General features: G+C 36.6%; 4 protein-coding genes and 1 long non-coding RNA gene across 9 annotated transcripts; 1 reads left to right on the forward strand and 4 right to left on the reverse strand.

Annotated features, from left to right (window-relative positions):
- Window positions 1-4707: 4707 nt before the first annotated feature.
- LOC113338809 lies at window positions 4708-6793 on the reverse strand. Its single transcript, XM_026584198.1, has 2 exons — window positions 6528-6793; window positions 4708-6349 (listed from the first exon to the last, which is right to left on the reverse strand). Exon 2 carries the CDS (start codon window positions 6063-6065, stop codon window positions 5349-5351), a length of 717 nt encoding a protein of 238 aa, XP_026439983.1. The 5' UTR covers window positions 6066-6349; window positions 6528-6793; the 3' UTR covers window positions 4708-5348.
- Window positions 6794-31183: 24390 nt separating this feature from the next.
- Window positions 31184-33448, reverse strand: LOC113320112. 5 transcript variants are annotated; one of them, XR_003345922.1, is made up of 4 exons: window positions 33361-33448; window positions 32970-33097; window positions 32194-32853; window positions 31184-31858 (listed from the first exon to the last, which is right to left on the reverse strand). It is a non-coding gene; the product is annotated as an uncharacterized LOC113320112 (long non-coding RNA). The 5 variants fall into 5 exon arrangements; XR_003345915.1 differs by having other exon boundaries at window positions 32194-32672; window positions 32770-32853; window positions 32970-33448; XR_003345926.1 differs by having other exon boundaries at window positions 32194-32684; window positions 32770-32853; window positions 32970-33448.
- Window positions 33449-42746: 9298 nt separating this feature from the next.
- On the reverse strand, window positions 42747-45821 carry LOC113338818. The gene is made up of 4 exons (XM_026584208.1): window positions 45577-45821; window positions 45200-45370; window positions 44018-44990; window positions 42747-43205 (listed from the first exon to the last, which is right to left on the reverse strand). The coding sequence occupies exons 1-3, from the start codon at window positions 45758-45760 to the stop codon at window positions 44719-44721; spliced, it is 627 nt and encodes a 208-aa protein (XP_026439993.1). The 5' UTR covers window positions 45761-45821; the 3' UTR covers window positions 42747-43205; window positions 44018-44718.
- A 10840-nt stretch (window positions 45822-56661) lies between these two features.
- On the forward strand, window positions 56662-57774 carry LOC113338825 (ankyrin repeat-containing protein ITN1-like). The gene is made up of 2 exons (XM_026584219.1): window positions 56662-56942; window positions 57092-57774. Exons 1-2 carry the CDS (start codon window positions 56703-56705, stop codon window positions 57701-57703), a joined length of 852 nt encoding a protein of 283 aa, XP_026440004.1. The 5' UTR covers window positions 56662-56702; the 3' UTR covers window positions 57704-57774.
- Window positions 57775-59971: 2197 nt separating this feature from the next.
- On the reverse strand, window positions 59972-61027 carry LOC113338833. The gene is made up of 3 exons (XM_026584230.1): window positions 60851-61027; window positions 60635-60719; window positions 59972-60506 (listed from the first exon to the last, which is right to left on the reverse strand). Exons 1-3 carry the CDS (start codon window positions 60923-60925, stop codon window positions 60223-60225), a joined length of 444 nt encoding a protein of 147 aa, XP_026440015.1. The 5' UTR covers window positions 60926-61027; the 3' UTR covers window positions 59972-60222.
- Window positions 61028-63485: the final 2458 nt, after the last annotated feature.

Below are 63485 nucleotides of genomic sequence, written 5' to 3' on the forward strand. Positions count from 1 at the left end.
TTGGTGATGGATAAATCTTCATTTGAATCAAATGATGCCATTGTTGTATGTAGAGGTATTGGGAGAGTTAGAAAGAGTAGATTATGATATGATATTTGGAGACTATATGTATATAGGTGTGTTTTATTTTATGGAGGTATGGAGTGAGAGAGAATAGAATGAGAAATTTTGGGGCAAATGGGGTCCAAGGATGAGCTCTTTTATATACATAAAAAGGCCCCAACGACTATTTTTTTTAAAGTGAAATAATTTGGAACAATCGGTCTTCTCGAAGGTCTATAAAATCCGATTGTGTTTTTATGCCACCCAAAATCGGTCTTTATCGTTGCCAACATAACCGATTAAAGACATGTAAAAAAATTTGAGTTTCCACCGACACTAATCGGTTTATATAAATGCACAAGTGATCCGATTATAGCTTGAAAAAGATACAGAAACAACAACATTTCTAAGGCATGAAGAATCGGATTATACTAACCCCACACATAAACCGATTCCTTTATGACCTAGACAATCAATTTATGTTGACATATCGAGTCGCCCGATTGTTGACATGTGTTTCGGTAACAAAATTATTGAGAATGCATAAACTTGTTTGATACACATAAGATTATAATTAAAAATTTAAGTGCATTAAGTTCAAACCAGGATCATCCAATATATAAACCTTAACCATCCCAAAAGAGTGTTAAAAACTTAAACAACTAAGTCTTAAAACCTAAAACTTTTAATACCTAAAACTTAAACTTGAAAACTTAAACTTACAAATCATGGAGCACCAACATCAGGAGCAGCAACACCAGGAGCATTTGTAGCAGCACCACCTCCACCAGCACCAGCATCAAGAACATCAGCTTCTGCATCAGCCATGACTTGATATTCAACCATTTCTTCAAACATAGCTTGCAAATGTCTGTGGCGATCCCTCTCAGCTGAAATAAAATCCCTCCTTCTCCCGCGAACCTGATGACCTCATGGAGCTCTTCCAGTGCAAGCTTGTCTACCAGTGCGAGTGCTTTCTCCAGACGGGTCTCACACCCATATGCACACTTGTATATACTTCTTTCTGCCGTTGGTTGTGGTGCCCTATTAATGTCCTCATGGGTGAGATCTCGAGAGTGAAATGCAAGATGGATGAAGTCCATTTCTACAACAACAAAAAAAAATCAAGTTAAAAATCGGTACATAATTAAACATATGTAATCCGATTCTCAACAACAAAACAAACAGGAATGTCAAGCATCCACAATCGGTTTATGTGGTGCATATATAAAACCTATTATGAAATGGAATCGGAAGAGAAAATTCACAATCGGTACATTAACAAGCAAATAAAATCCGATTTTGGAAACCCAGAGTTCAAAAGAATTTAGTACCCAGAATCAGGTTATGCTAATGCACTTATAAACCGATTCTTGTGATGTTATTTCACATTTCAATTTCCGACCCAGAATCGGTCGATGTTAGTCATCATATAAACTGATTACTCTGCATGCTCTTCATTGCCGAAGAACAAAACTCAAAATCAGTTTATACGATATGTTAACATAAACCGAATCTGGGTAAGATCAAAGATTTTGGTTTTCAAAAATCGATATTCAAACATGTAAATCAATGAAGAAATGCGAATACTAGAACGGGTTGATGGAGATTTACCTTTTTCTTGGTTGGATCGAAGTTCGTTGGAGAAGAGGATCAATTTTTGATTACGATTTTGTGAATTTGGAAAGATTAAGATGAAAATAGAAAGTTTTTTAGGTTTAGGTTTTTATGTTTTTTGGATTTTTACTGAAAATGGTAATTGATTGGTATTTAAATGAGTTAGTTTTAGGAATTGGGGCTAAATTAGACTTTTTGTGAAATTTGGCACCCCATAGCCATTTGATAGAGTTGGGAGAGAAAATTCATAGGCCACAAATACGTGGACTAGGCCCCAAACTAGCCAGGAAAAATATCTCTACTCATTATTTATACATTTACTATTTAGAGTCATGCTGTAACGAGATCACCCTCGTGATAACATCTATAAGGGTGCACTTTATGGCCCTTAGATATTGTATAGTATACAAATACACATTTCAAGACAAGATTTTGAAAATAAAAGCATATTTGTTATATTTCTCTATTTTATAATATATTTTTGATTTTTTATATCTGTATATTTAGCATTATTTTCTCCTTCGTCCTTACGACAAATCAAAGAATAAATCTAACGACAGAGGAATGAACCCTAAACCTAGCATATTGCGGGTTCTTATTTTTACTCTCGAACATGGAAGAAGATTGCATTAACCTATATGTTCATTTATTATTTATTAGAACACTTTGAAATTTAGCATCACTTACATAGTCTTGCCAGTGAACGCTTACGAGTCTAAAAATATTTAATTGTGATCAAGAGGAAAATTTTAGAGTTATTACTATTGTTTAGCATGATTATGATAATTTTACTCGTAATAGACTTATTATTGATTCTTTTTTAAACTTACGAATATATTAAAGTAGGTATTAATTCAACTTAATTCAAGTTTGAACTGTTATACTAATAGTGTTAATTAGGTTTGAGAGATTCAATGATGAGGTCATCTTTGTGACAACTTCTATAAGGGTGCACTTATGACCCTTAGATATTATATCGTAGATAAATACGCGTCTCAAGACAAGATTTTGAAAATAAAAGCATATTTGCTATATTTCCCTATTTTCCAATATATTTTTTATTTTTTATATCTCTATATTTAGCATTATTTTTTAGGTTTGAGACTTTGAAATTATCTACGATATAATATCTAAGAGCCATAAAGTGCACTCTTATAGAAGTTGTCACAAGGGTGACCTCGTCACAGCATGACTCGAGTATTAATTTAGGAGGGTGGATATTGAATTTTCCCCCTCAAAATAAGGAAACTAACCACGACTAATTGGGGTTTTCAAAATTTTAGGGAAGGCGGGAGCTACCCTACATTGCACATGGCTCCCTCCCTGATGCACATTTGAGAGTACAATGGGGGAATGGGATGATACTACATAAGGTGGGAACAAGATGATTTAGACGCGAGGGATCTTAAGTGTCACTGATACAGCCCTACATCCACAAATCATATAATCACATGGTGGGAATGAAATCCACAGTGTGTATCACCATCGCGAGGATTACTTGCATCGTTACTAGTATAGCTCAATGGTATTTTTAGGGTCATCAAATGCTTTAATTTCTATGTTAATTACATAAACTTAAATTCCGAATTAATTGCATCTAAATGGGAGAACAAGACAATGCCACTCGGTTGTTATATCGATAATCAAATGCACTGGTGTACAAACATGTACACATCCAGAAAAAACACTACTACCTTAAATATTGATTATAAGATATTATTGGTACTCATGTCTCGACTTAATCACTCCTCAACCACATAATGCATTTCTAATTAAATGAACCTAACATATCTTCCACTGTTTCACATCCACCAACCTATCACAGATTTTACCACTTGAGTTTTCAATGATAACGAAGCCAAACATAAAGAATTGAAATGGAAAATCGGGATTCCTTACCCATGATTTCCTAGTTTTCTCGACATGTTTTCAAACTGATATATTTGAAGTTTAAGATTTAACAAAAAAAATAAAAATATTTTTGATCAAATCTAGGTAAAAGAAAATATAACAAGATCGCAAGTAATTGAAAAAACTTGCCTCCAATTATTACGTGATGAGAAGTGAATCAATCAATCTCTAATAATTAAAAATGAAATCAATTGTATACAACCCTCAAATAAGGCTAAACCAAATATCTAGGATATGAAAATTGTAAATACAGTTTGATGAATCAAGTTAATGGAAATAAATCGAAATGAAAACTGAAACGAGAGTTTCATCATCTTCGACAACAACAGATAGAAATTTTTCATAGCTGGAAATGAAGAAATAAAAACTAAACTACAAAGAAATCATGAAATCATTTTGTGAGTATATTTGTCATCAATTTTTTTTTTGACTAAATCGTTTAGTAAAGGACTGACTAGTTCCGAATTTGGTAAATTTGGACCCCTAGTACTAGGTTTGAGAGGATAAAATTAGAGAGTACAAAGCCCAATAATTCTGTGACTAAATGTTAATACTACTTTCTCTTGACTCACCTAAAGTCAAATGTAAACAAGGTGTGAGAACGTTTTATGATAACAATACGAGGAATGATACACGTACCACAACTATGTACCTTGAGCTGCACCGTGAAATGATCAACGGCTCGTAGGGTGGCCCTGGGGAGATTTGCAGGGGGGTGGGGTTAATGGTGGGGTCCACCACCTTTTTTTCTCTCTCACACAGTCTCACGGTGTCCGCTGCGGTACACCAATCATTTTTGTAACAATACTGTATCCACCAAGTGCTATCTTAGCTCTTGATAAGGGCTCCTCCCATTAGGGTTTAACCCTGATGGATGGATGGATGGATGGATGGATGACCTTATAAGACTAGGGCATATATAGGTCCGTGTCTCTCTCACTCCCTACTAAACTAGCCGCCTCTCTTTCTCTACACTTCTTCCACAAAGGATCTCAATCTTGGTTCTGCGATGGAGAGACACAATCATCATCAACAATGGATATTCAATTGTCATAATGACTTTTCCTCTCAAAATCAACTTCTACGTTGTCATTCCTGGTAGTGCTGGTGCTCCAAATCTGAATGAGAAGTCTAAACTGCAAAATAAAGTGCTAGGGATGGGACAAACGGCATCAAATCTGGAGGGAATGTCTTCTCCATTGTTGTGCCATATCTGGAAGTAAGTTGAAAAAAGTAGATCTGCAGAAAATCAAGATATTATGCTTACAACCTGGATCTCCATCTGCCTCACCACCAGAATTAGAAGCTCTCTCATAGACAAATTCCTGACTTTTTAAGATGCAAAGAAAAGATTACAGTGCATTCAATTTTAGCTGGTTTAAGTTAATAAGCTCAAGTTTGTGGTTGTTCATGCCATTGAGATCTGAGATCAGTGTAATTATCATGAATTTTAGCTGGTTTAAGTTAATAAGACCAATTTACTCCTCTGCATCTGATAACCATCTACAAGAATCCAACTCGTCCATATTGAATATCCGGCTAACTAGTCCTTCTCTCCAATATACTCTAATTTGGGGAGTCAACTGAATCTCTGGAACTAGAACTTGAGACACCTAATATGGGATCCATCATAGTGTCATAAAGCTTTAATTCAACCTAGGGAAGTGTAGCTTCCATTATATGACTTACTACATTGCAGACTCAATACACAGCCATTTACACATCCGATGTATTGTATGGTATGTTAACCCAGTTTTGTATTTCCTATGTGTACAAAATTAGAGGAGGTTAATAAAAGGAGATTTCCAATCCAGTTCGTCTTTGTTATCCGTAGGGTCACCAAGAGAAATGTTTGAATCAACAAAACTATTAGAATCTTCAGGTTCGCCAAGACTATCACCGACTCCGTCGTCCGAGACCATGTCCCCAAATGACTTGTTACTCATTTCCAGATCATGAGCTTGAGATGATGATCCATGTTGAGATGGTCTCTCTTCCAAACAGCACCAACCATCCCCTTCTTCAACACTATCACCCCCATCTAATAAATGTACACTTCCAGAAGGAATGCTCACAACAGGGTACTTGGGAAATTCAGACTCTGATTCATACACATGAGAGTTCTTCCTCCCTTCACAGCTGGTTTCAGCATTAGGTTTGCTCCTGTTGTTTTTACCATGTCTTCGCTTTTCACCAGTTTGAGTAATTTCATTCTGCAAACCCCGCGCTTCGCACTCAAAGTTTTCAGAATCATGCAACTCTTGACATCTCAATATTGGCCTATCTTCATACCTCATTGTTAAGTTTTCAATTTCCAACGCCAGGACTAGAGTCTCCAAATCAGAACACTTGTTCCTCCAATATTCAGCTGCATCCTCATCTCTAGCAGCAGTCTTTCTGGTTTCTACCTCTGCTAATTTAAATTTCTCGAAGAATGTAATGCTTTTCACAGTATCTTGTCTTAGGAGCAGTATGATCATCATCAGCAGCACCATGACCCATCATAAAGTTCTTGCATCTCCATCCTCCAAAACCAGTTTTACAACAACGCTCTTCATCTGGAGGCAGCTTCTTCTTCTCCATTTCCGTGTTCTTGTTCCTCTTGGTCCCAACATTGGCAGAGCCACCTTGTATATGAGCTGCAATGATTTTTACTCTTCATTTCTATCAATCAAACTCATAATTACAACTATAGGTTCCCTCATTCCTGTCAATGATTTTAGTATTCCAGACAATTCTTACAAATTCCCTCTTTGCCCCAATTTTGGCAGAACTACCGCTGGATAGAAAATTCCCAATTAGTTAGACAATGCAATGATCGGGGGGACTTAAATCAACAGATGTAAATTTCTCAATTAGTTATCATAATTTAAAGCAAACGAATCGAATAAAAATATATAAGAAATCAATAAATTAAAGATAGACTGAGAAATGTATGTAAGAAATATATCACTCACAGTCACAGGTACCATTAAGGGACCGGTCATCTTCCTCCTCCGTTACCTTCTTCTTCCTCGATCCCCTAGTTCCTTCTTCTTCCTCGATCCACTTCTCTTATTCTCCTTACGATTCTTATAATAATTGTAATGCTTTTCACAATATCTTCTCTTAGGAACAGAATCACCAGCAGCAGCAGCACCGTGACCCATCCTAAAATTCTTGCATCTGTATTTATAGATTCTAATTCCACCATTTTGACAACAGCGCTCTTCATCCGGAGGCAGCTTCTTCCTCTCCAACTCCAAATCTTTGTAATTTTTGTAATGTTTTTGACAAGAATGCAGTTCATTGGGCCGAACGACCGGAGGGTCCGTAGTGAGAGAGTCCCTTTTATGGTCATTTTTTTTGTCAAATCAAACCTAACACAAATTTTCAATTTCATTATGAGGGGTGTATTGGATTATGATTTATATGGATAAAAATAGATACTAGTTTTACCTGAATCCAGTGGATTTATTATGTTTATTAAAAGAATCATGTAGATTCTTATAGATATATAACTTTGGATTATAACGGATTGAAATAGGATTAATTTAGATATATAAAAATTAAAATAAGTTACGGATTGAGATACGATTAATTTAGATATATAAAAATTAAAATAAGTTACGAAATCAAGGTTATCATGTGGAGGTGGGTGGTGGTTGGAGGTGGGTATTGGTGGGTGAGGGTGGTGGGTGCTGGTGGTGATTGGTGATAGGTGTTAGTGGGTGATGGTGGTGGTCAATGCTGGTGGTTGGCGGTCGATGTTAGTGGATGGTGGTGGCTGTTGTTGGTAGTAGTGGTAGATGATGGTGGGTGATGGTGGTAGTTGGTGTTGGTTGGTGGTGGAGGTGGTCGGTGCTTATGGGTGGTGGTGGGCGTCGTTGGTGGTGGAGGTGCACGTGCTGGTTGGTGGTGGTGGTAGTGGGTGGTGGTGGTGGAAAAACGCAGTATGTTGTGATAAACAAATAAAACGGAAAAAAAAATGTCCATAAGAATCCATGAAACTCTTGAGGTTTGGGTTGAAATTAGTATGAGATAATAACATACATATTTTCACTATAAATATCCATAAGAATCCTAATGTATCTTGTTTATCAACTATCCTAAGAAATCTTAAATGAATTGAATACCTCGGATAATCGTGGAATCTAAAAAAATCCGAATTGAATACCATGGATATATAATGATTCCTTACATATCCTAATTGAATACCTAAAAGTTTTTAGGATTGTTAAATATCCATGTAAATCTTATTCCAATACACCCCTGTAAAAAGATTGGAAATTTCCATGTCCATGGTTACTTTTTCACTAGACAAAATTGTTCCTTTCTTTTAGTCCAATTACTATAACTCCTTGTGTATCCTATTTTTTAGGGGTATAATTGGAACGTAAACTTTAATATAACATATTTAAAAATCTGTGTTTTGGAATTTTACAAATTTTATCTCGTTGGAAAGCTTATAAAAAAATCCTACGAGCGAGTACAAACAACAATATCAAATTTTGAACTTTTATGAAAAATTCGGAGGTATTTATCATTTAGGCATAATTTTAGAAATTTAAATATCCATCCATTATGCAAACCACCACAAAAGATACATAATACTTTATGTAGCCATTGGTTTATGCATAAATTAATTTTCCGTTGCAACTAATAAAACGTATGCTACACATGCTTCAAATAAAATAAAGGAAAATGTACAAAATAATGTATAAAATAAAGGAAAATGTTAAATATGTTAATGAAATTACCTATGTGTCCTTCATATTTATCCTTCCATACACAATTTTAACTTTTGCTTTCATTATAATTTTTTTGACGGTGGTGCTATTTGTAGGTGGTGGTGGTGCCGCTTACATATCGTTACGCGGCATTCAAGATCGTAAAACCGCATTCAGGTTCGTTACACCGCATTCAGGATCGTTACACCACATTCACTTTAAGGGTTCACCGCTTCCCCTCCGGGGTTTAGCAAATATTCTTAAACTTCCACCACCACCACCACCGCGTCACACCACCACTTCAACCAATTAGTTAACTAGGAAGGGCATTTTGAGGGAGGGTATTTTCGGAAGAGATAACACCGTTTTATTCAAAAGTGTTAAATCGGATGGAAAAAGAGATGATCATTTTGTGCCCGAATTACAAAAAGTATGGCCATTCTGTAATTGGCCCTAAAATAAAAAACGTATGTACTCCCTCCACTTCAAGAAAAATGATACTTTCGCTTTAGGCACTATTTTCAAACCACCATAAAAGATGCATAACACATCATTCAATCATATTTTGGCTTATGGATCGACTAATTTTTCGTTTCTGAAAAAGTGATACTTTCACATTCCGTTTCAGAAAAAGTGATACTTTCATTCCGTTTCAGAAAATGTGATACTTTCGCTCTGTTTCAGAAAAAATGATACTTTCGCTGGTTCAAAACCATGATCATAGAAACAATATCTTACTTTTATGATGACTAATTTTTTCTTTTTGAGCAAATAATCAAAAGGTAATAACACAATAGCCAACGGATGAAAAACAATCGAAAACCTAGTTACAACTTATGTTCTGGTCATATGCATGAATGTGTTAATTAGTACTTTAAGATAAGTATCATTTCGACAGTAGAAAATAAATCTTATCTTTGTAGATCAAAAAATAATAAAAAATAAAAATTGATTATCAAACAACAAATAATTGAAACTTTTTTCAAAATAAACACAATTTCATAGGGAATCAAAGGGCATCGAACTTACCTTCAAAATGACAATCTTTTCAAGAGCAACATGGGTTACTCGTCTATGAATTATAGCATGTAGCACAACAATATTTCCTTCCTGCTTCTTCAATTTTGGTTGGAACGACAACTTTATTTGTTTCTTCTTCTTCTGAACCACTACACCGTTCAATCTGACGTTTTCTTCGACCGCCGTTTTCGCCGCTCAGAATCATTTTCACAAATTTGGGGAAATTTTTTGGAAACTATGCCCGTGAACCAAACACTACACTCCCTTCTCTTCATTCTCTTTATATATATGCCCGTGAACCAAACACTGGGCCGTCCACGGGCCTTGCTTTTTACACAAAATTGGTTAAAAAGACCAAAATCAACAATTCCTGGGTAAAATGGATAGTTAGATTTTGATACTGTTTAAATGGACAAAAATGTAAAAATAGGCAGGATGTAACCAGTTTCGTGGTGCCCATTTTCAAATATTTTTTCTTATTTTTAATTTACACAGGATGTATCCAGTTTCATCCTTACTATTTTTTAATTTTAAGCTTCCTTACTATTTTTTTTATTTTTGGCCATTTCACCCAAACTATTTTTTACTCGTCCATTTGAACCGTGATTTAAAAATATTTGGACAAATGACCCATCTTCCGTGCTTTTTAATCACGAAAATGTCCAAGAAACCGACATGGTTCCGTTACTATTTTTTTTTTCTTATTGATTGGAAGGGAATATTTATGAGTCATGCTGTGAGGAGGTCACCCTCGTGACAGTTCCTATAAGGGCGCACTTCTCATTCATTGGATATTAAATCATTGATATGCTTAAATTTCGAGACATACATTATAAAATATTAATAAATTTATTATTTCTTTGAACGGCATTCGCCCCTATCTGGGTTCATAAAATGATCTCGAATACGTAACCGCCGAGATACAACTGGTCATGTCTATTCTAAGCCATAACTCGTCTTACTTGGCCCTTATGAGTGGTTCTTAATAGATTCACGCGAAATATTATTCTCCCAGCAAAACCCCATCTGGTTTCACAAGTTTTCTGAGCAATGCAAGCTCACCTTAAGGTCTTGTAGAGACACAAGATTTAGGCACAAGCCTCACCTGACGGACATACCTCATTGTTAGCTCCTCAAAGACGCTCACGTTTAGTAAAATTGTATATGAGCCTTTGCATGCATGTTTATCCAAAAATGTGGATAAAATCCCCATAGATTCTCATGCTAAACAAAGGGACCCGGTAATAGAAAGATGTTGGAGCGCTTTCTTCGGAGTAGTTGATAATTTGCTGACTTGAGTGGTTGGTGATTAGTTATTGTAGTTCGCAACACAAGAAAATATAGCTATTGCTACACCATATATTGCCACACCTTCAATATAGGTGTTGCGAAAGCAAATTTCTAGCCACAGTATTTTTCAACTGCAGCTAAAAGCTATAATTTACTGCTGCAAAATGAAACTTTTGTCACATAACTGTAGCAACAATATGAAAAGAGTATGGAAAAAAAGTATAATTTCTTGCTACAGCAATAAAAATTGGGTGTAGTAATAGACTTCTTGCTACATAGGTTATCACGATACTAGTAGGGGTTTATGCCATAACCATAGGATGCTGCAATATATTAAATTTCTTGTAGTGTCGTCGAACTGTATGAGAGGTTGTGCGAGCCTTAGCCTAATGGTTGAACGCCTTAGGCATAGTTGAAAGTCATGATCTGTTTAGGTTGAATATGATGGGAGTAACGCCGCGCTAAGTAAAAGTAATGGCTTCCGACTTTCGAGCGGATTTAAGAAATCTGAAGTTTAGGGGTGACTTCATGAACATCCATGCAAAGAGGAGAAACCTTAGAGTGGTTCTGGTGTGCATCATACCTTGCACGTATGTGCCTAGCATAGGAGGGACACTAGAAAGAGTTCGTGCTTGATGCAAACCTTAGCTTGTTCCGCTGCATGTATAAGTATGTGAAAACCTTTCGTTGAATTACTAATATAAAATCCTGTCTTGGGCGGCCTTCACTCCAGAGGCAATATGAACTTCATCAGATGACCCATTTTTGCGGTTGGGCCCGATTCTCGAAGCTAACATACACACCTTTTATATTCAATAAGAAAATCGTGATCCAGAGAGTTTCAACTGCAGTACATTCTAGCACGCATCACTGTGGATTGCAACTTAAGCTAAACAGTCCACATCTCAGCTGATGCAGGACGCAGGTTCAGAGAACACAACCCAGATGCACAATAAAGATCTTTGCTCAAATTCCATGTGCCGAGCTTATCCACACATTCTAAGGCCCTCTGATAAACTTACACAAATAAACATTTGAATCATCCTTCACTAGCATTATTAAGCCTCGCCACGGCTCCTCCAAAGTGATTTAGTTACGATAATCTATGAAGTGATGCAGAACGTAGGTTCGGAGAGCTCTCGGGGGATTTCCTCAAAAAGTGTATTGACCTTCCATTGCTTCCACTCTTCACTGACAAGACCGTAGATGCAAAACTTTCTTTTGTGATCACTCAAAACCAGATGTGATAATAAAGATATTTGCTAAACTTAAAAATTTACCATGAGACTTATAGCGCGCGCGTTTAGATACCAAAAACGCAAACAGTTTCAGAATATTTTGTTTCATAAGAGGTTAATTTTTTTACTTCGTAATCAAAAACTTTTTCCAAACTAAGTTCCGAATTTTTGGTTTTTATAAGTCAAAAAGTTACTTATGGGAACGTGTAGTAACACCGTCTTAGACACCGCGTCATTTTGATTGGCAGTGTCATTTTGATCTCCATTTGTAATCTCAGACCGCTAGAGCTAAACGAGGGTCATGATATAAACAAACTTGAGCGGGTTCTAGTAAACCCTAACAACTGATGTGAACTGAAGAAACCCTATTGGTATATATAGTGCGTTATGACTCCGCTGCCGCCACTATCCACCTCCATTTAGCTGATGAAACCAGATGATGAATTATTCAGCGATGGATTTTCATGTAACATTCAACTTCAGCGGGTTCATATCATTTCATTCAATTTAAATTTGATCTCTGACATGATTGATTTTATATTGTGCAGGAATCAATCAATCAGTCATAATGACTTGTCCTGTCAAAGAAAGAATTTTGGATATTATCATCACTGGCTGTCGGATATCCATACCGTTGAATAGGCCGGTGTATAAGAGTTTGGAGAAACTAAAACTCTCCAAGTCGGTGAGACTAATTTGGGATAAACCAAATTTTAGCTTTCTTGATCCTAAAGATTAGGAACTTATTAGCTAAGTTATGGAACCCTAATCCCTACCTATGTGTATATAAATAGCCTAGTAGAGAATCTAGAAAGATACACCAACAAATTCTTCTTTCTCTCTTAGGGTTTATATGTTTTCTCCCAAACGATAATATATAAATCTCTTATTTTTCCCGAGAATTCAACCTCGTTAAATTCTCGTCTCTTTTCTTTTCTAGTTTGTGTTCTTTCCAATATTTGGAGTACCATTGTATAGCTGTGCAAATCGCTTCCGCAGGATTTTAGCGCAACACATACACGGTAAAATATCATGTTCTAGACTTGTTTTTTGATTCCATGAAAGCATAGCTTCCAAGACGGTACTGATTCATTGTTCTAACAAAACTAATCAGTTGGTGTAGATGGAAAAACATTTACTTTGAACAAAATTATTGCACAATGTAACAACTATGTAATCAATATTTTTTGTAGTTAGTACTTTGTTTTTTCAGCAAATGTTTGGAATTTTTCTGTATCAATTGAATAATGTATGGCCATGGAGTATGGAATTTGTCATTTTCAATTGTCAATTTAGGTTAAAGAGTTGAAGCAAGTCATTTTGTATCAGTGTGAGCTTCCTCTTAATCTGCAATTAAATACCGTTAGATCTGATGATCTCAATCTTTGTTTTTTATTGGAGAGACACGATCATCATCAAAAATATAGATCAAAAGTGGTGTGGAGTCACCATATAATGCCTTGATAGGCAGGCCATGGCTACACAACATTCTTGGAGTGGCTTCGACCTTTCATCAATGTATCAAATTTCTCTTACCTCAAGGTGCTAGGGATGGGACAAGCAGCATTGGTACTGCATCAAATCTGGAGGGAATTTCATCTCCATTGATGTGCCGTAACTGGAAGTAAGTTGAAAAAAGCAGATCTACAGGAAATCGTGTCCATCTGCCTCACCACCGGAATCAGAAGGTGTTAAGGATCGAGCAAGAGAGAGGAGAGCATAAACGCGGAAGCGTAAAAGACTACATTGATAATAATTCTTGGTATATCTTTCTCATTAATTCTCTAGCTATTTATACAATCACAAGACTTGGCTCTCAAGGCACAAGACTTGGCTCTCAAGATAATTCCTAATATAACTCCCACAACCTAAATGCATATCTCCTAAATATAGACTCTCATATATTATTTCCTAATACCCTCCCTCAAGATGGAGCATGTAGATCACGAATGCCCATCTTGGACCAAAGAAATTTAACTTCGGTTTTCTTTCTTTTCTTTTTTTTTTCTTCCAACGCTTTTGCGAAAAAAAAAAATCTTCAGATCATAGTTTAAGGACGTTTCGGTCCTCTTCGTAGTTTAAGGACATTTCGGTCCCCTTCGTAGTTTAAGGACATTACGGTCCCATCTTCGTAGTTTAAGGACATTTCGTTCTTCTTCGTAGTTTAAGGACGTTTCGGTCCTCTTCGTAGTTTAAGGACATTACGGTCCCATCTTCGTAGTTTAAGGACATTTCGGTCCTCTTCGTAGTATAAGGACATTTCGGTCCCAATGCAAGTTTAAGGACATTGCGGTCCCATCTTCGTAGTTTTAGAACATTTCGGTTCCATCTTCGTAGTTTAAGGACGTTTCGGTCCTCTCTTCGTAGTTTAAGGACATTGCGGTCCCATCTTCGTAGTTTTAGAACATTTCGGTTCCCTTCGTAGAATACTTCTTGTACTCTTGGTTTCTTCGATAGAATACTTTTTGTACTCTCTCGACAACTCAGAGGATTTTAACCTACTATTGTTGTTCTTTTTCTCATCACCTCTTGGTGATTGGTTTTTTTTCTTCACAACATGAATGTTGTTTCTTCTTCTCTCTTGTTCCAGTCACGCACTTCTTGCGAAACCTTCACACTTCTTTGTTCTTCAAGATTCTCTCACAATCCTGTCGTCTTTACAAAGTCTGCCACACTTTGTAGGATCTTCAAGTTTCTGCCACAAACTCTTCAACCACACTTCACTTCTTCCAACATGTTTAACAGCTTTCTGCAATACCTCTGACAGAACTGTCACACTTGCTTCTGTTACGCTTCTGTAACGATTCTTCTTTGTAACCCCCAAACTGTTACAAATTTTCAATAACACTTTCTTTCTTTCTTTTTTATTTTTTTATTTTTTTTTTACGGTAAGCAAGTACTTGTTCTAGGTCGTGAAACCCCAACGTCATAACTCTGTTCCGTAACTTTCACCATCACAACAACCACTTAGATTCCCCTTCTATGCAGTAAGACCCATAAACTCTTCCTTGTTCTTCTCAGCATCATCACCAAAACCGTTGTGATCACCGGCAATCACTGAGGCACAACATCACCTCATTATCACTGCCAAAGGCAACAAACTTCATCTCCGGTCATCGTCATTGCTGGATTGCTGCCATCGTAAGAACCTCTAAAACCTACACCCATCTGTCCGTTGATAACCACCATTAACGGCAGCATGATTAATCATTGATCGTTCTTCACCATTATCAGCAGCAACGTTTACCACTGATAGCAAAAGGAATAAGTCCTAAAACTATGTTTTAACCTAAACCTGCAAGTATACAGGATCTAAAGTAGTGAGTGAGCAAATAAGGGGAAGTCCACAGGGACAAGGAGGGAGCTGGTGTTGTTTTCTAAATCTTTCTAGTGACTAAAAGCACTAGGGCATTTGAATTCACCCAATAATCCTAAGCTAAGGCAATACCTATTCAAACTATGTTCTTGTTCCTTTCCAGATAAAACTACAATGAATGATCTATCAGTTAGTCTCCCTAACTCACCCCTAGTATAAGCTGTCTTCTTACAGCACAACCTATCACAGGCTCATTTGGTTTAATTAGCTAACTGCCATTCCTTTATCAATTAAGCACATTTCTTCTTCCAGAGAGGTCTCAAATGGATGACTTATCAACCAACTTCACTAACTCACCCCTAGTACCAACTGTCTTCTTACAGTACAATTGATCACAGGCTAATTTGATCCATTAGCTAACTATCATTCCTAAAGCAATGAAGCACAATCAAGAACAACAACATGAACATGAATTATCTTAACATATGATTATGGGTTTCATCAAAACCCTAGTTATTAAATTATAACATGATGAACAATACTGAAAATAAACTACTACAACTTGGTGCACCGGCTACTCCGGGCATGCCCAAAATCAACACCCATGTCTTCAATTTATACATGCAAGCTTTTTCCCCAAAAAATCCCCGAACAGTAAAATTAGGGTTCACCAAATCTTACCTAATTCGATGAAATAACTGCTCCATCACGTCGACCCATCCTTCTATTTCTCTTCCCGCTCCATGTCCTGCTCCAATGACTTCTAGCTCATCAACCTATTTCACCAACTTCACACCTAGGGTTCAGTGGCGTGAAAATAGATGAAATTAGTTGTTGAGGAAGATGTAGGACGTGGTAGTGATGATGGTTTGTGGTTGTTAGAAGCCATGATGGCTTTTGGTGGGAGTTATGGTGGTTGAGGCGACGGAGAGGGTGGAGTTGGCAGGAGCAGAGCTCGACTGCTCGAAGGAGGAAGATGAGAATTTGGGTAAGGTGCGTTTGGCTGAAGGGTATAGGTGTTCGATACTTGGGTGTTAGGCGGGTTCAACGAGGTTTGATGATCTGCGATAAGGAGCGATGGATGGGAAGATGGTAGGTGGATCCAACGGCGATACAGAGGTAAGCGTGGAGCGACCGTCGGATGAAGGGATGTAGCAAAACGGACGACCCAAGATGGAGATGGGCGTTGCGATGTAAAGCGGGGGCTTCGGAGTTTGATGTGCGATGATGGAGCGACCGTAGGATGCTGAAATGCTTCGATCTGACGGCTGAAATCCGAGACGGGCTTGGATAGTGGAAATGTGTTTGAGTAAGGGTTTTGGGCCTTGGGTATGCCAAGCCCATATCTTCTTTAAGGACAATTCTTCTTCTTCAAGCCCACTTCTAGCCTTTTGGTCTTGTGCACAACATTCTTCGCGGCTTCCTTGCGTAACTCCTCCCGGCTTTTCACTACTTTTCTGCTCTATTCCGCTCCGCAATTCATCCAAACTTTATTTATTACCTAAAAATATAAAATTAAGTAAGAAAAATATTTATTCTTGAAAACAATGAAAATACAGAATATGGGATAAAATGTAGAATTAACGCACAAAAGATGAGTTAAATGCCAAGAAAAATATATAGAAATATGCACTTTTTAGCACTCATCAAATACCCCCAAACCTGAATTTTACTTGTCCTCAAGTAAAACAAAACTAAGGAAATCCTACCTATACCAATGTCGCTGGTCTCTCGAATGCATTTAGCGTATGCACTAAGCCTTTTAAACCACTAAGTGTCCCTAGTGGACGAGTGAAGTCTCGTGAAGGTTTGCTTAGAACGTACCTACAAAGTTCTAGGTCAAAATATAAGCTCAGATTCCATCAAATGTGACATGTGCAAGACAGTTTAAGCTCACAGCAAAATGGAGATGGCAATCTAGCTATCAAAGGCACAATCCAAGCACTGATAACAAAAAAAGACATGTGATAAGAGTGTAAAGTGTATCTACACATGTGTAAAGAAAGATCTGAAGTTATGACTACTAATCACCAAGAGATAGTTTCTCAGGCTAAGAACTGAGGTCGAAATCTAGCTAGCTGTCCGGACTTTACGAGAATTGTGAATGAGTTGGAGGTATTTCACAATTACTCGCGTTGTACATCAATGGAATACACCCTCCTTGCTTATTACAATAAAACAAAAGATGACTCTTTACATGACTCTTATTTACATTGACTACTCTCTTTTATTTTTGGAACAAGAGAGGATGGAATTGATAAATACTTGATTTTTTTGTATTTTTCTGATATTATTATTATTTTTTTTCTGAATATATACATCGTTTTTTTTTTTTTTGATAAAGAAACACTTTTGATACATATACAAAAGGAAACAAAAGATTACATGACACTTTGCAAGAGGTAGCCCTTTTTGATGCACCCAGTAAAATTCGATGGTTGTCTTTCTTAATGTAACCTCCACCTTCTATCCCAACCAACCAAAGAACAAGCTAGTCAAGTTTCGTTCAGTATTCTAAAGTGATTGGCAATCGTGACTTCCTATCAAACACCTTGAAGATCGAGGCTATACATGTATTGGTAGATCGTGCGCGTGCAAATTTCTTATCACTATGTGAATTGTGCTAGAATCAGGGTGCCTAAATATCTAGATTAAGACTCCTAATAATTACATATTTGCACAAGAGTCAACATTTCAAGGTAAATGAGCTCCATTTTTATGATTTTTTAATTTTTTAATTTTTTATTTTGATTTTTTTTTTTTTTTTTTTTTTTTTTTTTTTTGATAAGAAACACTTTTGATACATATACAAAAGGAAACAAAAGATTACATGACACTTTGCAAGAGGTAGCCCTTTTTGATGCACCCAGTTAAATTCGATGGTTGTCTTTCTTAATGTAACCTCCACCTTCTATCCCAACCAACCAAAGAACAAGCTAGTCAAGTTCGTTCAGTATTCTAAAGTGATTGGCAATCTGACTTCCTATCAAACACCTTGAAGATCGAGGCTATACATGTATTGGTAGATCGTGCGCGTGCAAATTTCTTATCACTATGTGAATTGTGCTAGAATCAGGGTGCCTAAATATCTAGACTAAGACTCCTAATAATTACATATTTGCACAAGAGTCAACATTTCAAGGTATAGGTAAATGAGCTCCATTTTTATGATTTTTAATTTTTTTTTTGATTTTTTTAATTTTTTTTTTTTTTTTTTCAAAAAGAAAAGGAAGAGTTTTTTCGATTATAGCATGTTATCAAAGTATCTACTTTTCACCCCCAAACCTAAACTAAACATTGTCCTCAATGTTTCAAAATATGAACAAAATTATAATACAACATATGAAGAGGATCATGTTGAGTAGAGAAAAAGGAAACAGAATACCCGATTTCGGTGAAAGCAATATTAGAACTCCGTTATTCAAGGCAAGAATCCAACATATGTCAGCCGAGATCATATTGGATTAGCAAAATATATATAAAAGGAACAAAAGGGTTTTAAGAAATTTTATCTACTGGATTATATACAAAAATTCACCATACACTAACAATCTAAAGAGTTGAGGATCAACCCAAAAGACAAAGTGTAGAGGTTTCAACAGCTTCACACAATAATAATATGATAGGCATGCAAGTGAAGCTGTGAAACAAAATGAGCTACCCCCAAACCTGGATTTTTCAACAGATAAAATTTTTGGAACAAAATCTCGCAGTTTTGGGGGTTCATCATGCACAAGGTCTAATTCGAATGAACTTGCTAGGGACGGGTACACATGCTAATTCCAACTGTGGTTCCTCAAAGATATTATACTTAGATGCAAAATAGTCCAAAAGGACTTGGGAAGCACACAGTTCCAAACCTAGATTAGGGACTCTCAGAAAAATTGGTTTGACAATATGGGTACAAACCAACTCTAGGTTGGTGGAAGGCTATCAGATTGTGACTTAGGCAAGAAAGTGACATCTAAGTGTCTCACATGCATGAGATCAACAGTATCATATTATCAGTCACATCAGCATTATCTAAGTCACATCAAGATGTGTAGCATGCTCATCATCACAAAAAATTTGCACAAGTCCTAATTCAGAATCATGGTTATCCGATATATTCAAATTATCATCAACAGAAGCAATATATTGTGGCTTAAGTATGGAATCAGACACATCAACTATGTTTTCATGCATAGGATCATTAGTGTCAACAGAAGATTTACCTAAGTCATGCTCTTCACAGGATAATTGCACAATATAAATCAGTATCAACATCACATGCATATGGAATATTAGAAGAAATATCATTCATGAAGGTCGGGGCAGAAAAGCCTAATGTATTTGAAACCAAAGGTTCCACAACATTTTCAGCATAGACATGTTCTTCTAACATAACATTATCATCATCATCATCATAGTAATATGCATACTTGTCCCTATTAGCAGTTGTGGTGTCATTAGTCAACTCATGTTCCTCTAGATTAGGTTCATATTCAATATCATACACATGAGAAGGACTAGACATGCTATTTTCAAAGTTCAATTCATTACCACCTATATCATGTGATAGTGTCTCAGTTTCCCTAATGGATTCCCATTGACGGGTTTTCTCCACAATCTCAGCTAAAATTTCCATGCATCATCCACAGTTTTATCAAGAAATTCACCATTACACATACACTCAACCATGCTCGAGATTTAAAGTCTAGTCCCTCATAGAGGATAGCGACAAGTCTCCACTTCTCAAATCCATGGTGTGGACATTCGCTCAACAAATCATTAAAACGTTCAAAATAGTCAAAAACAGTTTCCTCATCCAATTGGACAAAACAATTGATACTTTGACGAATAGCGATGGTCCTATGATGTGGAAAGAATTTTTTAAAAAATAGATCTGTGAGTTGGTCCCAAGTGTTGATTGATTGTGGTCTCAAACCGTAAAACCATGTTTTGGCCCTTTCCTTTAGAGAAAATGTAAACAAACGCAATTTCAGAGAGTCTTCGGACATATGATCAGGTTGCATATTCCGACAAATTTGTTCAAACTCTCTTACATGAGTATAGGGGTTCTCAGAATCGAACCCTCGAAATAAAGGAAGTATTTGTATCATGCTTGCATTTATTTTAAAAGGGTTATTGGTTTGAGGTAAGACAATACATGATAATGGAATTTTTATTGTGGGATACATGTATTCATGGAGAGTATTAGGTTGGCCCATATTGAAAAGACACAAAGCCCACTATTTGGTTTTAAAGGGTTTTCAAAATTTGGTTTTTTATGGGAAAATTTTGGTTTTGATGGGAATGAAAACATGGTTTTGAGGAAACTTTGGTTTTTATGGGATTAAAAATTTGGTTTTCGAAATTAGGAGCAATTTTTTTTTTTTTTTTTTTTTTTTTTTTTTTTTGAAGCCCAAATTTTAGTTTAAAAGAAACTACAAGCCTAACAAACAACTAAATTACAAGCCCAAATAAAGAAAGAAATAAAAATAAAACTAATTATTACAAACCCAAAAAAAAGAAAATAAAAATAAAACTAAAATTATTACAATCCCAAATAAAGAAAGAAATAAAAATAAAATTAAAAAAAAAATATTACAAGCCCACAGATTAAAAATGGAAGCCCACATGTTGGGTTCTCTTAATGGGTTTAGGCTTACCATTGAAGCACAGCCCAGCTGCTCAGTTTGGTTGCAAAAGCCCAGTTGGGCTTTGGATCATCATAAGCTTTGGCTTCAATACTTAAGGCCCAGTTGGGCTTTGGTCTTTCTTCTCCTTCAGCAGCTTACAGCCCAGTTGGGCTTGGTTCAAATCAGTTCACTTCACAAGCCCAGTTGGGCTTTATCTTACACCAGCTGCAGCAGCTTCAGCAGGCAGCAGCAGCAGGGAACAGCAACAGGAGCACAGCAGCAATAGCAGCAGCAGCTCAACAGGTACCTGGTGACTCAAAGAAGAGAATGAGTTCTCAAAAATTTGGAATTGAGACAGTTTCAAACAATATTGATACCAGTAAGCAACTAAGAGTAATTTACTGCATGGCAATGAGTTATTTGGACTGACAAAGGGGTTGACACAATATGCAGTTATGGATAAAGTGCAAAAGAGAAGTGACCTAGCAAAACAAGACACACAAAAAAATACTTACAACTACTAGAACAGAAAAAGGGAAATGATGGATATGAACTTCAGTTACACTACAATAAAAAAAAAAAAAAAAAAAAAAAAAAAAAACAGGACAAGATGTATGAATTGATGCAGCTTCAAAAGTATGTCTAAGATGCAGCTACTATCAGATACAGCTACAGGATGTCAGTCAAGATAGTAAGAGAACAATGGCTTCACAACTTTTAACACTACTAAGAAAACAATGTGTTACAGGACATGGAAACTCAGGGTTACAACATGAGATATCTTACAGGATATGTTACAGTACAATGGAATGCAATGCAAAAGAATGGCAACAGTGAAGATTGAGCTAAAAATGCATATGTACAGGAGAGACTACCAGCAAGCTAGAAGAGCAAGTGAGCAGCAAATGAGCAAAGGGAAATAACTTGTAAGAGTGACAGCAAGAGTGACAGATGAAGATGCAAGAATGAGGTTATGTGCAAGATATGCAATGAAAGTGCAAATATGCAGTGACAATGAAAAGTATGCAGTAAAATGCAGAAAATAAGAGCAAAGATAAAGAGCAAACAGCAACAACACCGCTACCGAGTCCCCGGCAGCGTCGCCAAAAACTTGATAGCAAAAGGAATAAGTCCTAAAACTATGTTTTAACCTAAACCTGCAAGTATACAGGATCTAAAGTAGTGAGTGAGCAAATAAGGGGAAGTCCACAGGGACAAGGAGGGAGCTGGTGTTGTTTTCTAAATCTTTCTAGTGACTAAAAGCACTAGGGCATTTGAATTCACCCAATAATCCTAAGCTAAGGCAATACCTATTCAAACTATGTTCTTGTTCCTTTCCAGATAAAACTACAATGAATGATCTATCAGTTAGTCTCCCTAACTCACCCCTAGTATAAGCTGTCTTCTTACATCACAACCTATCACAGGCTCATTTGGTTTAATTAGCTAACTGCCATTCCTTTATCAATTAAGCACATTTCTTCTTCCAGAGAGGTCTCAAATGGATGACTTATCAACCAACTTCACTAACTCACCCCTAGTATCAACTGTCTTCTTACAGTACAATTGATCACAGGCTAATTTGATCCATTAGCTAACTATCATTCCTAAAGCAATGAAGCACAATCAAGAACAACAACATGAACATGAATTATCTTAACATATGATTATGGGTTTCATCAAAACCCTAGTTATTAAATTATAACATGATGAACAATACTGAAAATAAACTACTACAACTTGGTGCACCGGCTACTCCGGGCATGCCCAAAATCAACACCCATGTCTTCAATTTATACATGCAAGCTTTTTCCCCAAAAAATCCCCAAACAGTAAAATTAGGGTTCACCAAATCTTACCTAATTCGATGAAATAACTGCTCCATCACGTCGACCCATCCTTCTATTTCTCTTCCCGCTCCATGTCCTGCTCCAATGACTTCTAGCTCATCAACCTATTTCACCAACTTCACACCTAGGGTTCAGTGGCGTGAAAATAGATGAAATTAGTTGTTGAGGAAGATGTAGGACGTGGTAGTGATGATGGTTTGTGGTTGTTAGAAGCCATGATGGCTTTTGGTGGGAGTTATGGTGGTTGAGGCGACAGAGAGGGTGGAGTTGGCAGGAGCAGAGCTCGACTGCTCGAAGGAGGAAGATGAGAATTTGGGTAAGGTGCGTTTGGCTGAAGGGTATAGATGTTCGATACTTGGGTGTTAGGCGGGTTCAACGAGGTTTGATGATCTGCGATAAGGAGCGATGGATGGGAAGATGGTAGGTGGATCCAACGGCGATACGGAGGTAAGCGTGGAGCGACCGTCGGATGAAGGGATGTAGCAAAACGGACGACCCAATATGGAGATGGGCGTTGCGATGTAAAGCGGGGGCTTCGGAGTTTGATGTGCGATGATGGAGCGACCGTAGGATGCTGAAATGCTTCGATCTGACGGCTGAAATCCGAGACGGGCTTGGATAGTGGAAATGTGTTTGAGTAAGGGTTTTGGGCCTTGGGTATGCCAAGCCCATATCTTCTTTAAGGACAATTCTTCTTCTTCAAGCCCACTTCTAGCCTTTTGGTCTTGTGCACAACATTCTTCGCGGCTTCCTAGCGTAACTCCTCCCGGCTTTTCACTACTTTTCTGCTCTATTCCGCTCCGCAATTCATCCAAACTTTATTTATTACCTAAAAATATAAAATTAAGTAAGAAAAATATTTATTCTTGAAAACAATGAAAATACAGAATATGGGATAAAATGTAGAATTAACGCACAAAAGATGAGTTAAATGCCAAGAAAAATATATAGAAATATGCACTTTTTAGCACTCATCAACCACCCAAGTTATCATCTTGACCCACAGACTTTTCCACGTCCGAACAACAACCAGTATCCACACTTGAGTATTCTCCATCTTCATCATTAATCAACTCTAATCCGCATTCAACAACGAGTCTTCTATATCTCTGTTCTCGTGTTCACCCATGACAAGAAACTGGCAGTCAACTCTCGACAGCCAACACGAACTCACCAATTCTTCTTTGTTTGCTCCGTACTCTAACCAAACTGGAACTCAGATTCATCGATCAACCGCCAATCTTTTTTTTCTCAGCAGTAGTATCTCGTCTGCCATGTTTACTCGGCATCAATAACATGCCCTAAACTCTATCTTTATCATGAATTCAAACGACATCAAGCCTCTCCTTGGTCACCTGGCTTCTCGGCCTCAAACTTTTCCAGCATCAACGAACTCGCCTAAACCAATGTTTTACCGGAGATGACCTTAGCACTTAATCAACAGCCCAGCTTTGACATATTGAACTTACAGACGTGATTCAATTACCAACGAACACTTCAGCAACAACAACAAGGCTTGACAAACCTTCAACTTCTTTCTTCTTCACGCAAACAGCAACCAAACAACGATTTTTTTTTTTTCTTTATAACCCTAAAACGAAAAACAATAGAACTTCTATATCTCTTTCTCCTTCTCCTCTCTCTTCCTCTCACCTTGCTCTGATACCATGTTAAGGATCGAGCAAGAGAGAGGAGAGCATAAACACGGAAGCGTAAAAGACTACATTGATAATAATTCTTGGTATATCTTTCTCATTAATTCTCTAGCTATTTATACAATCACAAGACTTGGCTCTCAAGGCACAAGACTTGGCTCTCAAGATAATTCCTAATATAACTCCCACAACCTAAATGCATATCTCCTAAATATAGACTCTCATATATTATTTCCTAATAGAAGGTCCATCAGACTTGCAACATTAATGATAATACAAAACTGATATGAATAAATAATGAATCTTTATTGATAAACTCACTTTGTTACAAATCAATGATACTGTGATGTATAAATAATTTAGGTAGAAAATGTATGAAAGGGGAAAAAAAGAAAGCACTCATATAAAACATTGTTTAGGATGAGTTTTATGTTAGTGCTTTAGATAATAGAAGAGAGCCAAAGACACCAACATTTGAAAGTGGAATGCTAATATTTTACTTCTACTGTTCGTTGATTTGTATGCTGTAGTTATTATATTATAAGAATCCAACTCGTCCATATATTGAATATCCGGCCAAATAGTCCTTCCCTCCAAGATACTCTCATTTGGGAGTCAACTGAATCTTGAACTTGAGACGCCGAATAATATTGGATCCATCACAGTATCATGAAGCTTAAAATTCAACCCAGGGAGCGGTAAAACATTGGAAGTGTAGCCACCATAATATAACTTACTACATTGCAGACTAAATACACAGCCAATATACGTCAATTTACCAACCAAAAAGAAGAAAAAAATACACATCCGGTATGTTAACCAGTTTTTCATTTCATGTGTACAAAATTAGAGGTTAAATAGAAATAACCAGTTTTGCATCCTCATCGTTAGCAGCAGTCTTCTTTTCAAGCTCCACGTTTATCTTCGCAACCTCTAATTCCAAGGACACTTGGAAGCACTTGGTCTTATAATGGTCCAGATTCTCCAATTCAGCCACAGGTTTACTAATTCCTGTTGCTGATTTTAGTTCCCCAGATGTTGTTTCGATTTTTGTCCTCTTAGCCCCAGTTTTGGCAGAACCATCACCACCTACAATTGTAACTGCTGGATACAAAATTCCCAATAAGTTAAGCAATGCAGTGATTCTTAACAGATGAAACTATGAAATTTCTCAATTAGTTATCATAATTCAAAGCAGACCAAATCGAGAAATGTAAATAAATATAAGAATTACTCACAGTCACAGGTATCATCAAGGGACTGGTGATCTTCCTCCTCCGTTACCTTCTCCTTCCTCCTCCTATTCGATCCCGTGGTTTCTTCTGTAGGACCAGAACCTGCACCTTCACCGTCTCCACTTGTCTTCTTCCTGTTACGTTTCTTACTATACTTTGCATATTTGCTATAATGTTTTTCACAACGGTTAGTCTTAGGAACAGTATCATCAGCAGCATCAGCACCATGACCCATCCTAAAATTCTTGCATCTCCATCCCCTTCCATCAGTTTTACCACAACGCTGTTCTTCTGGAGGCATCTCATCCTTCTCCATCTCCATCTCCTTCTTCTTCTTGTTCAACTTACTTGAAGTGATCAAGGAAGGATTTTCTGTTAAAAAATCCCCTTGTGTTGTTTCGACATTATCCCTCTTCGTCCCAATTTTGGCAGAACCACCTTTTAAAAATTCCCAATTAGTTAGACAATGCAATGCTTAGGAGGACTTAAATCAAGAGATGAAACTAGGAAATTTCTCAATTAGTTATCTTTATTTACTGAAACATTTAAGCAAACGAAACGAATACAATATATAAGAAATCAGTATATTAAACATAGGTCGAGAAATGTATGTAAGAATCAAAACTCACAGTCATAGGTATCATCATTTAATTTAAGATATCCAAAACAAACGACAACAGCAACAACATTAAAAAATAAACTGAAGAAATGTATGTAAGAATTATTACTCACAAGTATCTGGTTGAATTCCTCCTGTTTCATTCTTACGTAGCTTCTTACTCGCAATATCCATGACTTATCATCCTAAAATTCTTGCATCTCCACCACCCACTTTTTCCTTCGATTCCTTCTAACACAACGCTGTTCATCTGGAGGCAGTTTCTTCCTCTCCAACTCCAAATCTTTGAAATCTTTTTCACAATAATGCACTTCATTATCAGCACTGGCATTCTTGCATCTCGATGTCCCAAATTTTCTACTGCATCTCCCTTCTTCTTCACTACCAGCCGCCTTCCGAGTCTTCTCCAAATCTGGACCAGAACCTGCACCTTCACCATCTCTACTTGCCTTCTTCTTCTCCTTATACTCTACAAAATAATTATAATGCTTTTCACAATGTTTAGATTTAGGAACAGTATCATCAGCAGCAGCATCACGACTCCTCATCCTGAAATTCTTGCATCTGTATCTGTTACCACTTGTGTAACAACAACGCTCTTCATCTGGAGGCAGCTTCCTCCTCTCCATCTCCAAATCTATGTAATCTTGGTCACCTGAATTCTTGCATCTCTTCGTCTTCTTCACTACCAGCGCCAGCCGCCTTCTTAGTAGTCGCCATTACAACAACACCAAAATATTAACCAGGGGCTAGCTCAGTTGGCTAGGGACGAACTCTCGAGTTGTTAGGTCAGTGGTTCGAATCCCTCCACCCTCGGATGGTGTCAAAAAAATAAATAAAAAAAATCTGATGTTGCCCTAGAAATAACTCAGACTATTGTAACTCTAGTTAGTAAGTGAGGGTTTTGTCTATTATACCCTCACAGTAGCGTATAGCCATAGGCGTGAGTTTATGAACTCGCAATTGCGCACAACACTCTCTCCTAGTGCATTGCGTAATTAAATATTCCTAAAAGAAACTCAAATTACTTTTTTTTTTCCTTCAAATTACCAGTTCTATTAACAAAAGGGACCACAATACAGTAATCTATCTTTGGTTTAAGTAGTTACTAGTTAGACATGTTGCTTTACGAAAATGTTTATTACAGTAGAAGCTTTAAAAATGTTTTACGGCTTAAGTAAAAATATAGTAATTCCTGGGAACACTTTTTTTCTTGGTGGGGGGTGCAGATTAGAGTTCCAATATTTCCATCAAAAGTTTGAATGAATAACTACCGGTGCACAACCTAAGGATTGAATAACATCCCTTAATTAGGGCCTCGAAAAATAATAAGGGACCTTCCACTAGAGGACAAAAAAGATCATTAAAACCTAATTTGAGTCATCTCTTATCCAAATTTTTTTAAAATGACTAAATTGTCCTTAAATGATTAGTGTGAATAGGTAATTAAGTTAAGTTAATAGTATGGTTAGACTAAAATCAGACTTTAGAATTAAAATTTGGGGCAAAAAGATAATTTTGTGTTTTTTTGAGTTGAGAAGAAGAAGAGGAGGTTTTAGAGGGATCATAGACACTATGTCACAGAAAGAATCATTAATGTCGGGGATCTATTCCCTGTCGACTCCGTAATGTCGTCAATATATTGTCATAGAAGTTGACGACTCAAACCTGCAATTTTGCAGGTTATGAAAAATCGTCGAGGTATTATTTGATACCATAACGATTCTAATAGAATTTATTATTTCGTAAAACTTTTGAAATCTATTAAAAGTCCCTTATAAATTCTATTATTGTAAAACAAATTTATTATTTCGCCCCCTTAAATTTTTTATTTTTTAGATTAGCCCTCTCTGTATAGAATTCCTAGCTCCGTCCCTGACTCTAATCATCATTTTATCATTTTGTCAAAAGGGTCGTTGTTATTTTGTCAAATAAAAAAGTGCCGTTAGACCACACTTTGTTGTTATCATTTTTGTCGTTAACATTTTTCTTTATACATGAACGATCCTTTATCATTTTTGTCATTTAGTGGACAAATAAATAAGAGTCGTTAACATTTTTCTTTATACATGAACGACTCGTTATCATTTTTGTCATTTAGTGGACGAATAATAAGAGTCGTTAACATTTTTCTTTATACATGAACGACTCAACTAAATAGTCGTCATCATCTATGGAATTTAGATAGAGACCCTTAAATTTATTTGGTCATAGAGGTAGTTTTTGGTCGTATAGAGTCGTTAGTGTATAAAAACGGATCGTTATAGTAGGATCGTCAATTGATTCTATAATATATTGACGACTCTATTCTGGGAAAAAATCTTAAACCCAGAAAAAGGATCGTTATCTCTTACACCTTAGACATCAACGATTTTTCATATAAATAACATGCAGATGAAAAATCATTAGGGTATGTAATTATCGAGGTTGACGACCCTTATTCTGTAACTGGTATTTTTCAGTTAAAAATCGAATTTTGCAAACAAAACATCAAATAAAAAGCAAATAGGAAGTTATGATGGAGAGTCGTTAATGGAGTTGTGATGGAGAGTCGAGAGAGAGGGGAGGAGATGACTGATTATTTTTTGGGTTTAAAAATGAAAATGAGGTTAAAGTCGAGGGTTAATGAATTTTTAGTTTTAGATTTATTGAAGGCTAAAACAGTATTTTCACTATATTTTGGGGTGAGAATAAATTATTTGGGATGAAAATAAAATGGCTGAGGACCCTAATTAAGGGGTGTTGAATAACTCTTACTCACCTAAAGTCAAGTGTAAACAATGTGTGAGAATCCCTTTTATCATAACAGTACTATTTCCACTCAAGTGTTATATTGAGTTCTTAGTTCTTGATAAGGGCTCCTCCAAAGACAGAGGCATTAGATTTAGAAATATCCGATGTCTCTCTCACCCCCAACTAAACTAGCCTCTGCGCCGTCTCCCATCCCTCTCTTTCTCTTCACTTTTTCCACAAAAATTATGAATTGGAACTGAATCTTGGTTCTATATTGGAGAGACACAATCATCATCAACAATGGATCATTGTCATAATGACTTTTCCTCTCAAAACCAACTTATGACGTATCCTCGGTAGTGCTGGTTCTCCAAATCTGAATGAGAAGTCTAAACTGGAAACTAAAGTGCTAGGGATGGGAAAAACAGCAATGGTACTGCATCAAATCTGGAGGGAATTAATGTCATCTCTATGAGACTGTGACGAACAATCAACCATGCTTTCTCATAGACAAATTTCCTGACTTTTTCTTTAAGATGAAAAGAAAAGGTTACATACTTTGTTATAATTCAGTGTTTTAGTTGTTGTAAGTTAGCCATTGAGATTTAAGATCATATTTGTCACTGTGTCCTTGTTATAGTGTAATCATCATGAATTGATTACATATCTATTGGAATGTTGTTCACATTACTGTGCAATTCATGTATTTATATTCTCAGATGGATGTAATTTTGGTTACAGAATGACACCTAGATGCTCATATCAAGGACTTGTATTTAGATTTAGAAACAATTGTGAAAATCTCCCAGCTAGGGCTGCAAGCGTGCAATCACGGGTTGAATTGGTGCCAACAACTCCCAAAGTAGCAAGTGTTGCACAAAAAGCTACCATCAATGAAGTTATGAAATTTACTGCTCTAGGTCCGGGTAATCATGTTTCTATCATTGAAGTCAAAAGCTGATAATTGCTTGGAATTTACTTTGAGGAAGTTGATTAGAGTTGGACGGGCAAGAGCTATACCTCCACATTTGCAGCAGGTGGGTCTGCCACAGGATTATGCAACTTTGTGCTGCATTCATCATGACCATGTAATTCCAGAAGGTTTTGACTTTGGCAATCTGGGCTGTATGCCTGTATCAGCTTTGCCTTTACATGGCTTAAGAAAGAAAACTCAATCACAGGCAATAAAACATAACTAAAGCAGACCCCAAGAGATGCACCCCTCATTAACCAGAAAAAATAGATATTAGTTCATTCTTATATGGAATACAATGCTGTAAGAACATTTAAAATGGAAAATCAATCCAGGCCAAAGGTGTATGAAAATGGAAAATCAAGAAATGATTTCCAATCGATTTCGTCTTTGTTCCTATTCGAATTTTTAATCGCTGGCGTATCCATAGGGTCACCAAGAGAATTACTACTGATGCTTATAGAATGTTTTTGGGTGAAGGCTTATGAGGTATTTTTGATATTTATCTGTAAACAACAAAATTTGATCTGAATCATTAATAAGCTCCCAGCATAGCATTTTCGAGGTCTTTAGAGAATGAAGCCAATTCCTGCAACTGCTCTGTACGTAGCTCATTTAGGCATAACTTGTCTTGTAGCTAGAGATGCGACATGTCAGGTTGTAGGTGTGGTCTTTGGTGGCATTGGAATATGTCACTGATGTTATATGCGTATAGCTATTATCATTTCTTTAGAATGAGCAGTGAAATGAGAATCAGAAAAATTCTTGTGAATTCTGGGAATAGGAAAATGCCCTGGTGTGTTTTTTCTGTCTTTTCAAGATGGAGATGGTGCAGTTTGATGTACAATAACAATATATACACTGCTGTTATAGGGAAGTGAATGTGGTGCAGGTCTAGCAGCTCGCAGAAAGGAATTAATAATGGGGAAACCTGTTTTTTTGCGGAAAATTGAAATGCCAGACATCCCTTGGTTTAGATTTAGTTGATTGTGTTTTTGCTTTTACTTTCTTTAGTTCTGGATGTGTTGTGTTCAGGCTCTGTTATTGTAATCTTGAGTTGTTGGTTAGATAAATTTTATGATTAAGCAAAAAAAAAAGAACAATATTCACACAAAACTGTCTTGGAAGATAAAATACTGATGATGATGATGATGATGATGGCAAAGGCTAATGCTTTGAACCAGCTGGTGCCTAAGTTTAGGTACCTGGCAAACCATGGCAACCCATAGCGTCCAAGGAAAGATCAAAATTAAAGTTGGGAAACCAACCTCTGCTAACTAGATTTCGTCTTCCCAGCAAACTTTGCAACATAGTCATCTTTACTAGATCTATAGTTAACGAAACATAAAGACAATTCAAAAAAAGGCAAATCCAGCATTAATTTCAGTAATTAGATTTTAGGCACCACATAATCAGTTCCATGAGCTAAATGAGTGACTCGTTTTTCCCAGTGACTACCATAATATCGCTTCCTATATAAGAGAGTCGATGCACATCGAGAAGTACTATTTGGAATATTAACCAGTTTTTCTGTCTAATGTGTACAAAATTGGAGATGCGAGATTGAAATGCCTAGTCAAAAAAGTGAAGGCCACTTACAGAACAGTCTTATCATTTTGCAGTTTGATCTCCATGGATAGCAGTCAGTTGTAGCTGGAAGGGAAAAAGGATCTTTCCCGTTTTCGTACATATAGAATAAGTACGGCGAGTATCTTTTAGCAAGCTTCTTGCAGTCGGCAACCGCTGTAGAATCAAATATGAGTGAAATACAGATCAAATATGAGTATCTTTTCTTTTTTTTTTTTTCCGCATAACAAAACTAGGCCAGTTTTGACCAAATTGGCTAACGGTGGTTATCCACCTTTTTTGGCACTGTTAGTGTAGGATAAAAATACAATTAAGCCCTTTGAATCAATCAACTCGCCGATTTGCAGTTTAACTCGCCGAGTCTGCAAAGTAACTCGGCTCTGACTGGGAACACACGTGTACCTTGTACACGTCACCATATGTACATGTCACCATCATACACCTGAAAAAAGAATGCTGCGTATTTAAAAACTTTAAATCTGATGCATTTCTTTATTTGACTACTAATTTCAAGTCCTAAGGGAAATGAGGAAGTAGAGATTCCTCTTCAGATAGTCAAGAGTGTGGGACTCAGTTTAAAGATGATTGATACAACCATCCCATAAGCACCACTGGACCAGTAGGCAGTAACAAAAACTGAATGAAAAATCTCAAAACTCGTCAGCAATTTTCAGCACAGGCGTATATGATGGAAGAAATAAAGAAACTATACAAAAAAGAGATCGACTAGCACACAAGAAGAGGAAATTTGGCATCGTACATCTTCTAGTCGCTCACCTCTACGATTCCTCCAAGAGACAAGCTATTAAAATGAGGCATATAGGATCCCATATATGGAGAACAACCTTCATTCATTTCAATCCACTTAATTTGTCTCTGCTCAAAATCACAAGTATCCACTGCATAACCTACTTCTTTACTGCCATGAATCACGACAACAACACCATCATCTTCTATACATTTCACTAAACCAAAAGCTATTCATTTTCAGTACCAGCATCGCAACATATCCAGCTGACTGCGCAAGACCCATCACCTAAACCAACAACAACTCTGCAAAATCTAGCCAACAACAGCAGCAACGCCTGAACTGCAGCTTCAATCACCTGCACATAACCATTCTGGCCACCAACTTCACACCACAACAAAACTGCAAGTGCACCATTATCTTCAGCTCATCCCTGTCCTAATCATTCATCTATTCATCAGCATTAGCACATCTCCATACTTCAGCTTCACTCATACTCATAAACCATCTACAATTCAACCTCAACAGAAATAATTGACAAAGAAAAACAGAATTAGAAGAATGTCAGAAGTGTAACTTAACTAGTATCCAATCAATGATAATACCTGTTCTTACTTCCATTGTATATGGATGACCACCATTAGTCAGGCCAGTTCGATTGACGATGTTATTCACTCAATCACAATAACCTAATGCAAGAAACTTATATTTTAGTCATAAAAAGAAAATCAATGTTAACTTAAACCATGAAAAAGCTAATGGAAGAGGAAAATGAACTACAGCAATTCAATGCCACCATTAGTACCTTCACTACAACCACAGTAGAAAATTCTTCAAACCCAATACATCATCACCATTTCTGCAAATCAGAACCCAATTCATCATCAATCTCATCCGTAACAGCTTCAATTTCAGATCGATTGTACCTAACACCTGAAGCAACAACAAGGTTTGAATACAACGTAAACCCTAGTTTAGAATTTCAAAAATTTACATTGCACATTAAACAAAATTAAAATCAAATTGAAACCCAAGGTTTCCTTTTGATCAGTGAAAAAAATCCCTATAACTCAATCAACGAATTTAGAATCATCATCTCCCTTTGTCCGTCTATGTCTTAGCTGGTGATTTTTAAAGAACGGGAAAAGAGAAAACGGAATCAGATAATCAGATTATGGCAATGGATATGCTACTACCGCCTCTATGGTTTCATCATTGTTAATAAGATTATCATCGAGGCATACTTGAAGCGGCTTGTGAAGAAGAGATACATTCAGAAGAAGAACATAGAGATGGAGATGAAAAACTGATAAGAAGAGGCATACATCACTGTTATTAGCATGGGGAATTAGATCCTAGGCGTTCGTTTTCATTGAGATGGAATACAAATGAGACAGATGGTCATCCTTATAACACGTGGCGACACTATATTCTTTCTAATCCAAGCCGTTGATTAATCACGGGATAACACTACAAACAGATCAAGCACTAAAATGACGACACGTGTATAAAGGGTATATGGGTAATTTCGGCGTCATTATCTCATCTCATACGGGGAGAAACTGACCGAAAAATCTTTCTATTTTGCAGTCCCGTCCATTAGAAACTTTGCCAAAGCAGTACACCTGTTAAGAGAACATATCAATCCAGGCCAAAAGTGTATGAAAACGGTAAACCAAGAAAAAGATACTACTGTTGATTCTTCTCATTTCTATTTTGTAATTGGAGATAACTATTGAACATTTTGATTCTCCTAAGAATAAAGATAAGTCTTCAGGCATTGTGATATATACAAGTAATGATGCTCTAACTAATCGAAGTTTGCAGGTCCAATCTTGTTTTTTAGAAACTGCCCATCTGTGCAAGCATCATTAGATTGATGCATCATTTCTAAAACATAACACTAACAATAACGTTCTTTAGGCGCTTGCACCCGTCACATGGGCGTCTTAGCAGTAGATACAGATGAGATGTTAATAACATAACCTATGAATTTCGCAGCAGAGTACGAAAAGAGTCCATGCAATAGATTAAGCAAAAACAGTAATTTCATGCAGTTTAAGTATAATCAAATTGGAAATGAAGGAAAAATGAACAGAATTCTTAATATACCTGAGTTTATCCTCAGGATTAGGAAGCAACAACCTCTTGAGAAGTATTTCGTCTTCATGTCGATATAGAGCACACACTGCTTTCATACAGAGCTCGATATCTTCTTGAAATGAAGAAGCCATATGATCATCAGACTCCCATTTCATTTTGTCAGATTTTCCAAGGATTTGACCATGACTCTAAGAATCTCCAGATTCCCCAAGGATTTCACCATGACTATGAGAATCTTCAGATTTTCCATGCATTCCACCATGACTACCAGAATATTCAGATTCGACAACATCTGAGACCAAATTCACAAAACCAGGCTTTTCCAAATGATCTTGTGGTGGTCTCTCCTCCTCCAAACAGCCCCAACCTTTCCTTTCGTCAACGTTTTCAGTCTGATTTGGTAAATGTAGATTTCCACCGCCATCCTGCAAACCCCATGCTTCAGATTCAATTATCCTTTCAGAATTACGCAATTCTGAACATCTCAATATTGAATTTTCATGTCCATTCCTCGGGACTAGGCTCTCGAAATTAGAAACGCGAGAAGCTTCACATCTCATTGTTGAATTTTCAAGTTCCATCCTCTGCACTAGACTCTCCAAATCGGAACACTTGTTCTTCCAATATTGAGTTGCATCCTCATCTTTAGCAACACTTTTTCTACATTTTATTTCCACATATTTACCCTGGAGTTTAGTGCACTCCGCATTCTTCTTCTCAAGCTCTACTTTCATCTTCTCAATCTCAAATTCCTTCTTCTCTAGCTCTAATTCCTTCTTCTAATTCATAAGGGGTTTAACAGATTAAACTACTAAATTTGTCAATTACCAAAAGAGGGAAATATATGTTTAGAATTACTCACAGCTGGTATGATTAGCAAATGGTTGGTCATCTTCCTCCGTTAGCTGCTGCTTCCTCCGCCGCTTCAAGCATTTTGAATCCATAGTTTTAATGGCAAATGGTTGGTCATCTTCCTCCGTTAGCTGCTGCTTCCTCCGCCGCTTCAAGCATTTTGAATCCATAGTTTTAATGGCAAATGGTTGGTCATCTTCCTCCGTTACCCTGATTTTGGGCATACCAAAATCTTTGTAGGCATATTGAATAAAGACAAAAAAAAAGTTGTGAAATAGCAAAATCAGATAACCCCTTAACCCAAATTTTTTTTAATGATAAATCTGCCCTTTACATATTAGTGTTAGTAATATTGATTAGTGACTAAATATTTTGTTTAGTGATTAAGATAATTTTCAGAATTATAAAGGTTGTTTAGATGATTTTTTGGATCATGGTTCGGCGAAACAGGTTGAGGTTCGGCTCACATCTATGAGCCGAATCTACCAATTGATGAACGGTTCGGCTCACTGAATCTGTTTAGTGCATGCGCCGAACCTATACTTTTCAATTCCAACCCTTTTGCTAGACACTAGTTCGGTTTATATGAAAGTTTCATAGTAAGCCGAACAACATCCTGAATAGCGCGAAAAAAAATAATTACTGGTTCGGCTTATATTTCTAAAATCGTATGAGCCAAACATCAATTTGTTATTTTTTGGGTTAAAATATTGTTATTGGTTCGGTACATATTGAGAATATCGTAATAGCCGAACCTCGTAAATGTGCTAGGTTCGGCACATATTATGATTATCGAATACGCCGAACCCCTATGCATCTCTATCTGTGACTAGGCTCGGCTTGAAATTTCATGAAATTTCATGCCGAACTGTTCATATACACTTACAGGAAGCTTTTGTGAAGAACTGTTCGGCTAAAAACGCAACTCAATTTTGAGCCGAACCCAACACTGTAACCGTCATTTAATCGATGAAAAACAGCAAATAGGAGATTGGGTTTGTAAAACTTACTTTCTTATCCTCATTTCCGGAGTTGGAGATGCAGTTGGTTTAATTTCTGGTTCAATTGGTGGTTGATTTTCAGTTTCTACACCTTCATCTTCAATTGGTTCTTCTTCTTCAATTGATGGATTAGAAGACGATTTGGTTTGCCTAGTCCCTACTTTTTTCGTACAAAATTTTAAAACTACAAAGTAACCGAACTTAGCCAATAGACGCTGGAACTTCACATTTTTTTTGTTTGTTAAGTTCGGTAACTTCACAATTTTATCACAAAAACCGAACTCAGATTTCGGTTGGTTAGCTGTTAGGTTCAAGTTTGCGAAAGAACCGAACTTTGTAAACTTATATACTCTTATATTACGTAAAGTTCGGTCAGATCAAAAGTGCATGCAGTTTGCGAACCAACCGAACTTTGTACACCAAAGTTCGGTTAGTTGAGAACCAACCGAACATAACGATGTAACTCCTAGAAATTATTAGAGAGTTCGGTAACCTGCGTGTTTGAAACAAGTAACCGAACTACACTTTCAGATGAGTTCGGTTACTTGTTCATCTCACGGGGCAACCGAACTACAGCTTCAGATGAGTTCGGTTATTTGTTCTTCATATAAAGTAACCGAACTACAGCTTCAGATGAGTTCGGTTACTTGTTCTTGAAGATTAACAACTATTCGAGGAGAGGATGGAGATGAAGAATCAGATGAGTTTTCATCATTTGAATACTCAAACTTAGTGAATTGGAAAAAAAATTATTTTCCATGTTTTTCTCCTTCATCTTCTCTAACTCTACTCTCTCAATAATTCTACTCAACTAATAATAAACTCATCTTTTAATTTAATCTCACTAATTGTTTTTAACTAAATCATTCACAAATCATAACCTAAAATTAATTAAGAGGATAAATTAGATATTAAATAAATAACTAGATATGGGGTGACCTAGAATTACTTCTAATTCCTTTACCCAAAATAAAAACATGGTCCCCAAAAAAACCATGTTCCCCAAAAAATAAAACAAGATAAGTTAGCCTTGTATAATTCATATTAATTTTATGTTAGCCCACTCAGTTTCTAGCATATCTAATGAAAGTGATAAACATTTAAGTAAAAACAAGACATTTTCATGACTTGGCAACTTTTACACAAAAAAAAACCTTCTTAGTTACAACATTCCTATTGTAAACATCTATAAAATTTGAGATATTCTCTCTCGGCCAATCAGGTTTTCTTATATATGTGACATTTGCTTTAAGTTTTATCCTTCAATCTATGGCATATACATAAACGAATAAGGCTTGCCAATTAAAAACGAGACTTGAGCCAAAAAAATTTAGCGCGGTCTTCGGCTTCATAACCGGCAATATTAACCATCCCTACCCTATAAAGAATCCTGGGTCCTTACCTGGTTCAGTTGGTGATGATTGGTATTAATTAGGCTGAGCGTCAGCTTCAATTGGGAGAATGAACGTCTCTGACTAAATCGACCGGTCCTCTTCCGTCTGGCAATGGATACGTTCATCCAATGGTCATTATTTCATTCCCTATACATTTGAACAATCTGAACTCTAAAATTACACCTTCTAAACCTTTTAACTCCAAAATTCTTATGTTTTGAACCATTTAACTTTTAATCTCCAAAAAATGGTCAGTTTATCACAAATCCAAAATACTTCAACAGAAAATGTTTCTCGGCAAAAAACTCGTGGTCCGAAGTATAGTATTGATGAAGATAAGGCTATTTGTAGAGGCTATAACATTTACTCGTGATTTTACCAATAATGTTCAACAACATTATAATACTCTTTGGGGAAATTTTTTTAAACAGTTTTGTCGGGAAACTGCATGTGTATATACAAAAACGTGATGTTTCGGGGTTGTCAAGTCGTTTTAATGTATCAAGGACGTACGTTAACTTATGGGCTGCTTTGATAATGCAAATGACTCGTCAAACAGGAAGTGGTGGAACTGAAGTTGATTTGGTAAGTCGCATTTCAAATGGAGGAATCGATTTTTGAAACATGCCTTAGTTGTAATAAGTAATTTTAAAAATATTCTAACTACAACATAGAAAAACTCGAGAGGGATGGCAAAGAAAAAACTCCTCAAGTTTCAAGCACGAAGCATGTTTCCACATCCTCAAACAGCTGAACCGATATAACCCTATATGTTGAAACGATATCAAGTACCAAAGAAATCACCTTACCAAACATCAAATGAATGTTAATGGAAATTCAAAAAGACCTAATGAAATGGGTGTCAAAAAAGCAAAAAGAACCAGAAATGCAGCCCAAGATGCCGAACAATCCTCAAATTCAGAATACAGCCTTCAAGATTCTTTTGAGAAAAAAGAAAAAATTGATATTGATAAAATAGTCGAGCAAAAGAAAGTAGTTTTAAAAACGAGGAAAGATCGTAAGGCGATGGTACAAAATTTATTCAATGCACACATAAGAAGAATAATGGGATGGACACGTCAAGAACGAATGTTGCACAATTATGATTTTGGCATGATGAATTTGATTGAAACGACTTAAAACAAAGAATATATGGATGGAAGAAATTTGATTGAAGAATATTTGTACGAAAATAACTAGAATTCGTGTGAGTTCTTTGGTTGATGGAAAATCGGTTTATAAAGATAAGATTAGCAAATGACCGTTGGATACAAATGCATACGTTATCGTCAGAAACAATGACGATCATCTCAGTCTTCTACGACTGTCATCTCAATGTGAGACGTCTCTTGGGTCAACATGGACCGACCGGCTCATCTGGGACGATTGCTTCATTTTTAACCATTTTGTATATTTCTCACTACCGAAAACTGGATTTGTCTACCCACCTGGACCCTCAAATTAGCAGATATACCCACTCCCACTGGATTTTCCCTAAAGAAGTATAAAAGATCAGAAGAAAAAAAATTGATACATAGATTCTTTGGAACACATTTTTTTTTAAAAAAAAATTGATCATTGGAAAAGTAAAGAATTTGGTACGAGTGAGTTTGGAAATCAGGTCATCAATCAATAACTTTACTACTGTAGTTCAATGACACTTAGGGGCGGAGGCACATTGAGAGGTGGGTGTGCAATTGCACCCCCTCAAATGTGAGTTCCCAAGCCTAATTTAAGATAATTTCCTCCCATTTTAGCCATTTTAGCCCTTTGGCACCCCCTCGAACGTGCATTGATTGGTAACTTGCCCACCCATGTCATTGACACTTTATATAAAGGTGGATGCAGATTAGAATTTCACTCAACAATTTTACTACTGCAGTACAATGACACTTTATGTAAAGGTAAAAGGTGGATGCAAATTAGAATTTGATGGACCAGCTAGACAGTGTTTGGTGCAACATGCCTGGTCTGAAGTAGTGGCCACTACTCGATAGGAGGTGCGGTCGTGGTCCCACACCTATCGAGGAATAAGGAGTTAGCAATTTTGTGCCACATTCTATGAGAGTGAGACCAAGTTGGTTAATCACCACTATTAATTCAATGTCTTAAGTTCTTTTTCACAAAAATTCAATGTTTTGGTTATGTTTTAGTAAAGATAATGAAACGTCGATAATTAAGTTAAGGTAAACATGCTAAGTTAATGTGAGACATGCACATCAAAAACGTTCTGAGCAATTAAAGGGAAAAAGGAAGAAGAAACCGTTTCAGACTAGTATCTTCTACGAGTTCTCCTATAAATATGAATAACAGGAATCCATTTCCACACCAAGCAATAGAGACATTTCAAACAAAAAAGTAGGAAATAAAAAACATTTACGAGAGTACAAGAAAGATAGAAATGGCGAAGTACGTTAATGTTCGATTGGTTGTTGCTCTTCTTGTTGTTGCCCGTGTATCAGTGATTATCGGTGCAAGTGAAGCTAGGGATATAGGTAATAATTCTCCTGCTGAAGCACCGAGTGTTGATCCATTGCCAGAACAATGTAACATTTCAGGACCTTGTGGAGTATTTGTGCAAAACCTTATACTCATGAAAGCCATGCCAACCGAAAATGACGGAGTATGCTGCCAAGAACTTGTACAGACCACTAAGTACTGCTGGGAGAAGATAATGGAACTTCTTGAAGATCAAAAAATTCCTGCTTTTGCTAACCTTCATCCATGGGCAGAAAACGCTTGGGACAAGTGTGTCACCCTCGCAAGTTCTCCTTCACAGGCACCAACGATGATCGATATCTCACCTACACAAGCACCTAAATTGCCAGAACAATGTAGGCTTACAGGACCATGCGCAGAATCCGTGGCAAATCTTATTGTGTCAAAGGCCTTGCCAAGCAAAAAGGATGTTGTGTGTTGTCAAGAAATTGTACAAACTACTAAGTATTGCTGGGAAAAGGTAATGGAGATTATTGAAGATCCAAAGATTCCTGCTTTTGCTAACCTTCATCCATGGGCGGAAATTACTTGGGACAAGTGTGTCAGCCTCACAGCCTCTCCTTCACCAGCATCTATGATGACTGGTAACTCCCCTACACTCGCACCTACATGGCCTGAAAAATGTAAGATTTCTGGATCGAGTATGGACATTTTGACACAACTTCTTCTGACAAGGACTTTGCCCAGCCAAAAGGATGTTACATGTTGCCGTGAAATCATTCAAACTGGTAAGGATTGCTGGGAAAAGACAATGGAGATCCTTGAAGATCCATGGGCAGAAAATGTTTGGAAAAAATGTGTCATTCTTACCATCTAAGTAGTCCCTTATACTATGTAAAAGCATAGTAATATGATCATCTCTATCGGTTACTAAACAAATTTGATTTAATTAATTCAAGACTCTTCTATTTAGCCATCACTAGTTTCAACATTCCCAAAGCCTTCTTTCCAAAATTGAAAAGGTGAGACTCACGGCAGAAAAACTCAAAAGCATAGGATCACTTCTACCTTTTACAACCTGAAGTTTGGCAATTTTCAGAGCAAGAGTATGAAACGTTGATAATTTAATGTTTTGGTTATGTTTTAGAGTATGAAACGTTGATAATCAAGTACAGCAAATCGAAAGCGATCTAAGCAATTAAGGGGGAACAAAGAAGAAGAGACAGTTTTTAGACCAGTATCTCTCTTCCATAAGTTTTTGTATAAATAGGAAGAACAAGAATCCATTTTTACATCAACCAATTCATTAAAACATTCCAAATAAGTAGGAAGAAAAGACTTGAGAAACACAAAAGACAGATATGGCGAAGTTTGTTGGTTGAGTCCCTGTCTTTCGTTGGATGTGCGTCGGTGTTTATAGGTGTAAATGGTGTGAGGGATATGGATAGCTATAATAATTCTCCGGCAGAAGCACCTTGGGTGAGTCCATTGCCAAAACAGTATAGGATTACAAGACCATGCGTAGATTTTGTGCAAACCTCATTGTGTCTAGGGCCTTCCCAAACAAAAAAGATGTTGTTTATTGCCAAGAAATTGTAAAAACTACAAAGTACTGTTGGGAAAAGTTAATGGAGGTTATTGATAGTCCGGGCAGTATTCCTCCTTTTACTGACCTTCATCCATGGGCAGATGCTACCTGGAACACGTGTGTGAGTCTTATAGGCTCTCCTTCACAAGCACCAACGACGGCCGACGACACCCCTACACAAACACCAACATGGCCCGATGTAGGATTTCTCAATCGAGTATAGACACTTTGACACAATTTCTTGTAAAAAAGACTTTGCCAAGCCAAAAGGATGTTGCATGTTGCCGTGAGATCATTCAAACCGGTAAGTATTGTTGGAAAAATGTTTGGAGCAAATGTCTCATTCTGACTAATTAACTAGTGCATTATGCTATTTATCACACACAAATGCAGAAAGTGTGCAATGTTGCCTTTGATATATTCCCAATGAAAAAGAGTGCCTTGGCTTCCTTTGCAACTTGGGGTCAAAACACCTTAAGAGTACCTTACTTTGCAACTTGGCCAAAGTAGTACCCTGTTAAGAAAATATTAACCATGATTCTTCTCATTTCTATTTTGTTTATTGGTCTTCAGTACAACTATGAAATTTTCTGGATGGCTTTCCTGGCCTGTGCACGTTCAAATGACAAATAGTAATACAGATATGAAATCTGGGGAAGGTAGCAAATTTTTTGTCTGACAACTGTGCAAAAGTCAACCACTAATTTGTTACCTGAGACTGAACAGCACCTGCAAAACCATGGCAACCCACATTTTCTGTGTTCAAATCAAAAAATAAAGTTGGGAAACTAAACAACAGAGTTAGCTACCCTGTTACTAAAATGATAATGACTGGAGAAAGGACCAGTACCAATCATGTTTTAGTCCAGGGATGTCCAGGTGGATGAGCCCAGACGGAGACCAAGGCCTGGACACTTGACTCAGTGCCAACCAGTCTTTAGCCATACAGTATGTACATCTTGCAAAACTGGTAAATCCAAATTTTAGACCTAAAAAAAATTCAAACAAATTTAGAGGATGAATGTAAATACTGAAGAAATATAAAGAGAACGATTCAGACAACATTGTGAAGAATGAGACCTACACCCCCACAGTAACAAGAAAAACAAGACACTAGATATTGTCTTTTAGCTAACTTTGCAACAGTCACCACTGCCTTGCACTGGTTCTTAGAAAAAAAATTCAGACATTACTTTAAGAAAAAAGAGGGTAACCTAGCTTTAACTTAAGTGATAAGAAGTTCCATGAGCAAAATAAGGGTAGTTTTTTTAACCATGTACGCCTCTCAAAACAACCTAAAGTGTAGCTACCGTAATACTCCTTATGACTTGCTACATTGCAGAGTCAACACACATCCAATGTACTATTGGGTATAGTAACCAGTTTTCCATTTTACGTGTGTACAAAATTAGAGGAGGTTAAAGGGAGATGCAAGATTCCAATGTCTAGGTGCAAAAAGTTAAGGCCACTTAGCAGTTGCAGATGGAAGGTAAAATGGATCTTTTCCGTTTTGGTAGATGCTGAATAACTGCTTTGAGTAGCTTCTGGCCAGCCTCTTGCAGTCATCGACCGCTTCAGAATCTAATGTCTCCAACTCTTTAAAAGACTTCTTGAGATCACCTTTGCAGTCCCCTTCCAATAGAAATTTGGCCAAAGTAATACACCTGTTAAGAGAAAATATCAATCTACGCCAAAAGTGTATGAATACGGAAAACCATGAAAAGATACTACTACTACTGTTAATTCTTCTCATTTCCATTTTGTACTTCGAAATAACTAAGCTCATTTTGCTGGTTGGCTTTCCAGCCCTGTACACGTGCAGCCATGAGCACCATTCACATGACACCTACAGATACGAAATCTCGGGAAGGCAGCAAATCCTTTATCTGACAATCATAGAAAAGCAACCACTAAACTTTCCTGGTCCACCCAACTTTGTTGATAACTGATATACAAAGTCCACAGTCAGTGGAGATATCGAAATTTCACATCGATGAGGGAGGTAGCGTCGACGCCAATTCAAACTACTTACAGAATCATCTAATTATATCCCACCCATTGTGTTGAGAATTTACAACCACAAGTTTGCAGCATAGGTAGAATGTGCTATATTTGGACTGGGATATGAGAAAAGGGTAAATCTATGATATGGTCCTTTCCCTTGACCTATTTTGATTCCTAAGAATAAAAATAAGTCCTCAGGTGTTGTGATATACAAGAAATAGTGCTCTAAGTACCGAGGAATTGCATCATTTGTATGATATGGCTATTTCAGATGTTAATAAAATAACCTATGAATTTTCGAAGCAGAATATGTAATAGCATAGATACCATATGAATGAAAACCAACAAGCTAACAGATTCTTGCAACATTGAACAAGCTAATGCATTGTAACTGCAAAAACAGTAACTTCATGCATTTTTAAGTATAGACAAATTGGAAATGAAAGAAAAGTGTACAGAATTATTAATATACCTGAGCATGTCACTGTCAATGACCAATCCCTTGGGAGATATTTCATCTTCGGATATTTCTTGTCGATAGAAAACACAGACAGCTTTCATGCAGAGCTCAGAATCCTCTTCAAATGAAAAGAGCATATCACCCTCAGAATTCCATTTCATTTTGTCTTTGTTCGTATTCAAATTTTTCATTGCCAACATAACCATTGAGCCACCATGAGAATCTTCAAATTCGCTAAGACTATCACCACCGTCATTTGAGTCTGAGACCATGTTCCCAAATGTCCTCTTACAAATTTGCGGATCAGCTTGAGATGATGATCCCTGTTGACATGGTCTCTCTTCCAAACAACCCCAACCCTTCCCTTCTTCAACATTCAGCACCTTCTCTTCGGTTTTCAGTTCATAAACACGAGGATCCTTGCTCCCTCCACCTCTGGTTTCAGCATTAGGTTTTCTCATGTTGTTTTTATCTCTTTGCTTTTCACCAGTTTGAGTAATTTCATTCTGCAAACCTCGCATTTCAGACTCTATCTTTTCAGAATAACTCAATTCTTGACATCTCAATATCGAAATTTCTTTTCCATTACTGGGGACTAGGCTCACCAAATTAGGTTTGCGTGACACTACACCTCTCATTGTTGAATTTTCATTTTCCATTCTCTGGACTAGACCCTCCAAATCGCAATTCTTTCTCCAAAATTCAGTGGCATTCTAATCTTTAGCAGTACTCTTTCTAGTTTCTTCTACCTCTGCTAATTTACCCTTGTTCTTCTCGAGCTCCACTTTCATCTTCTCAAGCTCTACTTTATTCTTCTCAAGCTCCTCCTTATTCTTCTTAAGCTCCATAGACAATTCAAAACAGTTACTTTTGTAAAGCTCCATGCTCTCCAACTCAATTACGGGTTCTTCAAATCCTTTTATTCTTTTGACATTTTTCATTTTTGTCTGAACTTCTGGAGAACCACCTTCTGTGATGCTATCAGCTGGATACAAAATTTTCAATTAGTTAGACAATGCAATGATTCTTAATGTTCCTTCGGGGGACTTAACAGATAAAACTATGAAATTCAAATTTCTCAATTATCAAAATTTTAAAAATACAAAAGAAACGAACAGCAACAACACGCCAAGAACAACAATATCAAAGGAAATACATTTGAAACAGGGAGTAATTTATGTAAGAGTTACTCACAGTCACAGTTGTCATTTAAAGCTGGTTCATTACTTGTTTGATCACCTTCTGTTACCATCTTCCTCCGTTTCGAGGCCCTAGTTTTTGTCAATGATTTTAATGCTGCAGTTCTTTCAACGTTTTTCTCTTTGGTCCAAAATTTGGCAGATCCACCCCCTACAATTGTATCAGCTGGATAAAAAATTCACAGTTAGTTAGACAATGCAGTCATTCTTACTCCTCTAGGGGAAATTCACTCATTAAGAGACCTTAAGGGATGAAACTATGAAATTTGACAATCAGTCATCATAAGTTAAACATTTAATCAAACGAAACTAACAACAACATCAACATCAAAACTCACAAAAACTTAGAAATGTATGTTTAGAGTTACTCACTGCTGGTGGTAGGTTTGCTCATGTTGCTTTCACCACTTTGAGTAATCTCATTCAGCAAACCCGGCACTTCAGACTCTATCATTTCAGAATAACTCAATTCTTGACATCTCAATATCGAACTTTCTTTTCCATTCCTTGGGTCTAAGCTCACCAAATTACAAACGCGTGACTCTACACATCCCATTGTTGAATTCCCAATTTCACTCTCCAAATAGGAACACTTCTTTCTCCAAAATTCAATTGCATTCTCTTCTTCAGCAGTACTCATTCTAGTTTCTTCTACCTCCGTTAATTCACCCTGGAGTTCAGTGCACTCCACTTTCTTCTTCTCAAGCTCCATAGACAGTTACTTCTTCTATAAGGCTCCACGCTCTCCAACCCAATTACAAGTTCTCGAGATCCTTCCATTGACCGAACTTTGGGAGAACCACCTTCCATAATCCTATCAGCTGGATAGAAAATTTCCAGTTAGTTAGACCATGCAATGATTCTTATTGTTCCTCTGGGGGGACTTAACAGATGAAACTATGAAATTGCTCAGTTATCATAATTTTATAAAGAAACGAACAGAAACAACACGCCAAGAACAATAACGCCAAAGGAGATACATTGAAACGGGGAGGACGTTATGTAAGAGTTACTCACAGTCACAGTTATCATTTGTAGCTGGTTGATTACTTGTTTCATCATCGAACCGGTCACATTCTGTTACCATCTTCCTCCGTTTGGAGGCCCTAGTTTCCACCACAGGTCCGCTAATTCCTGTCAATGATTTTAATTCTCCGGACATTCTTTCCACCTTTTTCCTCTTTGCACCAATTTTGGCAGAACCAGCACCGACAATTCTAAAATTCTTAGTATCTCCATATCATTCCATCATTTTTAGTATCATCGTCAGCACCGGAACTACTCTTCATCCTAAAATTCTTGCATCTCCATATCATTCCATCATTTCTACAACAACGCTCTTCATCTGGAGGTAGTATGGAACTCTGCTTCTTCGCCTTCTTCTTCTTCTTGGTCAGATCTGGAGTGTCAGACCCAAGAAGATCAAGTTGATTCTTCTTTAGAATCGAGGGAATGTTTCTCAGAAAATCAATGTGAAACTTGTAATGTTTATCGCACAATTATAGATGATTATCACCACTCAAAATCTTGCATCTGTTTCCTCTGTATCTGCAAGGCTGTTGTTGTTCAGCAGCAGGCAGCAGCAGCTATTTTTCGAGTCTTCATGATGCCCTAAAAATGGAAGACAGAAATTTGGGGAAAAACTATTACGAAGCTTCAAAGGTAAAGTAGATCAAGTATGAATGAGGTTTACCTACTTTTACCATTTTAACCTCGGGTTCACTAACTCCACTTTCTAGTTACTTTTTATCCCTTTTCATTAATCATTAAAGACGACAGGAGTAATGTGAAAAAATATCTTACAGCCCATTAGATAAACTGTTTTTCCTTCCATAAGATATTTTCTTCTTCTATGGCAAAATACATTTCTTTTTTCAGCTTGTTAAATTTTATCTAGGTAATTTTTTTTTTAATTACAACTATGATTTATAAAGAAGATACCATGATCCAACGATCATGATCTGCTATTTGTCATGTATGTAACCGCTAATATTGGTTTTCCTTTACAGGACCGTGCAGAGAATTTGTGGAAAATCTTATCATGCACAAGCAACTAAATTTAAATTTTCGGAACAATGTAGGATTACAGGACCGTGGAGAGAGTTTGTGACAAATCTTATAGCGTCCAAGTACTTTTCTAAGGTAAAAGCAAACATTAGAGGAATCATGCTAGGGTTATTCCACTAACTATAGAAAATTAAGTCCACAGAACCTAAGAAGTTAATAGAGTTTTATTCCTGAAGCAAAGTACAACAACAGGGTAAGAAAGAAAACAACATATGCAAGTCTGAGTTCTACTGGTTTGCCTTCTCTCCGGAATCCAATTTAGTGCTTTCTTCACCTCCACCAGACCACTACCACCTCTACAATAGATGAATATCTACTCAAAAAAAAAAAAAAAAAGTTAGGTGCAAGAGCTTAGGCGCATTGTCAGACCCCAAATACTAAACCTTCTTAGCTAACAATAATATAACCTAAACCTAAAGTAACAGAATCTAGATCTTCACAAAAGGCTCAATCATTATTCGTAGACCGAAGTCACCGAATAATAACCATATCCAGTCATGAACCTAGAATTTCTACCTAAGTCAAGATCATAGTAACCCAGTCATACTACTAAGACTGCACAATCAAGTATAATATGCACATGAGTGACTTCCCCAAATAAAATAGTATATATAATAATCAACCGGGGTAAAGCCGGACTACTATCTTAAGACAATAAAATGTAATAATGATAAATCGGGGTAAATCCGGACTACTAGGTAATATTCGAACAACGTAGCATTACGCTACTAAAACTTAGCCAAGAGCTATGGGGAAACACAGACACTCTTCGCGGGGAACCACCCAACGCATATTACACAACATACCCATTGAATTACAAACAATATGCTTACCGAAATTAAAGACTCATCATTCTCGCAGATAAAGCAAAATTAATGATTACAAGAAGGTTACAGAGTTCCCACCTGATTCGATGACAAGCCACGCCTACCTTGCATTCTTCAATCCACTGGTTCATCCTTCGAATCGATCGTTGTCAATATAGTGTAACTATTAATCACACAAGCACTCTAAGAATTTAGCCAACAGGCTCACCCAAATATAACAATATAATTTCATACATTTCTCTAGTTATAGGCTAAGAGAAATAATTAATGACTCTAGTTCTATTAATGGTTCTATAAACTGGTAATAAGTAATTTTGGTAAAAACAATATCTACTAATCCAATTAGGGTCACATTGGGTATCATCGGAAAGCCCTCGAAAACCTCTACAACTTTGCAGAAGGAACCGAAAGCTAATTCGGACCACAAATGGTCCAAAAACCCAAAATACTATTTCTGGCCTAAGTCCAAGTTCAATGGGCTTGATCCGGACCGTCCCACCAATCCGGCCCGTTAACCCCGTCAAGTCCTTAGTGGTCTGACTCGGTCTGACTTCCTAGTTAACCAATCCAACTCACTGACTCACCGAGTTGAGTCAGTCATTGTAACAAACACTTGAAAGACATATTTCGTACTTGTACACAGCACAAGAGTCAAAGTTTCGGGCTCTGTAGATTTCTCAACCTTCATTCAAATTGAGTAGTTGTTGGCTCTTTGGAAAGAATACAATCTCCTATACAACATTTGAGTACAGATTATTTTCTAGTTCTGTTTCCATCCTATCAAGAAATGCTCCTACTTATGGTTATACGTGACTGATTGCACAGAAATACAGTTTCGTCGAGTAGTTTTCAAGCATCCATAACTCAGTCGTTACTTGACCAAATAGAACAAACTTTATATCTACAGATTTAACACCTGGTGTAATACAATTTCCATTCATATAGGTAAGTCTAAAAAGTCTCTAAGTCATACAAATAAGTGTAGAGATATGAGGCAGAGAGTATAAATTAGTTCACATAAAATCATGATTTGCATTAAATAACAACATAGTTGATTCTACTCTGTTTGTATTGCTAACACACACCCAAATCCTTATAATCATCATGGAATTGATTATTAATTACCTTAATTCGTTACCAAGTTCACCATCAAGATCATCACATCATTATTTCATCATGAACACCATCCCTTCTTTAACATACTATCCATACTTGTTATCAAAACTATGATTCTTGTTCAACCTTCACTATAAGTTTCCTTTAAATTCTCCTTGTCTTCAGCATCATTCACCAACTCTAAACCTCTTGCAAAAACTCTCCACTCGTCACTTCCCTTTTCTCTGTATTACTAACACTAACTAACTTCATCAACTTTCTAAACTTCCAAAATATATCATGTATACTTATTTAGTCGACTCTTACTTTACTAATAAAAACATTTTCTACCCTTTCTCTCATACCAGACACCAGCAGGTACACCTATCAAGGTATAAAGTTTTTCTTAATACGTTTCCTTTCCTCCTAGTTATAGGCAGGTACTTAAGAGGAGGATAATTCCTTGCATGAAATGATGAACTCTTAAATTTAAATCTATATTTTATTATTGTTACACCATGTATACACCTTTACTATTGCTAACTCATTAAATGTAGCTAAGGGATGACTGCTTGCTAATCTAAGGTCCACTTTAAAGTCAGGGTCAAAGTCGACAGAGTCAAATGGTCAACGTCGCGGTCAAGGTCAACTCAGTTTGACTATTTTCTATTCCAATTTCCGAGTGCGATATCTTCCTCATCTGGTGTTCGTTTGATGCGTTCGAGTAGTCCATTTTGCATAATTTTTAGAGATATATCTAATGGTACTAATTTCATTTCCAAATTATTATTAGATTATTTTTATTAATTCTTGCTCATATTTAGTTGATCGGGTCATTATCGACTAAATCGTCTCTTGACTGATCTAATAGGGTTGACGTGTTTGAGGGTCCTTACACGCATTTATTTGATTTAAAGTCAATTCCAGATATCCATCACATTAATCTGCGCAAATGCAATGTCATTGTAAAGATATCAAGGAATATGATGTCTCATTCATTTTATTTTTATTTGTCACGAACGGGGTGTATTTTCCCAGAATAAGTGATTTGTGAAAAGCGACTAGCAGGTTTTTAATGTTTGTTTCCCTATAAATTGAGTCATTTGAATGTTTTGGGAAGCTTAGCTCAAAGGTAGTAATATATATAGTATGTAGTCCTTGAAATAAGCTAAGGATACGTTTAACATACGAGTACATCAACAATTTGATAAATGAGATCAACAATTTGTTTCCCTATAAATTGAAATATTATAGCAGCAATTAACAATTGTGATAAATTTCAAAATGGAACTCATGAGAGATAATCTGAGGGAAATTGCACTAAATGATTTAGATCAGAGTTATTAAATGAAAATTCTTTCTTAAAACACAAAGTTTCTATTTTTTTTTTATCGGTTTAAATATATTGAGATGATTTGGGAAACAAACAATATTTATCTAAATTGCAATTCAATATTTTTACCAATTTTTACAAGTTACAGAACAAGAACAAAATTAGAGGAATTATATCCACCACAATAGTTTTGCTAAACATGCCTATAGAAACAAGGCTACATATTCCTAGCTCTCTTGTTTACCAAGAATGCAAGCCATACCCAATTTAACCATAACTGACCATTTCTAAACTCTGCAATATAGATAAAATAGTGATATCGGTATCCTACCTATCATCATAATTAGGGTGCCCGTACGAAATTGCAAAAAAAAAAAAAAAAATACCAAAGTTAACCGACAAAAACGTCCTAATTGTTTAGTACATCGTTCTCATTGTCATGTCTCATTCATAATTTTTGTTGGCGAGCGTCCTAAATGAATCATGAGTGTAGTTGCAGGAAATCCTACAACCACACCCATAGTAAAATCTATAGAACAATCTAGGTAATCATCATAAGAATCATAATAACTTTCATTAAGATCTTCGAACCATATACAAAGTTATGAAAAAATCCTAACTTGGGAAGTAAATAATCTTTCTCGCTCCTAAATATCTTGTCTAAACTCTCAAAAAGATCTATGCTCAATACAAGGTCGCTCGGCTCCTTATATAGGAGTTTACATAGTGGATGACAGCTAATAAATCCCCTAATTTCGGATCTGATGTACGTCAATGTTGCGCAGACCTTACTATTGACGCACAGTTTCTTTACCACTGCACGACTCTTCACACTTTACTCGTGATTCAGATGACGTCATCTGATGCGTCATTCTCGATATGTTATACGCGTTTATGTTCGCTTGCTCCCCATGGAGTTATCTCGCATACATAACATGGTGTGCGGTATTTTGTATCCACATTTTGCCTCTTCTCATATCGTTCTTCTGTTATAGAGAGCGTTATGAGAATCTTCCTTTTGTTATTCTGCCGCACTAGTTCATCTCTTCGTATTTTCTTCAGCCGACAAACTTCCGTGATTTATGTTTCATAGTCTACAAGTATTGACTTTTCCCCTTTTAGCCGACACGTCTCGATTTAACCAACAACCTTTCTTCTCTATTTAACGGTTAGAGTGAGGAGAGACAATTTTTCTTTTCTTTTTTTGATCTTCATTTTCTCTGCAAAGTTTCATCTCATTTTTCCCTGCAAATTCTTATCTTCATCTTCCCGAAGTCCTCTTTCATATATATCGTCCTTCTCTGATTTTATGGATTCCCATTCAAGGTTCATGTACTCTGTTAACACTGCTATTTTGTTTTTCCTTCTTTTAAATTTTTGATTGCCATTGTTGATCTGTCAATGTTCTTATTCCCATACTGGTTATGTTGCAGCAAAAGTTCCTCCTCCACTGGTAGTCTTCGTGTTACAGTTGCAAACCCTAGATCTGTTTTGGGTTCCAAAAATGATGAAGCTCTCAATAGGAAGCCTTCGCATCAAAAGGTAGTAAGAAATATCTTCTTTTCTTTTAAACAATATTGTTGCCTTTGTTTCTTATCTGCGTTGTTCTGCGAAGGATACCGAGTGCGAGATTGTTCGCGAGAAGAAGAAATTAAGAGGGTTCGCAAAGCTCCTACAGTCAACACTTCTCTTTCCATTCCAGCGCTCGACTATCAACCACATTCTCAACAACGGGTTCCTTCCGATGATGTTGCTAGTATTCTTGCGAGAGATGTCGTTATTCAAGCAGACGTGGATGCTTCCTCTCTTTCGATAGATGTTAACCCTCATGAAGATATTGTTGTCTGGCCTCATTTCCCTTGGTTGTCACCACTCTTCCAAAGGAAAATCTCGCTCTCAAGGAAGCTACCTTGGTTGATAATTCCACTATCTTTTCTTCTGAGAATGTATCCGCGCCAGTGGTGGATAAGACTGTTTCTACTTTTGTGAATGTTCCTTAATATTCTCGCATCCACGGAGAATATTATCGTTCCCGTTTTAAAGGATATTGCCTCTTTTGCATCTGCTCCTTCTTTTTCTAAGGTCATTTCTCCCTTTTTGGAGTTTGCCTCTGCTGATAAGGATTTTTTGAAGGGAGTAAATTCTGCTTCTCAATATTTGTCAGATATCGTCAGTGCTGCTCACTTATCTATTAATGATCTTGTTAAGCTTCGCGTTTGTGATGTTTTATCCAAGTTGTTATGCGATTCTCCATCAGAGCAGATCAAATAGGAATGAGATCTTATTGCAGCTTGATCCTAGCGTCCATCTTGCTCTCGACCTCTTGGTATATACTCTTTTGCTTAGTCTTTTCTATTCATACTACTTTATCATATTTTTATTCTTACTTTATTTCTTCTTTAGGAATCTCGTCGCCGCATAGTCCAAGCTGAAGGATTTTCTGAATCTTGCAATACCATTCTGGAACTTTCTCACCAGAACACCAAATTAAAGGAGGATCTTGGTAAATTAGAACGTGAGCTCCAAGATGCAACCCTTGATTGCGAAAATCTTCGCAACAAGAATCAAGAACTCAGAGGTATGTTTACCTCTATCTTGTCAATTATTTAAGGGGAGCTTTTATTTTGTGTGTTTATCCCTTCTTTGTCTACCTTATCAATTGTTTAAGAGATGCATGTATTTATATCTTGAGTATCTTCGTGCGTTTGTTAAGACTTAAATCAGACGCGTGTTATGGAGAAATTTAATTATCAGTATGCTGCTGAAGATGCTCGTGCGGACAATGAGAAATTGCAGAATCAAATAGATCAATTATTTAATAATCATTCATATTCGCTTGATCATATTGAGAATCTGAAAAATGAGAATCTTTGCTTATCTAATCAGAATGAATTTCTGGATCTCCAAGTATCATATCTGTCTCGAATGTTGTATAGTGTTGATTTAAGATATCAAACTTTATCAGATGAGAATCAGGTTTTGGCCGCAGAGAGGCGGTCTTCTTTAAAGAAAGAGGTGATGTTTTCGCGTCAATATCTTATTCTCCAGAAGATTTGTGACGATCAAGAAGAGTCCCTTTGCGTGCTAAGAAATCATCATGATGAGTACACGAAGAAATTATCTTTGGATAAGGAGAAGATTATTCAGAGCAAGATAAATTTAACTGTGAAGATGAATGTACTTCGAGAAGAATATACACAACTAGAGGGGTATCACGATATTTTTATGAAGGAAAAGTCTTCTCTTTCTCAAGATGAAAAGAAAATTCGCTCTCGTCTTCAAGGTTTGATCGGTGATGATTTTGATACGGTTATAGAAAATATGAAAACTAGTAGTCTCGCCCTATCTCAATACCTCATCTCTCAAAGGGAAGGTAGTCATATTAAGAGAGTGAGATTAGGATTTCCTTGTGTTCAAGAACTTGTATTTTGTTTCCTTAGAATTCATCAATAAAAATTTCTTGGTTCATATTACTTTATCATGTCTTAGATCTTGATTATTTTTCTTTCTAGGTGTACTACTGGAAATCCAGTAGTTACAATGAGTTCTTATTTAATCCTTAAAATCAAATAAATGACAGCGATCACAATGACAAGGGAAATGTTAGATTAAGATTGATTCTGTGGTGGAGGTAAGAATATTTTTATCAATACGTTAAGAGTGGTTAGGTACATCAAAAAAATATTTGAGTTATCTGCCAGATGATTCCACATACTCTGCAACTTTTAATATTTTCCAATGGGAAGATTCTGCTGTTTTACCAACCAAAAAATTAAAAAAAGATTCTGGTATTGTTAAATATAGTATTCCACACTATACTACTTTTGGACGACAAACAACAAATACAGCGAGGGGGTAGATAAATGTCGCCTGCCTGCACTCCCCTTAGCATTTCTTTTTCCTCTTAAAAGTTTACAACAGACCAATAATTATCCAAACTAGACTCATCGGCTTTAGCTAGACCTAATAAGTTATCCATTGTCGAGACACACACAATTCATAGTCTCAAATACGCAAAAACCATGTCTATAGAGCTAGGAGTTCCAGCTGAAAGTGAATCCTTAGAATCAAGATTTTGCAGGATCATTGAATGTCAAACACAAACTCAGCATTCCTTTCTCGTTCAGTATCAAACCCAAAATCAGCGTCAACTAGAGATGTACCAAGCACAAAATCAGCGTCAATTAGGGGAATTAACTAGTAGTATAACCAAACTTATGCAAACACTAGACAAAAATTCTAAATTTGTAGAAAAAGTTGACATCATTGATGATGATGATCTAGGTAATCTTGAACTATTTAGGGAACAGAATTTGGCTATCCTCCCACAATCAGATTGCGAAGAAGGTATGGATACGTACTTAAAAACTAATCTGTTGTTGGTTCTGTATATATGACTGGCACATCAATCTTCCGTTTAACTGATGATTATCTTAATTCGCTTTACTCGGTATTGTTGTTCGTTTGATTACTCCTCTTTTTTCTACTGCAGATGAAGCTACACTTGAGTCAAGTGAAGAGGAACCTGATCATCAAGATAGATACATCGACAACAAAAGTACCCAGGAGGATATAGAAGAAGACATTATGAATGAGGTCCTACATCCACTGTTAACACCACAACTGTCTACTGTAAGCGACTCCACTGGAATTTCCAAAATGGGTTCCCCCAATCTTCAGCCAAATTCTAGTGAGTTCAGTACTTTACTATTTTTATTTTAAAGTCCATTATGAGCTCAGTTGACCGTCAATTATTCATGATCACGGTATCATATATACCCCGTTCTCACCCATCTATGTTCCGTTTTAATTTTCATTTTAAAATTGCAAATTAAATTATTCTATGACTTCGAGTAGATTTATTTGTTGTTTTATATGGCTTTGAAGGTACTCATGTTGCTCTAAGTAAATACTTGCCGCTTTACAGAGCAGCAGAAACAGGAAATTGGACAAGAGCTAAAGAGTTGTTCGAAAAAGATCCAGGATCATTAAGTGCAGTAATCACAACTGAGTCGGATACTGCTCTACTTGTAGCTGTAGATAAAAAGAAGTGGATATTTTCGGAGGAACTTATAAAGCTCATGCCACCTGAACCACTTGAATTGCAGGAAAGTGTATTCGGCAGTACAGCACTTCACATTGCAGCTAGAGAAGGAAATAAGAAAATTGCTGAGGCTATAGTGAATAAAAATCCCAATGTGACACAAATACGTAACAAACAGGATGAAGTACCACTCTGTACAGCTACACTATCTGCCTCGCGTGGACAAAAAGAGATAATCGAGTATCTTTGCTGTGTTACCAGAGACGAGGAACCAAGTCCCTTTTCTGGTCCTGAGGGTGCTTCATTGCTGTGTGATTTAATAAAAGCCAATTTCTACGGTAGGTACAAAAACCTCATGGGGATTTATCAACTACCTTCCATACTTCACCAGATGATCAGAGATTGTTTTTTGTTATTTACAATTTATTGTTACTTCTTTTTTATGTAGATATTGCATTGTTTCTCTTCAGAAGATATCCCAAATTGGTTATCGAAAAAACAAAGAACCTTCAGATTTTGCCATTAGAAGCGGTTGCTAAAAGGCCATTTGCTTTTAGAAGTGGGAGTAAACTAAAGTTTTGGCAACGCAGCATATACTCATGTTAGTATATCCATCACTCCTATAATCTATTTCTGTTGTTGATGCTTGGTTGATGTTTTTAAAATTAAAATATATGGAAACTCTTATGTCTGCATTGATTATAATAGTGATTCAAGTAGACATGAGTATTCCAAGTCGGTATGGAACCATGGGAGACGTGGAGAATCCGTCCGAGTGCTTAATGGTCGATGGAGGAATTTTTGCTGAGTTTTTGACCAACATCCATAACCACTTAATAACTCGAGGTTTGATGACATTTTGTTTGGTGATAGTAGACGTTCATTGTTGTAAATTGCTCTCATTTTATTTATATTCTATTTTGCAGTCCCTTGTATCAAAGAATTATATGCACAGAAGTTGGTACACGAAGAAGCAGCCACGTTGGTTAAAGATATGATTGCACAGCTGAAGCGAATGACAACCAAAACTCAAGCATTAAGCTTCTTTGAAAATTCCTCCATCTTGAAGACTGCTATAAAGGATGGAACAACTGAAATAGTGGAGGAATGCCTGTTCAGATTTCCCGATTTAATGTGGATTCAAACAAATAATCAAACATTGATACAAATTGCAATTGAGGAACGAAATGAAAAGATTTTAAATCTCATATGTGAAACTAGTGATGAGGATGATAAGAATGAACTTCTTTCCAGAGGAGACACACATGGTAACGGAGTCTTGCATTTTGCTGCCAAGTTAGCGTCTTCTACTCAACTTAGTTTTATCTCTGGTGCAGCTTTTCAGATGCAAAGAGAGATGCAGTTTTTTAAGGTATGCCTTCAGGAAGGTTTTTAAATTGGGGGATGGTCTCCTTAATGCTAGCTTTGATGTCCTTATATATTCATTTTTGCTGGCTGAAATTTTCCAAAGCATGAGCTTGGCTGCTTGTTCTTAAGAATAACTCATCTCCTTACGTTCAGGGGATGGAAAAAATGGTAGGAAAGACTAACAGGCTGGTGAGAAATAAAGATGGAAATACAGCTCAATACTTGTTTACCAAGGAACATGATAAATTGAGGAAGGATGGAGAAGAATGGATGAAAGGCACCTCTAGTTCATGCATGGTGGTAGCTGCTCTTATTGCGACAGTTGTGTTTGCTGCAGCATTTACAGTACCTGGTGGAAATTTTAGTGATGGCAGTGATAGTAACAAAGGCATCCCAATTTTCTTAAATAATATTCCGTTCTTGGTGTTTGCTGTAGCAGATGCCTTAGCTCTCTTTTCTTCTATCACATCAGTTCTTATGTTCTTGGCCATATTAACTTCACGCTACGCAGAAGAGGATTTTCTAACTTCTTTGCCCACAAAGTTGATAATCGGTCTTGGAACTCTTTTCTTCTCTATAGCGGCAACCATGGTAGCTTTCGGTGCAACGCTAAGCATCGTCCTCGGGCATAAATTAGCATGGATTCTTATACCTATAACTTTATTTGGTTGCGTTCCGGTGACCTTGTTCGCCTTGTTACAATCTCCATTGCTTGTTGAAATGGTTAGTTCTACATATTGGCCTAGCACCTTTCGTAATCAATGAAAAGATTGTGTGTAGTTATCAAGAAATTCAGGGGTTTTTGCTATGTGCTAGGAAGCACCCGGAGCTACGCAACTGATGTGATTGATTTTAATGCTTTATTAACTCAGTTATTTGTTAAATTTGTTTGCTTACATACTGAAGGAATGTCGCTTTTGTTCAAGGATTTTGAAGATGTCTTATACCAGCAGCAAGTGATGGCAAATTTGAAAGATAAGTATTTTTATCCACCTTAGCAAAATCTCTTACAACATGTTTGTTTTTTCCATTATATAGGTAGTGGGTTCTACATAGAGGTTTACCATTATATCTATATAAATATCACTATATAATGTCTCTTAAAATCATGTTTGTTTGACCACTATCTAACAACTCTATGTTGTGTAGCCAATTTTATATATTTCTCATTTTATCCTTATAAAATTCAAACAATCCTTATAAAATCTATTAGAAAATACAACCAAAGATGTTCATTTTTTTTGAAACGAGGCGAAAGTATCACTTTTTCTGAAACGGGGCAAAAGTATCATTTTTTTTTTTTTTGAAAAAGGCAAAATATCACTTTTTATGAAACGAGGCGAAATATCACTTTTTTTTTTAAACAGAGCAAAAATATAACTTTTTTTGAAACGGGTGAAAATATCACTTTTTCTGAAACGAGGAAAAAAATCACTTTTTCTGAAACGGGGCAAAAATATCAATTTTTCTGAAAGAAGCAAAAATATCACTTTTTCTGAAACGGAGCGAAAGTATCACTTTTTCTGAAACGGGGAAAAATATCACTTTTTCTGAAACGGGGCAAAATATCAAAATATCACTTTTCTGAAACGGAGAAAAAATATCACTTTTTCTGAAACGGGGCAAAATATCAAAATATCACTTTTTCTGAAACGGAGCAAAAATATCATTTTTCCTGAAACGGGGTGAAAGTATCACTTTTTCTGAAACGACGCGAAAGTATCACTTTTCTGAAACATGCGAAAGGATCACTTTTTCTGAAACGGGCGAAATTATCACTTTTTCTGAAACGGCGCGAAAGTATCATTTTTTTTCTAAAACGAGCGAAAGCATCTCTTTTTCTGAAACAGGGCGAAAATATCACTTTTTTTGAAACGGGGCTAAAGTGTCACTTTTTCTAAAAAGGAGCAAAATATCACTTTTTCTGAAACAACGAAAGTATCCTTTTCTGAAACGGACGAAAATTTCACTTTTTCTGAAACAGGTGAAAATTTAGATTTTGAATTAAGGAATTATGTTTGGACATTATAAGTTTGTTCGAGGATATATTAGTCATTTGAATGTTTAATAGAGGTAGAGGCTCAAAGATAGTACCTAATTTGTGCCATTTGATTTTCTCTATATAGATAGAGATTTGCCTCTATCTATGTAGAGGTAGTGGAAAAAACAAACACCAATATAAATGGAATCCACCACTACATAGATGCTAATAGAGGTTAGCCTCTACATAGAGGAAAAAACAAACATGATGTTAGTAGTTTGGCATGGCCTTATGATTGGAAATATGTTTGACTGTGATTGAAATTATCAACGGTTGTGAGTTTTGACATCCAAATATGATTTTCACCGTGACATCGTCTCATGTAGAGGTGTAAATTGGGACGGGCCAACGCGTTTAAGGCACATCACTGCACGTTAAAATTCGAGCACAGCACAGCACGAACACAACACGTGACCGGCCCAGCACGGGCACAACACGTTTGCTTAATATACTGTGTTGTGCCAGAAAAATAGGCACATTGGAACAGCACAGCACGCGGCACGTGTTAGCATGCGACACAACACAACACAGCACGCGAAGAAAGCACGCCATGTCATGCATAAAATACTACACAATACATCACATCTGATGCATATTTCACAAAAAAATCATTGTTTTGGCCAATTTATGACATTTTATTTTCGTTATGCTAATTTATTTTAATAATAATACATGTACTAACTAAAATATCTCAAAAATATTTATTTTGGATAACATAAAATAAGTGTGTTAGCACAGCCCAACACGGCACAACACGTTTATTTTTCTGGCACAACACGACACGCCATTTAACACAGCACAACACAGCACGTCTGAGTCTCTGGCACAACCCAGCACAACACGCAACATGCTAAACACGTGACTTCGTGGGCCGGGCTGTGCCGGGCCGGCACGTTTTACACCTCTAGTCTCATGATATGGGTCCAACTTTCTAAACACCATATTATCAAAAATTAAGGCATTAAAACATAAATAGGATGGTACTTTTGAAATACCCAAACCATTCATCATTAAAAAATACAATCAGTCCACCACCAATATCTGGTTTAGGAGAATTACACATATTATAGATAGCAAATTAAAATTTTTATACGCAAAATAAATCACAAGAAAATCGATGAAAATTAAATGATGCAAAGAGAGAGAAACTAAAATTACACGCACGCATGATAAGGCTTGGTTTTAGTTTGAACATACTTCAGACTTTCTTTCTTCCTGACAACAGTGCCTTCCAAGGGAGGATCTAGGAAGAAATTTTTTCCAAACCCAGAGACAACCAAAAGCTAAAAGGTCCATATTTAAAAAATTTACCACAATATGAACTTGGGAGCCTGCTGAACTGGGCGGTCAGTTTCCCACCTTTGTCATAGGTTTGCTCCGCCACTCTTGCCTTCCCGACAATGCCAGCGCTGAGCCAGAAAATAAGGCCAAATAAATTGGTCCAAAATGGCCTTCGTATAGATGTTTGTCTTGCATTTACATTTTTGGCGCTTTTACCAGCATTTCCTCCGGGATCTCCCTCCAGACCTTAAAAAAAAAAAAAATCAATTCCAAACTGGGCTGAAATCCATCAATAGTGAAAACCCTGAGTCTAAATGAATCTGTATATATGTAAAAAAGCTAAAATCTTTTGTTTTATTATAATTATTAATTACCTAGTTTTCGAACTGCCTGTAACAGTTCTTTCATACGTTGTTTGTCTTTCTTCTTGCTTTCATAGTACTTCCCAACATAATAGCCCTGTGAATTCGTTAACATTTGTAATTAATTACATCATCACAACTATGCATTAAAACAATACTCAAACTAAAAGAAGAACCAACGAGATATACCAAGAGATTGGAAATTTTGAAAAGTAAAGATAAACTTACTTTGCCATTTATTGTCACCCAGCAAAGACTATTATCATTTATCAATCGCTTTTCAGTCGTTGTTAAACCTGACATAAATAAGAATGTTATGTTTTGTTCATAAGAATATTGTTTTTGTTCAGATGTGCAAGAAACTGTAGCTTATATAGGACTTTCATGATTATTCTTATCAGCCGGTACCGGCCCCGCATATTCATCTTCAAACCGCGTATTTATCTTCAAATAATAGAAGGGAGAAAGAACCCAGAAGAAGAAAACCGATAATCATTTTATTAAGTCTTTATTAATTGAATTAGGTAGATAGAGAGGTTAATTAGGGGGGAGACTACTTTACACAAATGATTGGAGCGGCGGAGAGGTTAGAGGGAGGCACGACTTTATGCAAATGATTGGAGCGGCGGAGTGGAAACATAATTAAAATGCTATTTGACCCGCTATGTAACAGCTAGCTGGTTGACGGCAAATTTGATGTGGCATGCCGCATGGCAGAGAGGTTTCTTCCTTCTCATTCCCGATCACATCCCAAAGATGAACACACTTAATCGTATTTATGTTAGCTGATGTACACTAAGGCTAAGTCCTATGAGTTAGCTTTCGTTGTTAGATTAGCCAAAAAGTGTTGCAATTCAAAAAAAAAAAATGTTGTCTGTTTGTTAACACCAGTTCTCTCCTAGTATTTGTTCGCATGTGAATTGACAACGAGATAGTTGCGTTGAATGGTTCAGCGCCAAAAAAATCAACTTTTCGAGGAATGGTTCAGCGCATCTAGATTTACTTTTTAATCTGACAGTTGAGATTGGTTGTGCTGCACCATTCAGCGGCGCTGTTTGATTATGCGACCAGCATACTAATCTAGTACTGCCACGGGACTTAGGAGGTTTTCCAGTTGAGGTCATAACAAAGATAAAAAAGAAGGGGATAAATTTTCTCGACGGTACAAGAGAAAAAGATTGGACATCTCAAATATATAAGAGACTTTTTATATATTTAGCACTAAACCATTAAAGTGACTCTTTATTTATAATATGCCCCTAAACCACTTAGGAATATGTCCTTTTTTTATTGGAATCCCGATTTAAACCTTTTTTTTTGTTTTATCACAAAATCACCCTTGACAAAAAAAATAATTTTGATGCCCCTATTGCGTTGATGCCCCAAAGTCAACCTTCGTTGACCTTGCCTCAGGGCCGGCCCTGGGTGACCCTGTTGTAGACTAATAGGCTTTCAAACCGATTATAGGATCAAAATTTAGCAAAAACCATAGAATTCTTTGCCCATCCAAAAATAAGAAAAAAACAACTGCTATTGGAAACAGAGGACAGGCTGTCAGTAACACACACGTGTAACTAGATGAGGGAAACTAACAGATGCTAAAAACTAACCATCAGGGGCGCTAATGCTAACATCAATAACTGAAAGGAAAACAGAAAATGACACGTTCTTTTACACTTCAATTATAGACCACATGGAGAATGAAGATGTTGATTTTAGGTAGAACGGAGGAAGGTCTCCGGAAAGCACTAGGGATTTCTGGAACTTGGTTTTCCATGTCGAGGTTTGACACTTCTACTTGGATACATTCTTCTTTTCCTCAGATCCTCCCCTGAATTATTTCCTCCGGCATTGTCCACCGAACCTTAAAAAGCAATAGTCAGTAGCGCTATGTTTCAAAATAATACAAATAAATCATCCATGATTCCTACCAAAAAAAAAAATCATTGATTAAATCAGAGTAACAGGTTGTATAATGAAATAAATAAAATTCTTTGTTTTATATATACCTAACTGTTCTCGAATTGCCTCTATCAGACGTTTCATTTGTTGTTGATTTTGGTTATTTTTAGAACAGAAATTCTCCACCTTATGTTCCTGTGATATTCATTAATATTTTACATTATCAATTACCATTAAAACTATCAAACTGATACAAGAACCGTATATATATACATATACACCAAATAACGAAGAGATTGAAAATTTTGAAAAAAGATAGAAGACTTACTTCGCCATCTATTACTACCAAGCCGTGTCTATTCTCAGTTACCAATTGCTTCTCAGTCACCGATAAACCTGACATGATCTTGTTGTTGTTTCCCATTATAAGAAACTATTTCTTCACTTTCTCGATCTAGCTTATATTATAGCACACTCTAATGACTTTCTCTATTATCATGCACGCATTCATCTTCATATAATGGAAGAGAAAAGGCGAAAAGGAAAACGATAAAGTACTAATTATTTTATTAGGTAGTGGATACAATTAATTTTTTTTATTAATTAAAGTGGGTAGACAGAGAGAGGAAGTGACGACCGACGACTTCAATTTTCCACCGACTTTTTTTTGATCGATAAAAAAAATAGGGTACAAAAGGTTTGAACCGTCCGAATGGGAGGCAAGAGAAAAAAATGAAAATCTCTCAAACAAGCAAACAAGATAAAAAACCAAAATCACGTCAGAACATTAAGGGGGTCAAAATAAACCGCGTACCAGTTATTTATAACAGTATCAAAAGACAATTCTTCAAAATATTTGATAACCATCGCCCACTGAAATAAACAGTACTTCACCATGTGAATAACGTGTTGAACAGTCTGCACCCTATCAGAGAAGACGCGAGAGTTTCTTTTTTTCCAT

This window comes from Papaver somniferum, chromosome 1 (genome assembly GCF_003573695.1).
Source record: "Papaver somniferum cultivar HN1 chromosome 1, ASM357369v1, whole genome shotgun sequence".
Lineage (NCBI taxonomy): Eukaryota > Viridiplantae > Streptophyta > Magnoliopsida > Ranunculales > Papaveraceae > Papaver > Papaver somniferum.

Excerpts from the sequence above, each read along its gene's own strand:
- LOC113338809 (XM_026584198.1), bottom strand. The coding sequence starts at position 6,065 with ATGGTGCTGCTGATGATGATCATACTGCTCCTAAGACAAGATACTGTG.
- LOC113338818 (XM_026584208.1), bottom strand. The coding sequence starts at position 45,760 with ATGGGATGTGTAGAGTCACGCGTTTGTAATTTGGTGAGCTTAGACCCA. Across the intron at positions 45,371-45,576 it reads GAGCAAACCTACCACCAGCA|CTGATACAATTGTAGGGGGT; the intron begins GTGAGTAACTCT and ends TTTTTTATCCAG. Across the intron at positions 44,991-45,199 it reads TTTAAATGACAACTGTGACT|CTGATAGCATCACAGAAGGT; the intron begins GTGAGTAACTCT and ends TTTTGTATCCAG.
- LOC113338825 (XM_026584219.1), top strand. The coding sequence starts at position 56,703 with ATGTGGATTCAAACAAATAATCAAACATTGATACAAATTGCAATTGAG. Across the intron at positions 56,943-57,091 it reads GAGAGATGCAGTTTTTTAAG|GGGATGGAAAAAATGGTAGG; the intron begins GTATGCCTTCAG and ends CCTTACGTTCAG.
- LOC113338833 (XM_026584230.1), bottom strand. The coding sequence starts at position 60,925 with ATGTCAGGTTTAACAACGACTGAAAAGCGATTGATAAATGATAATAGT. Across the intron at positions 60,720-60,850 it reads GGGTGACAATAAATGGCAAA|GGCTATTATGTTGGGAAGTA; the intron begins GTAAGTTTATCT and ends ACGAATTCACAG. Across the intron at positions 60,507-60,634 it reads ACAGGCAGTTCGAAAACTAG|GTCTGGAGGGAGATCCCGGA; the intron begins GTAATTAATAAT and ends TTTTTTTTTAAG.